General features: G+C 38.6%; 4 protein-coding genes across 8 annotated transcripts; 2 read left to right on the forward strand and 2 right to left on the reverse strand.

Annotated features, from left to right (window-relative positions):
• Nucleotides 1-12043: 12043 nt before the first annotated feature.
• On the forward strand, nucleotides 12044-19065 carry LOC149023006 (ubiquitin carboxyl-terminal hydrolase 2-like). Of its 2 annotated transcripts, none has more exons than XM_089150882.1 (3): nucleotides 12044-12321; nucleotides 12559-15464; nucleotides 17479-19065. In XM_089150882.1, exons 2-3 carry the CDS (start codon nucleotides 12613-12615, stop codon nucleotides 17714-17716), a joined length of 3090 nt encoding a protein of 1029 aa, XP_089007008.1. In that variant the 5' UTR covers nucleotides 12044-12321; nucleotides 12559-12612; the 3' UTR covers nucleotides 17717-19065. The 2 variants fall into 2 exon arrangements, with proteins under 2 accessions (XP_089007008.1, XP_089007007.1); XM_089150881.1 differs by having other exon boundaries at nucleotides 12044-12313; nucleotides 17479-19064.
• An 11979-nt stretch (nucleotides 19066-31044) lies between these two features.
• Nucleotides 31045-32721, forward strand: LOC149023007 (uncharacterized). 3 transcript variants are annotated; one of them, XM_089147383.1, is made up of 2 exons: nucleotides 31045-31109; nucleotides 31194-32721. In XM_089147383.1, the coding sequence occupies exon 2, from the start codon at nucleotides 31511-31513 to the stop codon at nucleotides 32450-32452; it is 942 nt and encodes a 313-aa protein (XP_089003509.1). In that variant the 5' UTR covers nucleotides 31045-31109; nucleotides 31194-31510; the 3' UTR covers nucleotides 32453-32721. The 3 variants fall into 3 exon arrangements, with proteins under 3 accessions (XP_089003509.1, XP_089003510.1, XP_089003511.1); XM_089147384.1 differs by having other exon boundaries at nucleotides 31074-31109; nucleotides 31296-32721; XM_089147385.1 differs by having other exon boundaries at nucleotides 31105-31137; nucleotides 31296-32721.
• A 3056-nt stretch (nucleotides 32722-35777) lies between these two features.
• On the reverse strand, nucleotides 35778-41133 carry LOC149023008 (purple acid phosphatase 15-like). Its single transcript, XM_089147386.1, has 7 exons — nucleotides 40623-41133; nucleotides 39706-39897; nucleotides 38288-38621; nucleotides 37949-38166; nucleotides 37020-37210; nucleotides 36416-36700; nucleotides 35778-36102 (listed from the first exon to the last, which is right to left on the reverse strand). Exons 1-7 carry the CDS (start codon nucleotides 40912-40914, stop codon nucleotides 35941-35943), a joined length of 1674 nt encoding a protein of 557 aa, XP_089003512.1. The 5' UTR covers nucleotides 40915-41133; the 3' UTR covers nucleotides 35778-35940.
• Nucleotides 41134-64388: 23255 nt separating this feature from the next.
• On the reverse strand, nucleotides 64389-68081 carry LOC149023009 (protein XRI1-like). Of its 2 annotated transcripts, none has more exons than XM_089150885.1 (9): nucleotides 67801-68081; nucleotides 67089-67147; nucleotides 66879-67001; nucleotides 66649-66788; nucleotides 66368-66431; nucleotides 66181-66280; nucleotides 66062-66102; nucleotides 65715-65795; nucleotides 64389-65622 (listed from the first exon to the last, which is right to left on the reverse strand). In XM_089150885.1, the coding sequence occupies exons 1-9, from the start codon at nucleotides 67812-67814 to the stop codon at nucleotides 65345-65347; spliced, it is 900 nt and encodes a 299-aa protein (XP_089007011.1). In that variant the 5' UTR covers nucleotides 67815-68081; the 3' UTR covers nucleotides 64389-65344. The 2 variants fall into 2 exon arrangements, with proteins under 2 accessions (XP_089007011.1, XP_089007010.1); XM_089150884.1 differs by having other exon boundaries at nucleotides 66181-66283.
• Between the last annotated feature and the right edge of the window lie 4008 nt (nucleotides 68082-72089).

The raw sequence follows: 72089 nt of genomic DNA on the forward strand, positions 1-72089 counted from the left end.
CAACTGCCCCAATCGATCGGCCCTCTATCTTCTTCATATGAAAGCCGATTTTGACAGGCTTTAGAAGATGGAAACCTCTAAACATTCCCCAATCAATGGTATAATTTACCTTGGCTTTTGAGTCCTCTAGCATTGATTTTCATGCATGCCAAAATCTCCTTTTTATGCCTTCCGAACTGATTTTCTCATTCTTCTTGAACTCCATTAGGGTGGCCAGGTCTTCTTTTGCTCATCCAACTTCATAAGTTTGATTTTTGAACTTCCAAGCTCAACTCAAATGGTCCAAAATTGCCTTATACTCAAGCACCGGATCACCAGACTTGAAACAATAGATTGTCGAGTTAGAATTTTAGGGGGTTTCACATATACCATATCCACATCTTATTAATAATTGACAAATTCAGATACCTCTAAAAGGATGTGGATATGAATTCAGGAGCGAATTTCGATTATCCATTTACATCCGTAGAGGGGAGGGCAAGTGCTGATATTTTCACATAGGCTGCGTTTGATTGCAAAGGTGGGGTGGGAAAAAAGGGGTGGGAAAAAAAAACATGTAGGTCCCATATGTAGTGGGGTGAGGGAGAAGAAAAGGAAAGGAAAGGGTTTTGTGGAAAAGTGATGGGGTGGGTCCCACTTTTTACTTTTCTCAACTTTCCCACAAAATCCCACCAAATATGTGGGGTTTTAAAATAGCATGGGGTGGGAAAGTTGAACTGCCACATCAGCAGACAAGGTTCCTTGAATCAAGGAACCTTGTCTCCCACTTTCCCACCCCAAGCAACCAAACACTCTACCATTTTAGGATTTAAAGGAAAAGTAAGAAATATACACATTTTTCAAGAATTTTCCCACCCCACCTTTATTCCAGCAAACAAACGCAGCCATATGGAATGATGGCCAGGGAATTTCAAAATTAGGGGTGGGGAGGGGGGCCTAGGTAGCTTTGCCCTTGGTTGTATGATATGACTAAATGAATATGCATGTCTATTTAGATAATGATGCATTTGGTTACCTGGTTCTATGGATTATTCCAATAATAGTTTCTCAAGTGATTAATAAAATGTGATGAGGCAAAAAATAAAATAAAATGTGCTTTTTTCTTTGTGAATTACTAGCTTAATAGGTATAAGAGGCTTTAGTACTCGTGGCTTCAAAGAACTTCAAACTCTTGACCGCATACCATGAAACTTTGATCTTTGTCAATTGAGCCCCATGAATTGAGCTATTTCTTGTGCTTCTTTGCAAGTCTCTTTCATCAACCCCATACACACTATAGTTTGAGTATATTATATAAAAAACAGACATCATCAATACAAATCCTCAAATCAATATCGACGAGGATCAACAATTTCACCTAGTGGATTTTTTATTTTTATTTTTTCTTTTTGTCATGAATTTTTTAGATTTCTTTACTTCTTAGCCCGGAAGAAACCGTATAACACAAATTTCATATTTCTTTTTTTTTTTTTGGGTGAAAAATCAATTTCATATTGATATCAATGATGTATGAATCCACATATCTCACCCAATCCAGTGCCAATACTTAGTTCTCAATAGGCTTTTCTAATGGGTTTTTATTCTTACCCAAAAACAATCTCAATGTGTTTTTGTTGGAATTTTTTTCAGTTTGTTGGCTCAAAACTCTTGTTTGCCACTTAAGCAGTTAATATTTAAGTTTGCCCAAAAGTAAAGAAAAAACCAAACATTAGTTTTTTAACATTGACAGTTAAGTTTTCAAAAGTTAAAATGTGTTATGACCTAAATGCCCTTACTTATTTTGTCAAACTTCATTTAATTTTTTTCAAATTTACAAAACAAACTCCCTATTCACTCGATTGTTGAACGAATGGCAAACTTGACTTAGCATCATTGGGCGTGTCAACACCAACGAGGCCCTTAATTTGAGGACCCACGAAATTATGAGTTCCAGCCAAACCTAATTTCAATCGTAATATAAGCGTCAATGATTAGAAAAATTGGAATGCGTTTCATTAGAAATTCATTAGAAATACAGAACAAAAGATAAGAAAATTGCTAAGGCCACGTATTGGAGTTATTTCCCAATGACCATAGTTTCTATAAAAAAATCTTAAATCCACTACTTCCTCTTCCTTCTTCCTAATATTTGCTGACATCATAGAAGGGCGTGGTTTATCACGGATTGGATAGAAAAAGGAAAACAAATAATTTCCTATTCAACCAAAAGAGGAGAAGCACGGCATTGTTTCTCCTTGGTTTCTAGAAAGTTTGATTTAGAAAGGAATGTGATCGTGTTTTTTAGGTGTGCCTCTATCGTGGAGAAAAAGAGTGTTTTGGCTCCTATCTTCACTAGGAATTTCCTGAAACCTACATCAGAAATTGAGGTACAAAGAGACGAAGAAACCTTGTTAAAAAGGGGGGGATGAAAAAACAACATAGGAAGCCAAGAGAGAGACCAAAATACTAGCAATTACCACAAACCCGTCCTTCATAGAGCAGGCTTCATCCTTGCAGCGCAACGAGAAAGTCAAGATAACATCAACTTGAAAGAAAGGAGGAAGATGATAACCCAAATCAGATCTTACAGGGAGTTCTTTTGTAAAGTTGAAAAATTAAATAAAGTTTTGAAAAATAAAAAAATTATATTTCCTTTCACGCTATTGGCAAAATGATAATAGAAATCTAAGATTGATTTTTGTGAATATTTCAAGTTTAGCGGATCGAACAAACTCAACTATTAATGAAATATTGACCACTTAAGTGGGTAAAAGAGTTTGAACCAACTTAGGTGGACAAATAAAAATAAACAAATATTTGAATTTCTTTAGCAAATTTATCTTAATACAATTCAAGAATTAAATCGTAACCCGATTCTAACGGACGGTGATGATCCTCTAAACCAAATCCTAAAGGGTTCTGACTTCTAACTCTGTGTATGTTCTCTGTTTCAGGTTATTACCTTCTAACCTAATTTGAACTCTCTTATCTTCACTAACCCATCTATTATTTCGTCCTTTCCCAACTGTACTCTCTTTCGTACTTTGAAGCAGAGGTGGTGAGGAGCGTTCACAAATCGTGGCCACTGTCCTATTGTCCTTTTTCCGGTTCGACCTTGACAGACGACTGCTCTTTCTTTCTATCTCTTCGCCGCTTCCGCTGAGGTTTTCGTGTATCGTTCTCGCTGTTTTGGTGGCGGTTTTTTTTTGGGTTTTTCTTTCTCCCTTTTGTTTCCTGTGCGTCGTATTTTTTTGTCTATGATGAATTGTTTAATTATTATTATTATTATTATTATTATTATTATTATTATTATTATTATTATTATTATTATTATTATTATTATTATTATTATTATTATTATTATTATTATTATTATTATTATTATTATTATTATTATTATTATTATTATTATTATTATTATTATTATTATTATTATTATTATTATTATTATTATATATATCATTGCTCTTATAACTTGCTGTAGTTGTATAATTCATTGATTAGTAGTTGAATGTATGTTGTAAATGATGTTTATATGTACTTTATTACTTTGTGATATAGAATGAATGATTATGTTATAATGGTTGGTAATATGATGTAATTGTGATGGAAAGGTATTTATTTGGGTATCCATTGCTTGGAATATCAGAAGGCTATGGTATAAGACACATGCTTACTGATGCCCCTAGCACTATCATGATTGTTGGATGGCATACCTAAGGAGTATAGATTGCATGGCTAGGTACCCATACATGCTAATACCCTTTCGGAAGGAGAATTGAAGCTGAATGACCTGTGATACACGTGACTCTGTTTCATCCTACAACGGTAACCAGTCTATGCTGAGATTCAGTGGTCCACTGTTGATCATGCCATGGTAGGGTTGCATATGTTAGGGTTTGGGCTCATGGACATCCAAGAAGCGGCCAGGAGTCTTGAAGGGTCATGAGAGTATCCGCCCTAACAATATGTGGATGACCATAGGGTTAAGGAATAGAGTCCAATAGCGGTAACCAGTCTGTGAGGGTTCTTATTCCTAGGTAGGAAAGGATACTGAACCGAGTTGGTTGGTGCCGTAAGGAAAGTATCTGAACTACATGTAGTATGTCACTGTATGACCTTGCATTGGATTAGAAACCCCGACATGCGCCAGTACTCATGCCAATGGTCGTGGTAAGAGAGTGTTGACATAAACCTCAGCCATGGTTGATTGACAAGGACTGAACCCCTTTGCCATAGATCCCAACAGAGGTAACCAATCCGTAGGGATTAGGTGACTAGACCCACCCAAAGGAGGGCTGGTGTTATATCTTAAAGCATGTCAACCGTCTAGAGACTTGTTTAGTTAGATCTTAGCAGCATTCATATTTGCATATCATTCTTTACATATGTGCTTACTTGGATATATTGTCAATATGTATGTGAGATGTGTTTTCCTTACTGAATTCGTCAGAACTCATTCCTTTCTTTGTATGTTAAATTATATTGTACAAATGGTATTCCCGAATTAGGAGAGGTTCCAAATGACTGGAGCAACTCCTGGAGATATATATCATGAAGCCACCTGCAGATGCATGGAGTGCACTTATAGCACCCATTGAAGGCAGAAGGAGACTGATTACTCAGCATTTTGAGAAGTTTTTGGAGCAAAGCTAGAGAACTCCCTATATTTCTAAGAATGAAGCGAAGGCTATAGCCCAGGAGAAAATTACTATAATAAAACTATTTTAGTTTAATAATTGCTTTTGCTGAACTTTATAAATTTTGGAACTTTATTACTTTGATTCTTTTCTTTGATCCATTCTTGGAGTATTTGGACTCCTGTAATCATTTTTAATTAATTGTTTGAACATGTTTTTGCTTATGATTATTATTACTTGCATTTATTATTATTGATGATAAAACCGTGGATCCTGTGATGGATCGCACCCACGGGTTGTCGGGCGGGTGGGGTGTGATAGCCACTAAGGTAACTACTCTATCTATGATATCTCCACAACCTCAGAATGGCTGGACTCCGTTGGCACAGTCTGCACAAGAACATGAGTCTCCATGTATCTCTATTTCCTCTCCTGCTAGTCCCTCAAAGGACTCTATCGGTGGTGGACCCTCCATGTAAAAGGAGTCCTCATAACCTGTAATAGATTCTAAAAGAAAATACACAAAAGGGATGAGTTCCACAGAACTCAATGAGATCAATATAATCACACATCATGCAATAGTCACACACATTTATATACAATATAATTATAATAAAATAATGAATGATGATGTTGATGCAAGGATGATCCTAGACTCTAACGAATGCAGTCTCTATGGTTGACATGCACTAAGTTACTACACCAGCCTCATCTGTGCAGTCTATTCACTCTCTCTCATGGCACTCAAGCACGTCTTTTGAGTTCTCCTTGGCAATGGGGTCAAGTCACATCATATCGAGGCTGGGGATTAGATCACCTCTCTCTCACCAACACCACTGGTCTGAGGACTGACGCATGTCAAGGATAAGTCTAGCCCAAATGCAAAGTCAACTACTTCTCGTGCTACATGTGATCTGGATACCTTCCCTTATTCCTAGTGCCCTTTTGGTCTGCATATCATTCCCACCTATAAATTTTATTCCTCACGCCACTCAAGCCATCTTTTGGACTACCATTTCTTAATCCTATGGTCATCCACATATGTTGGGGGCGGATGTCTCTCATATTTCTTCACAACATTCAAGTTGTCTTTTGGACGCCCATGAGCCCAACCCTAACATATGCAACCCGACCGCTACATGATAATAGTGGGCCTGCATGATGCTCATAGGACACACCCATTGTCATCACGAGTCACTCAGTTTTAATACCCCTACTGAAAGGTAGTAGCAATCAATCGGTTTACTAGCCAAACACGTCTAGACATACCAACCATGCACCTAATGATTCTATGTAGATGCAAGGGTGTGATGCCCCATACCTTCTTATATTATTATTTTTATGATTGTGTGTGAATGTGTCAGTCTTTAAGATTATTAAAGGATCCTGATGGTTGGTTTGATGGTTTAATCAAATGATTCAAGCACAGTTAAAGAATAGCTTAAATGAGGCTAGATTCCAATTGATATTTTGGTCGAGGTCAGGCATCGTTGTGGGTCCCACAACAGTATAATAAGACTGAACTGAAAATGAGGAAATGATCAGCATAAATTTCTGGACCCGGAGGTTATTATTATTCACACATCAGGACGGACCCTGCCTGCATAAGATGATAAAGCGGGCCTACAAGCCCATAACGAAGCCCATCTATTAAGTTAAATATATGTATATTTATATAATATACATGGTATATATTATGATACATAATAATAGTAGGAGAGGAAAGGAGGGAGTGACACCTCCCTCTCTCTCATCTAACGTGTAAGCTCTTAGGAAATGAAAAATGGGGAATGAGGTGTCAAGTAATAAGGGACGAAAGAAAGAGTAATAGGAGGAGGTAGCTTGGTAAGTGATAACTTGGTTAATGGCACATGTGTATGTGTATTTGATTTTTATATAATTACTTGATGAGGTAAACAAAAAGGAAGAGGTATTAGTTATGTTGGTAATATGAGAGAAGAAAAGAGAAAGTTCTGAGGAGTTTATGCATGCTGCAGAGAAAAGACAGAAGAGAGAGAAGACAGGTGAGAGAAAAAGTGGAGGACGTGAGGTGAGGAGAGAAGAGAGACAAGGAGAGAGAAGAAGAATAGAAATAGAAGAGTTAAGGAGACAGAAGATATTGAAAGACACAGGGAGAGAGAAACCAATTAAGAGAGAAGAGAAAGAGGAGTTAACGTGAGGAGAGAAGAGGAATAGAAGAGAGGAGAGAGAAGGAGTTGAATGGAGAGAGAAACAGAAAAAGGGAAGCCATTAAAGGAGGAGAAACAGGAAAACCGTGGGGAGGAGAGAGAAAATAAATAAACAACGAAAATCTCTGGTTGGTTCTCTCGTATTCGAAATAGCCGTTAATTGTTCAAGATACAAGAGGGAAAGCAGATTTTAACCGAACTAGTATCAAATACGCACATGGAACAGGAACAGATAAGTGATATTGATCAACTTATGTATGTTAAGTGGGTGATTCCCTTTAGTAGACATGTAGATTTACTTTGTAACATGAAATTTATTTTGTTTATTTGTTGATGCAATTTATGGAAAATGCATGATATATGTCTTTGTGTATTGAACAAAAATGCATGGGATTGGATGATAGATTAATGATTTGATTGAACTGTTTGAATTGGAATGCTGGTAGTATTCTTGAACTGTTAATCATGAATTTGAAATGATGCTTATGCATGTTAAATGTAAATTATCATGCTCTCATGTTTAAATGATTGAATTGTATGACTGGGTGTCTAACTTTATTCAGATGAGACTAAATGATGATTGAAATGAAAAATTTACATTGAAATAGACAGAGCATGGTAATGCTACTAAGATTGAATATAAAAAGAATAAAAGAAAAGAAAGAAAATGTAATGGCTTCTGTAAGTCTTGGTACTTATATACCCAAATGGAAGGGCATGAAGCAAGACTGAAAAGTGGAAAGATTTACTAGACTGATGATGGCCTTCTAGAGAGAACACTTGGCCTTCTGCCTAAAAACTGAAAGAGAATCTCTTCATGAGAACCTCTAAGACTGAGACTGAGACTGATGCCACTTGTGTGGTTTAGACTGATGGTGCTCTCTCTACAGGTAGCGCTTAGGTTTGGTTTAATAATGAAAAAGGAAAAAGGAAAAAGGAAAAAGGAAAAGGAAAAGGAAATTGGAATACATGATGTTATATGATAGTGATGTGATGATTGATACATGATGAATTGCCTGACTTACTTACTTACATGGTTGTCTATATTGCTTACTAGCCGCAAAGCTCACTATTGAAAATGTTGACTGATCCTCAGATACGTGATAAGGGAAAGGGTGCTGCCACCTGACAGTACTTTTAAAGTTGAAGATGGAAACATTTTTCTTTTGTTGCAACTGTTGTTGGTTACTGAACTGTGAATGTATATTTTTCTTTGAGATTGTATGTACTTTACTAGACACTGTGGAAAGGTCAAATGTAAACATGACAGGACTTTAGACGTGTACGTATGTTTATGAGTCAAAACGGTCAAACGGGTTGTTTGTTTGTTCTTGAGAATGTTTAGTTTAGCATTTTGTTTTAGTAGTTATAAACAGGTTGATAAATGAAGGAACTGTCACGTGCCCTAGTTAAATGTCCATAATGTGGGCCCCACCAAGCTTATCAGAATTAGGGTCATGACAAAGGGGACCAGCGGTAATGGGTGAACCCACAATCCCGGTGTGTGTATATATATATATATATTATATATATATATATATATATATATATATATATATATATATATATATATATATATATATATTATAGGTAGTATATTCTACCACCAAATTCCAACAAATCACATTCATCACATCATTTGAATGAATTAAATAATAACATGAACATAGATTTCAATATGTAATAACATAAGCATCAAATGACCTTCAATTCTTGCAAAGTCTCATGCAATTTATAATAGCATAATTACATTTATAATAATGAGAAGCAGATGCAAATCAAATGCATGACATATTAAAATTCATACCTCAAAATATAATAATAAGCTATGAAATCAAAAAAAATGCACGCTATAGGATAATGTCTCCCCTCACTTGTAAATGACAACAACAAACTGTAAAGTCCAAGAAATCCACAAATTGAGAGTGCAAATGACCCAAAATAACCCTAGAAAACAAGTAGACCAGGTTGGGTATCATTCAAGAATTAACTGAGCATCAAACGAGGCAAAACACACACTGGGACCAAGGGGCGGTAGATAAGCCTGTCAAGGCCAGTCGACTGCCCCTAGTCAACCGCCCCCAAGGCTGCGACCAAGAATACTCGATTACAAGCTCTTCACGAAATCCACTCCATTGGGGGGGGGGGGGGTTGGGACTTATGGGAAACTAGTATTGTCCCAAAAACATCTTTCAGTCATCCCAATTAGTTATAAATCAAAAGCCCTAAATTAGCTCTCAAAGAGTTGCCTGCGGGCATCTTAAAGGTTCAATCGTCTCAAATAAGTGAAATGAGACCATTAAACTCCCAAAGAAGTTGGGAAACACAAAGGAGAACTTAAACAAGTATTCATATCTAATCAAGTACTTCAACCACCACTATTAATGCAATCTCTCAACATAAATACTTCAAAAGAAATGTTGCAAAGAGAATTTTAAAGGTTTTCCTACCTCAACATGTGATTCTCCTTGTATTTCGTGCTTTGGCACTGCCAAATGAGCAATAATCCTTCAAATCTTTAAGCTCTCATTATTTTCCACATTCTCAGCCTCCCTCTGGCATAAACAAAACATTTATGAGGTGAGAGAACCATAAAATAAAGTTTTAAAAACAAAATTCTAAAAGTACCCTGATTTTGGGTATATATATAGGCAGGCAGTCGATTAAGCTGTGCAACTGGCCCCAATCGATCGGCCCTCTATCTTCTTCATATGAAAGCCGATTTTGACAGGCTTTAGAAGATGGAAACCTCTAAACATTCCCCAATCAATGGTATAATTTACCTTGGCTTTTGAGTCCTCTAGCATTAATTTTCATGCATGCCAAAATCTCCTTTTTATGCCTTCCGAACTGATTTTCTCATTTTTCTTGAACTCCATTAGGGTGGCCAGGTCTTCTTTTGCTCATCCAACTCCATAAGTTTGATTTTTGAACTTCCAGGCTCAACTCAAATGGTCCAAAATTGCCTTATACTCAAGCACCGGGATCGCGGACTTGAAACAATAGATTGTCGGGTTAGAATTTTAGGGGGTTTCACATTTACCATATCCACATCTTATTAATAATTGACAAATTCAGATACCTCTAAAAGGATGTAGATATGAATTCAGGAGCGAATTTCGATTATCTATTTACACCCGTAGAGGGGAGGGCAAGTGCTGATATTTTCACATATGGAATGATGGCCAGGGAATTTCAAAATTAGGGGTGGGGAGGGGGGCCTAGGTAGCTTTGCCCTTGGTTGTATGATATAACTAAATGAATATGCATGTCTATTTAGATAATGATGCATTTGGTTACCTGGTTCTATGGATTATTCCAATAATAGTTTCTCAAGTGATTAATAAAATGTGATGAGGCAAAAAATAAAATAAAATGTGCTTTTTTCTTTGTGAATTACTAGCTTAATAGGTATAAGAGGCTTTAGTACTCTTGGCTTCAAAGAACTTCAAACTCTTGACCGCATGCCATGAAACTTTGATCTTTGTCAATTGAGCCCCATGAATTGAGCTATTTCTTGTGCTTCTTTGCAAGTCTCTTTCATCAACCCCATACACACTATAGTTTGAGTATATTATATAAAAAACAGACATCATCAATACAAATCCTCAAATCAATATCGACGAGGATCAACAATTTCACCTAGTGGATTTTTTATTTTTATTTTTTCTTTTTGTCATGAATTTTTTAGATTTCTTTACTTCTTAGCCCGGAAGAAACCGTATAACACAAATTTCATATTTCTTTTTTTTTTTTTGGGTGAAAAATCAATTTCATATTGATATCAATGATGTATGAATCCACATATCTCACCCAATCCAGTGCCAATACTTAGTTCTCAATAGGCTTTTCTAATGGGTTTTTATTCTTACCCAAAAAAAATCTCAATGTGTTTTTGTTGGAATTTTTTTTCAGTTTGTTGGCTCAAAAGTCTTGTTTGCCACTTAAGCAGTTAATATTTAAGTTTGCCCAAAAGTAAAGAAAAAACCAAACATTAGTTTTTTAACATTGACAGTTAATTTTTCAAAAGTTAAAATGTGTTATGACCTAAATGCCCTTATTTATTTTGTCAAACTTCATTTAATTTTTTTCAAATTTACAAAACAAACTCCCTATTCACTCGATTGTTGAACGAATGGCAAACTTGACTTAGCATTATTGGGCGTGTCAACACCAACAAGGCCCTTAATTTGAGGACCCACGAAATTATGAGTTCCAGCCAAACCTAATTTCAATCGTAATATAAGCGTCAATAATTAGAAAAATTGGAATGCATTTCATTAGAAATACAGAACAAAAGATAAGAAAATTGCTAAGGCCACGTATTGGAGTTATTTCCCAATGACCATAGTTTCTATAAAAAAATCTTAAATCCACTACTTCTTCTTCCTTCTTCCTTAATATTTGCTGACATCATAGAAGGGCGTGGTTTATCTGGATTGGATAGAAAAAGGGAAAACAAATAATTTCCTATTCAACCAAAAGAGGAGAAGCACGACATTGTTTCTCCTTGGTTTCTAGAAAGTTTGATTTAGAAAGGAATGTGATCTGTGTTTTTTAGGTGTGCCTCTATCGTGGAGAAAAAGAGTGTTTTGGCTCCTATCTTCACTAGGAATTTCCTGAAACCTACATCAGAAATTGAGGTACAAAGAGACGAAGAAACCTTGTTAAAAAGGGGGGGATGAAAAAACAACATAGGAAGCCAAGAGAGAGACCAAAATACTAGCAATTACCACAAACCCGTCCTTCATAAGAGCAGGCTTCATCCTTGCACGGCGCAACGAGAAAGTCGAAGATAACATCAACTTGAAAGAAAGGAGGAAGATGATAACCCAAATCAGATCTTACAGGGAGTTCTTTTGTAAAGTTGAAAAAATTAAATAAAGTTTTGAAAAATAAAAAAATTATATTTCCTTTCACGCTATTGGCAAAATGATAATAGAAATCTAAGATTGATTTTTTTGGTAATATTTCAAGTTTAGCGGATCGAACAAACTCAACTATTAATGAAATATTGACCACTTAAGTGGGTAAAAAGAGTTTGAAACCAACTTAGGTGGACAAAATAAAAATAAACAAATATTTGAATTTCTTTAGCAAATTTATCTTAATACAATTCAAGAATTAAATCGTAACCCGATTCTAACGGACGGTGATGATCCTCTAAACCAAATCCTAAAAGGGTTCTGACTTCTAACTCTGTGTATGTTCTCTGTTTCAGGATTATTACACTTCTAACCTAATTTGAACTCTCTTATCTTCACTAACCCATCTATTATTTACGTCCTTTCCCAACTGATACTCTCTCTTTTCGTACTTTGAAGCAGAGGTGGTGAGGAGCGTTCACAAATCGTAAGCCACTGTCCTATTGTCCTTTTTCCGGATTCGAATCCTATAAGAACAAGAACGAACTGCATCTTTCTATTTCTATCTCTTCGAACACTAATGCATTCCGACTGAAAGAGTTTTCAAGTGATATCGTTACTTCAGCACTGAAATTTCTAGGTGAGCAGGTATTTTTTTTGGGTTTTTTCTTTCTCCCTCTTTTGTTTACCTGTGCGATCGATAATTTATAATTTGTGCTGTTTCTGCGACAATAGCATGTGGGTTTTTCTTAAATTACGAAACGTTTGATGGCTTTCCTTAGTATCTCTTAAGTTTCAAGTTTTCTTGTTTAGCATATAACGATTTCTGGTTTGTTTACATCCGATTAATTTTTTCTGGTTTTTTTTCTTCTTTCTTTTGGCTAGTTGTGATTGAAGATCTTTTAGTGTGCCTGGTTTCGTTGGATTCATCCGGTATTAATGGTTAAAAAGGCTAGAAAGAAGTCACAAAGCATTCAGAAGGAGAGGCCAGTTGCCTCTGCTTCTCCTACAACCATTCTCCAAAACTTGAAATCATCTGATGAGAATGGAGGTAGTGTAGTAGTAGGCAGTGGGAGAAAAGCATGTACCCATATGAGTAAGGATGTTGATTTGGGTAAATTCTCTTCAAAAATTGATTCACTCGAATCTGTTAGGTGTGAAGACTGTAGGGAAGTTGCGGTTGATCGGAGATCAGCTAAGGGAAAGAATAAATCTGGGAAGAAGAAAGGAGCTGGTAATTTGGGTGCAAAGTCAGGTTCAAAAGCCATTTGGGTCTGCTTAGAATGTGCGCATTTTTCTTGTGGGGGGATCGGATTGCCGACAATTCCCCAATGCCATGTTGCCTGGCATTCCAGACAACATTGTCACCCTTGTGTGATTCAATTTGACAACCCTCAACTCCGCTGGTGCTTCTCGTGCGATTCATTAATTCCAGTAGAAAAGTCACAAAACAATGGTGAGCAGAAAGATACCTTATTGGATTTAGTGAAATTGTTCAAGGGGGAATTATCAGCAGGAACTTCAGTTGATGTTGATGTTGATGTTGAAGATGTTTGGTTTGGTGGAGGCAATGCTGGGAACAAATTGGTGTCAGACAACATTAGATCAGGAATTTCAGACAGAGGTTATAGAGTAAGGGGCTTGTCTAACCTTGGTAATACTTGCTTCTTCAATTCAGTAATGCAGAATCTTTTTGCCATTGATATGCTGCGGGACTATTTCATGAAGTTGGAAGGGTCTTTTGGGTCTCTGACTACAGCCTTAAAGAAGCTTTTCAGTGAAAAATGTCTTGATGTGAATTCAAGGGGCGCGATAAACCCAAAATCCTTCTTTGAGTGCTTATGTTCCAAAGCTCCCCAATTTAGGGGACGACAGCAACACGACAGCCACGAATTGCTCAGGTGCTTGCTTGATGGGCTGTGTACTGAGGAGTTTGAGGCTAGAAGATTTCAGGATTCTAATGTGGAAAGCAAAACCTCTTCAAACCACGGTCCCACTTCTGTAGATGCAATATTTAGGGGACAACTCTCAAGTAGTGTTTGTTGTGTTGAGTGTGGGCATTCTTCTATTGTTTATGAACCCTTTTTCGATCTCTCACTTCCAGTGCCAACTAGAAAAACTCCACCTAAGAAGCCCGTAGCTGTCTCACTACCCAGGAAACCCAAGCTGCCTCCTAAGAAAAGTAAGAAAAATCATTTAAAGGAGGGTGCTCAAAAACGCCAGCCTGATGCTACTTCATCAGGATGCAATGATCCTTCTTGTTCTAAACAATCTATTGTGCCTGTCGTCGAACAATCAGTGGCTTCAATTGATGATTCTTCTTGGTTGGATTTTGTTGAAACTAGTAATGCATCAGATTTTCTTGTTTCATTTTCACAAAATAAGGACACTTCGAATACTCAGGATGATGGCAACAAGCAGGTCATTAAGGATGATGTGGAGCAGAGCCCTGGGCCATCAGATGAGGTTCCAAGGTTGGACTACAAAGAACCAGGAAAAATAGCTGCTGATTGTCATTCAGCTTCACAAGACTTCGACAAATCAGCTGCTCAAGATTTTGAATCTGGTACAGTTATCCAGAATGGTATGTTACAGAATGACTCCGACTTGCTGAGTCAGGGTGGTAATCCTAATCCAGAACCAAATTTGGAGTTACATTCTTCTCAAAGTAATTCCTGTGAAGGTGAGCTCCCTTTACTAGTTCAAAGTTCAGAAGTTCTGTTGCTTCCCTTTAAGGAGGAAAACTCAACCATTGAAGGAACTTTTACGAAAGAGGATGAGGCCTCTACGTCTCTTGCAGGATGTGAACCAGATGGGTTAGACTTCAATGGCTTTGGGGATTTATTTAATGAGCCTGAGATGGTTCCTGATCCCAATATGGAATCTTCATTAGGTGATGTGAGCTTCCAATTTCAAGCAACTGAAATAACAGAAACTAGTTTTGTAGCAGGAAATAGCAGTGATTCCTGTCCTGAAGAAGTTGATGATTCAGATGCTCCAGTGTCTGTTGACAGTTGTTTGTCACACTTTACAAAGCCTGAGCTCCTCTCTGATAAACATGCTTGGCATTGTGAGAATTGTTCTAAAATTCTGCAAGGCCGAAGGAGGATGGAAGTTAAGGGTGGTGGCGGCCTGCGAAGATCCTCACCAGGGACTAGTATGGATGGAGTTGAGGTGAGAAGTGGCAATGCCCCATTGGGTTTCAACAATGATTCCATGGATCTTGCTAATCATTTAGACAATGGGAAGCTTGACACTGATATGGTTTTCACAAATACTGATGAAAGCTTGCCTCTGGATAAGAAGAGACTTGATGATCGAAACCAAAATTGTACTAAGTTTGCCAACTGTGAAAAGGGTGAGGAGATAGATTCAGAGTTTGTAAACCCCATTTCCAATTCCTTAGGTTGCTTGAAAATTTCTCAAGGCGATGAAGTAGTTGGTTTGTTGAATCATACAACTGAGTGGCAAACACCTGCTGTGGATAACTATGATGCTAGCATTCCAACTAGTGATTCATGTATTCTGGATATTGTTCAAGCACAGCCCCAGGTTCCCCAGCCATTGTCTAGAATATGTGACTCAGGTGAAAATGAGGATGAGGAAGTGGACTCAGAAAATGTGAAGGTAATGAGAGATGCAACTAAGAGGATTCTGATCAATAGGGTTCCACCCATCCTAACCATTCATCTTAAGAGATTCAGTCAAGATTCCCGTGGCCGCTTGAGCAAATTGAGTGGTCCAGTTAGTTTCAAAGAAGCATTTGATCTTCGGCCATATATGGACCCCAGGTACTTTCTCAGAATTTGTTGGAATTTCTTATTTGCCACATTATACATGCATTAGTCTTTTTGTAGAGGCTTTCTTGTTCATGTTGGTGTTGCTGTTCTTGTTTCTTGCACAGTTAAAACCGAAGTGTTTTTTGGATGCTTCTGTTTGTTTCCTCTTCCATGTTTCCTTAATATGGGATCATAACTATTTTTCTTCTGTCCAATTTATAATTGGTCAAAATGTCAATAGTAGGTTACTGAGGTTTTGCTACTCTATGAGTAATGTCCATATGTTCGAGACTATCTTTGGTTTTCTTTGAGAATATAATTAATGGAATCTCAGTTGCTAGGTTTTTCCAGTAAGATTTTTGCTTGACCTTGATTTACTTCATATCTTCTAGATGGCCAGAAAAGCTTGTTAAGGGAAATGAGTAGCCTTAGATTGCTTGTATGTTGAGTAGTTCCAGCTATCAAGCAGCTTGATGCTCTAAAGTGGGCACCATTTCATGCTGGCTTCACTTCCCTGCATCTAGGCCATATTTATGTACATTGTCATCAAGGCTGGATAGTTTAATTATCCCATGAATTTATGCTGTTATTTTCTTTGTTGGTTCTAAGAACCTCCTGTGCTGGATGTCTTTATACTCTACAATACTGTTTAGCTGCAGTGGCATCTATGTCCTTTCAGAATAAGACCCTAGTCATAGTATTTAAGAACCAGTACAAGAGGGTAATAGCCATTAACACCGGTTGTTATCACTGTTCAAAGGTTATGTAAGTGGTCATTATAATTTCCTCTTTCTCATTTTATGTTGTAATAATTGTTAGTTTTCATGTATCTATCAATTTTAGAAATTTTAGATCTTTATGAATTTTTAACTAGTTTGCTGATTTTGTAATGTTATATATTAGCAAATCATGTTAACCCATGTCTGTAATCATCTTACCTCCAGCCTAATGTTGTTCTAGTTGAAACCGTCGTTCATGATTTCCAACAGGTGATGCTAATTAATGAGTGACAGATACTTAATTCCCAACCAAAGCTTTAGATTGGAAACATTAGTAATATCTGTGATGCTATGCAAATTGCCTGACTGCACATATCAAGCAACACACACATCAGTAATTTTCAATGGCAAGGAATTTAACAGAAATAGTCTGTTACTTGTGATTAGAAGGCATCAGTGTTTACTTACTTGCTTTTCTATGCCATCTGATTCGATGCATATTAGCTGTAAATGCCTATCCTCATTTGCAGTTCTGTAGTATCATTGAAACCCTGAATTGGATTCAGTTTTTGTATGACACACATGCAAGAGATTGAGCTCTACTTATCTAAAAGTTCATATAACAATATCATCATGTCACTGTATGAAGAGAATGGATTCAATGATTCTTAATGGTTATATTCTTTTCTTGGTTGAATGAAATTCAACGGAGAACTGCACAACTATCATTTGCTGCTTTTGAATGTCAACCCTTTAAGATGCTTTACATAGTCTACGATTATATGAATACAGGTCAGCAGTGTTCATATTTCCTTTTTTTATGTATAACAAAGTGTCAAGAGGATGAGGAACATAATAAAAGCAGAGCAGCACCACTTAATAAGAAGATTTAGGCTAAAACAACAAATTAATATTCCTGTTAAGTGTGATACTATGACCTTTCTTCTTCTTCTTCTTCCTCATTTTTCCCCCCAAATCCCCTTCTGTGCTTAATTCTTCTAGAGGATGTAAGTTTTAACAACCATTTATATTAACAGAAGGCACAAACTACCCATCTAGGAATTTGTAGTCTATGTACAAGGGATATGTTGTTCCTAGGGTTAATATTCAAAAAGACCAGTTGATAGCTATCAATATGTTTTAAGCCTTTCAAATTTTCCTCTTTAGTAATCTTCTGAGAAGCAAGAAGATTTTTGTAGTTTCTGTTTCTTGTGTTAATTATAAAGCAATTCACTGTATGTACTCCAGCACGAACTATATGATTAGTTAGACTGCTGACCTTCTTTCTTTCTTTGTGCTTTCTCAAGGTGTGGAGAAGAGAGAGACAAATGTGAATACCAGCTAGTTGGGGTGGTAGTACACTCCGGCACCATGCACAGTGGCCATTATACTGCTTATGTGAGAGGTAATGAAAGTCAATTGAGAAATGAAAAGCTCAGTGGTGAATCCTCATGGTACTATATCAGTGATTGCAAGGTCCAGGAGGTCTCGCTGGCACAGGTCTTGCAATGTGAAGCATACATATTATTTTATGAAAAAACTTGAAGATCCTTGTTTGAGAAAGGTGAAAAGGAAAGTAAAAGAAGGGCTTGAGAAGCAAAGGTGAGTGTAGTAACAGTTTTGAATGCCAAAATTGGTCATTTAACAGTTTTATCTGCGGAAGATTGTAAAAGGGAGAGTTTACTTCATTTCTTATAGGGTATATAATTTTAATTATACACAGAAAGAAGAGAATTGGAGAAAGAAAAAATACATTGTATTCCTTATGGGTTAGGAAGATGCCCATTTTTTTATATTTGCAAGCAGTGATTTTTCTTTCAAATTGATGCTGCAGTAGTGTATTTTTAATGGTCCCCAATATCCTGAAGGAAGTAATTCTATGGATTTTTGTTGTCATTATGCAGGGTTCACTGGTTTCCACATTTGGGTTCCCTTTACTGCTTTTGGTGTTTTCTACTTTCTTCAATTTTATTTTACTTTTTTTGGGGTGTGAATTTCTGTGTTTTAGGGCCCCAGGCCTTTAACATGGCAAGCCAGCCATGTCTCATGTTCAGAGATTCAGAAATGATAGTTCTAGTGGCTTAGCTTCTGTTCAGAATTGAATTTCATCCATTAATTGTTACTGCTACAGTTTGGGGGTACGGAGAGCTTGTTCAAATCTTTATAAGCCTCAGCATTAGGATACTTGCAGATGTTGGATTATTGCTTTCATCTTGAATCCCAACACACATGGAAAATCAACCATCTTATTTTCTTATTTCCATGCATGCTTGCTAACTCATAATTTTGCAACCAGTCTGGGAAGATTTCAGAGTTCTTTGTGTCCATAATTCTAAAGCTTTGTTTGGTACCCATTTTTTGAAATGTAGTGTGAAATGATTAAAAAAAAGAAAACATTATTGAGCAACATGAATGTCTCTTTTAAAATACCTGTAAAGCATTGGCAGCCATTATTGAGTTTGACAAATGTTTCCTGATGAGCTGTGTGGTATTTTCTTTGAGACAGTAGCAGAGAGACCTAATAGCTGGAAACTGGAAAAGGTAAGGAGTTTATTTATGTTTAGCCCCAATTCCATTGTGGGTCCCTCACTCAATGAATAGGTGGGCCCCTTTTGCATGAATGAGTGGGGATCCTAGCCATGCGAGTTGTTACTTCCGAGACATCTCTGGTGAGAGTGAGTTATTACTAGTGTGTCTTACATGCATGTTTCATGATTAATGTGGGGTTGACTAGTATAAGATTCTGTTTTTCATGCGGATTGGTGGGTTCATATCCGTAACCATGCGCGTTTGTAGGGTTCACTGATGGATAATTTGATCATGATCTAACGGCTATCAATCACTGAACAGTATATAGCAAAGGAACAGGGATTTATAGCGGAATCTAACCTCCTGCCATCAGAATCAGTACCTTAACATTTAATATTAATAATTAAAAAAAATAAAAAATTTCTTTGGAACTCGGGAAGTGAGGGTAGCTGCTGCGGTTGCATTGGTTGGGCAATGCACGGCACCAGAGGAAGCAGCGGTGGGGTCAAGCATCGTGTGGCCGATCCTGTACGTCAGATGTGGGTCCCGCAGATCTTGGAGACTCCTGGTCTACTACAAGTCCGGATCATCTGGGAGTACAACGTGCTCTCAGGTGGAGCCCATAATAAATAAATGAAAAAAAAATTCCCGGATCTTCCTCGTGATCCCATATTCCCATGTCCATGTGGGACCCTTATTTTATCTAATAAGAGAATATTAAAGATACCATTTGGTTGGTAGTTGCTACGGAGTAATTTATCAATCAAAATTCATGTGAGCTGAGCTTGTTGTGCCTTCAAATGCCACTCATGATTGTCGACAACCCCAAGCTCCCAACCACAAGCAGTCAAGCCGGTGAGATGGAAACTGGGGTGACACTCACATTCAAGTAACCTCTCTCTCTTTCTCTTTCTCGCTCTCGCTCTCTAATCCAACCAAACTATAGTAACTTAAGATATAACCTGTCTTAGCTTAAGATATAATCTCTTGTTAGAGATGCAAATCCTTTTATTAATCAGTTATTAATTTATTTATTGTTGTGAAATAAATATCATTTTTTTTTTTTGGTTCAAAAATAAATATCAATTGAAGCGGGGTTTTGCACGCCTTACCTAAACGTAACATGCACGTTCTTCAATAGCTATGAGGTGGCAATTCATGTGTGGGCAACATGTTGTACGTGGAGTATATTTAGAGTTTCCCACTCATGTGTCCTTTCTTTTCAAATAATGAAACAATGTATTAAAGGTAATCATAGAAAAATATGTATTATCTCTTGAGTAAAAATTTTGATGTGTAAGGTAAAACCAATATTCAATAATTACGGACGCAAACAAACATAAGGCGAAGCAACACAGAGATTTAACGTAGTTTAACACATTAATGTATTGTGCTACGTCCATAAGTGAAAAGAAAAACTTTCACTATGTAAGAAGAAAATTATAATGAAACTTGTATAACAACATGCCCGACCAGATCCCCATATATGCTAGTTACTTTCTATATTGAAATTCTTTCCTATTCGGGCTTTTTAACTTATAATAAGAGTTGAACGTAGAGAAGGGGTAAGAGGGTAAGGTCCTTTTTAACTTCCATAAGTACATCACATGTCAAATTTATGCTAACTACACAATGTGATTGCTATAACATGGACACAACCAAGCAGGCGTAGCCAATTTCTATGTTAGAAGCAAACAACACGTTATATTTGATATAGGAAAAATATCGTTAAACCGGGTCCATTCTAGGTTCAACCCTCAACCCTAGTCGGGGATGAACCGACCGATTTAGGTTCGGACGAACTGGGTTTGAAGATAGCGTTACATGATCAACAGGCAAGCACGATACCGAGATTCTTGGGATGGATAACCTGTCAAAGAGACGGTTATCAGCACTCATGGGAGCAAATGATCGTGCCAACTTGGATAACTACCACTCCCGCAGCATCAAGATCGTGTGACCAGGGGAAGTTGTCCATCACCCCACTAACGGGTCTAACCGTCAAGATCTGATGGCCACTAGAAGAAGGCTCGAACGAGTTCAACAGACAGGATTAGAAGGTAAACTCTATATAAGTCAAAACCTACGTACAAAGAAGGTAACTGAATCGTATTCCCAGTAATCGTATTCATACTTTAGCTCTACAATTAGCTAGAGCCTTTGTGATCATTAACTGACTTAGCCATCAGAGGTGGACTCCCAACCCCCACGGTCGGGCTACATCTAATGATTGTTTTGCAAGTCATTCTCTAATGATCTAAGGGCTGAGCAGATTTAGACGCATCAATATCAAATGAGTCATAAAGATCAAGGGAAACCTGTGAGACATAGACATTTCTAACATGGGACATTTTTTACCTTACTATCTTTACATAATAAGCTACCACTATTTTGCTAGAAGCACACCCATGATAGTGATTAATGCATATAAGTACCAACACAACAAAACCTTAGATCTATAGTATATTCCAATTCAAATGTTCAATAAAAAAAAATTAGTCTAAACATAACAATTTATTATTACTCAAAAGAAAGAGGCAGAAAATGCCCTCGCACTTCAAATAGAGAGTTTAGAATAAGAGTTTATGGATAAAGCCAAACTCTAGTGACTGTTCTTAATTAAGTTTTATTCGCTAGATAATTAATTGCTACGTGTTACAATCCTAGTACGAATTAAAAGAAATTACAAGGGGTGAGAGTTGTAGAAGATGTGAATCCAAGGAGTCTGGAAGCACCCATAGCCACAAAGTAAACAACTACATTCTCAAAACGTCTAATAAATATGAATAGAAGAGAAGAGAAAATGTTGGTAATACTTCAAAAGTAATTCAATTCAATTAATTGATGGGGGGAAAGATTCCTTACCTGGATTCGCTTTCCCTTACTTGAAGTATTCGCAGCGGAAGTCTAGATCCACATTCTCGTTCCACCACCAAAGATTTACCGGCGAGATTCCACAATCACTGGGAAAGGGAATAATATCCACAACCCAAATGCCGTGGATTAATGGAATGAAGATCAAAAACTAGGAAAGGAAAATTTTCCAAGCCTGCGATTCTAAGAGAGAGGGAGAGAGAGATGGAGCCGCCGTTTCTCAGAGATAAATCTCGTGTGAATGAATCACTCAGTTACTCACTAATGCGGTGGTTACCAAAATATATAACCCTATTTTGTAACCGCCCTAATAGTGAGTTTCCAATATTGCCCTTGGGCATTTAATTTATTAATCATATTAATAAATTCCAATAGCTCCCACTTGCACAAGGGCAAGTGTTAATCTTTCAATGTGTCCCAGACACACTTGTATATCCCAGATATACACATTCAATCTCTCTGCTATGTATCCCAGATACATAGACCTCTTGTGTCCCAGACACACATGTATATCTTAGATATACATATATATTGATCTCTTCACTATGTATCCCAGATACATAGACCACCTGTGTCCCAAACACTAATATCCACAATCATACTGGCAAAATGGGTTGTGCGACCGGTGATATACCTGCACGCGTGAGCCCCAAACTAGAAACCTTCCTTGAAGGTCAGAATGGCACATCACTCATAGAAACAAATCAAATAAGCATTAGTATAACACAGTGTCCTAGGTTTATTCAAACTCACCAGACTAAAGGTATCTCGATCCTTCTGAGAGATCACCTTCTTGTCCTTAAAATGTTCACTACTTGTAACATACGGTTGGCGCCAAAGAAACACTTTTTAGGGTGCAGTTGAATCAAACCTTTCCTTTCGCCCAGCACCATCACTACACTTAGGATTGACTCCTTTCCCGGTAGTGCCCCTTTAGGTCGAATCTATCATGACCATAGGTAACACCCCAAAGTAGCCACATCAACCCTTCGTTTCATGATGTCGTCGAAAGTCACTAAGAACACTAATGGACCATAAGGTCCAGGACTCACACAATGAGAGGAGCAGGGATCCATCCTCTCATTTCCAATGATCGCTAAGCACACATAGTATGATATACGTGCTATGGTGGAGCATTCTATATACAATAGAACGTATATCCATCTCAACACCATACAGGTCTTAGTCTAGTCGCAACCTCTTGCGCTTAACCCGAGTTTCTTTATTGTCGCCACCCTAGCGCCACATAAAGTACTCGCACTTGGCTCCTATAGGCAACATGAATAGTGGGAACATTCATGTCGATTCTCTTTACAATAGAGAAACTCATCTTGATTCCAAATCAAGGCGACATCATGATTATGAATTGACCTACACAAAGTCATTCACAATCTGTCTCATCTCTGCTCGCCTCTAAGGCGCCAGAGGCGAATGCTCGTGTGAGTGAGCCATTCTCTTGCCTATTGACATATCTTGTTTTATGCTAGCAAAACACAATCACATAGAAAGTGAATAAAAAAAATGCTGGAATGAGCTCATATTACTCATTAATAAGAAAGTCTCAATACAAAAATAAGTCACAATCTACGCAAGCCCAAGGATTTTACATGAGAAATAAAAACATCATTGGCTATAGGTTTGGTAAGAGGGTCAGCTACCATCTGACTAGTAGATATGTGCTTAAGTACAACTTTCTTCCTTGATGTAATGTCTCTAACAAAGTGATATCTCAACTGTATATGTTTGGTCTTCCCATGATACTTGGGGTCCTTGACATAGCTAAGAGCTGCCGTACTATCACAGAGACACAAGGGCAGCCTCTTTGGATGTCATCACAATCCCAAGATGTCGAAGGAATCTCCTCAACCAAACAGCCTCTTGAACCGCAGCTGAGCATGCCACATACTCTGCTTCCATGGTCGAGAGGGATATACAAGCCTGCTTCTTGCTACACCACGAAATGGCCCCGCCATTCAGCAAGAAAGCATATCCAGAGGTTGATTTGCGCTCATCGATGTCTCCAGCCCAGTCGGCATCACTATAGCCAACTAACCGCAAATTCGATCCTTGGTAACACAACATGTAGTTACTCGTTTCTCTGAGATATCTCAATATCCTCTTGACTGCTTTCTAGTGCTCTATGCCTGGGTTTGATTGGTACCGACTAACCAAACCCACCGCATAACAAATATCCGGCCTAGTACACATCATAGCGTACATAAGGCTACCCACCGCACCGGAATATGGAACTCTTTCCATCTTGGTTTTCTCCTCTGGAGTCTTAGGACCCATATCAAGGCTCAAATGCAAACCCTTCTCCACCGGAGTATCAATTGGTTTGCGATTGTGCATCTGTATCTCGTCAAGACATTGTCAATATAGGTCTCTTGAGATAAACCCAAGAATCTCTTTTGCCTATTTCTGACAATCTTGACACCAAGCACATAGCTTGCTTCACCCATGTCCTTCATATCAAATACGGAGGACAACCATTTCTTAATGGTTTCTAATAGCTCCTTGCTATTGCTAGCCATAAGTATGTCATCTACGTACAGTGTCAGAATGACATAATTATTATCGATCTCTTGGTGTAAACACAGTGGTCTTCCTCAAGCATGGAAAAACCATTTTCCATCATAGCTTGGTGGAAGCGCACATTCCACTGTCTAGATGCTTGCTTTAAGCCATATATGGACTTCTTAAGCTTGCACACTTTGCGCTCAAGTCCATGTGCTTCAAAGCCTTGAGGTTGATCCATATATATCTCTTCCTCAAGTTCTCCATTGAGAAAAGCAGTTTTTACATCCATCTGATAAAGCTCTAAGTCCAACTGAGCAACAATGGCTAGTATGAGGCGAATTAAGGCAAACCTAACCACAGGGGAAAAAGTTTCCTCATAATCAACGCCCTCTCGTTGGGTGTAGCCCTTAGCCACTAAACGAGCCTTGAATCTCTCAATAGATCCATCCGCCTTTCTTTTGATCTTGAGAACCCACTTGTTCCCAATTGCCTTTCGGCCTGGCGGCAAGTCAACCAAGTCCCAGACATGATTAACTTTCATCGACTCCAACTCTTCCTTTATTGCTTTTAACCATTCCTTTGAGCTTGACCCCCCAAGAGCTTCCCGCACGCTCTTTGGTTCATGCTCATCGACCGAAGTCATCTCACGCCGATCTCTTCAGGAGTTACCATGTAGGCTTCATCCTCTATGTCAAAACGTCGACGAGGAACTAGCCCGCGCCCACTACGGCGCAAGTGCATGTCAGATTGCTCACCGTCTAAGGTAGTTATCACATCTGCACTCCCACTCCCACTAGGATCTTCTGGATGAACCCCATGTTCATTTTCTAGAATCTGAATCCCTGGAGTGACAAGACCACTATCTTGTATCTCAAAGAATTCCGATGATTCTTTGTTAACTCCCGAAAGAGATGGAAAATCATTCTCCAAGAATGTTGCATCCCTAGACTCAAGTTCCGTTCTCCTCTCACTCTCATCTAGTCCAATGAAGACATGGCCCTTTGAGGGTTCGGAATATCTCACAAAGATACACTTTCTTCCTCTCGGGTCCAAGCTTTCCATATTTGTGAGAAGTAGAGTGAACATATGCTGCACATCCCCATGCGCGCAAGTAACTCAAATCTGGCTTCCTTCCGGTCCACAACTCATATGGTGTGGAAGGAACCGATTTGGTTGGAACTCTGTTGAGGATATAGGCCGCGATCAAGAAAGCATCTCCCCAATAAGAGATGGGTAGATTTGCCTGCGCCATCATGGATCTCACCATGTCTAGCAAGGTTCTATTCCTCCTCTCAAAGCAACCCCATTTTGCTGTGGAGTCCCCCGGAATAGTAAGTTCTCTAGATATCCCCTTTTCATCACATAACCCTTTGAACATATCGGAGAGATACTCTCTTCCTCTATCCGTTCTAAGAGTTTTAATCCTTTTATCTAATCGATTCTCAACCAAGCTCATGAATTTCTTAAAACATTCCGGAGGCTTCGACTTATGAGAAATTAGATAAATGTGACCATACCTTGTATAGTCATTTATGAATGTGATGAAATAAGACTGTCCTTTTCTAGTATGCACATTCATGGGTCCACACACATCCGAATGGATAAGTTCTAAAGGAAGAGAGGCTCTCAAAGCCTTTTTAAATGGTTTTCTAGTTGCTTTTCTCGCTAGACATGACTCACAAAGTTGGCAAATCGAGATAGTGAACCTTGGCCTAAGAGACCTCTCTTGCCAACCTGTTCATTATCTAAGCCAATATGTCCTAGTCTAGCATGCCACAAATTAGAATCAATACACACAGTATTTTGGCAAACAAAAGCATTACTAGAATTAAATGAATAATCAATTGTATCCAATACAATGAAACCATTATCAAGAAAACCATAACCATAAACTATATCACCCGTGATACAAAACCAAAGAATTGTTTTCAAATACAACTCTAAAACCATGTCTTAAAAGATAAATAACAGAAACAAGATTTCGCCGAATGTCCTGGAGCATACAAGCACATCATGGAGTAACAAATGCCCGGCCACCTCGCAAAACTGATTTGAATGTGCCTATGCCATGAACCTCCACGCTTGAGCTGTTCCCCATCGTTATTCTTTTGCTTCCTCTTAGAATACGACGGTATTCCACGAAGCTCGACGTTCCCTTGTTATGTGTTCTGTCGCTTTGAATCAACAATCCACAAAGGATTTAGTTCAGCAAGCATAGTAGAACTTGTTACATAACAAGATGAGGTATAACACACAAGACATACCTCTTGCTCGGTGCAATCACGAGCAAAATGACCAGAGCTTTCGGCACTTGAAGCAAATCAAAGCTGATTTCTTCTTGCCAAAGCACTAGTCCCCCTTGAACGCTTGGGCCCACTCTTGTTTTTGTTCCCACCCTGGTTACTTTGCTCGGACCGATGAGGTTGAGCTTTCTCTCTCTTGCGCTTGAAGCCTGCACCCTTACTAGTGCTAGCTTCAGCAGCAAATACATCGGCTTGAGGGGTATCGGCCAACATCCGATCCTCATCAAGCTCAAGGTGCTTGGCGGCTTGATCGAAAGTCTTGACCTCATCAACATGAGAGTCAAGAAGATCTTCATATGCTCCCAAGTCTTTGGCAATGACCCGATGATTGCGGAGACTTGCTCCTCATCAGTCTTCCTCGCGCCCACATGCGCTCAACTCACTGATCATGTTAGACATGATGGTTATATGCTGCCTCATGGTGTGACCCTGGCGCATCTTATAACCATCAAAAGTGAGTCCGAGCTGGCGGCCCCTTGTGGTGGAAGTCCCTCCATACCGGAACTTCACAGCCTCCCCCACAAAGACTTTGCAGTCCTATGCTTCTCATAACAAAGCATCAGTCATCCCTCATGGAGCTCAGGATTGTAATCCTGGCTACCCGGTCTTTCCTCTTCCAAGCATTGTATGTATCAAGGTCCTTGCGATGCTGTGCAGTGGTACCTTCCTCAAGTGGGTTCATGGTATGGTTTATGGTCTCCAGCATATCCTGCTCTTCCAGGAGATATTGCACCTTTCGGTGCCAGAGGTCATAATTCCTCTCATTCAGCTTATCTCCTTTAGTGAGGTCAGCAACAATGCTCTTGGTAGCAGCCATTTTTTCTAGAGATATTACATACAAGAATGAGTTCAATAAATCTAGCATAAAACACAACTCATGCAACAAAAAATCACACTAGCATAGTCAACCTATGGGATAAGCACTTAAACCAAAAGAGATGCTAAAAAACATTCAATCAAATTCTCATGCAAACCCACATAGACTTATACACTAGCTTCATTCTGTGCAAGAAACATGATTGATAGACCCATAAATAAAAAATAGTTTTATTAAAATAAAACATGCAATCATGTTCAAGCTATGAGGTGGTTCACACAGAACACTTCTACCTCATTAGCTCCCACTAGGCCCCATTAGGCCCTCAATGCCCAAACATCACACAGATTGTCGGGCCATTGGTGTCTAGTAAGTTAGAAACACATTCTGAACTGAACAGACCAATATCCAAAAAAATCCATCTCCCCAGACGGATCGTCTGCCGCCTTGCCCGGAATTCCGTCCGCTCGCCTTTTATGCCCAGACGGATGACCGTCTGGCATTCTGTGACCAGACTGAGATCGACGACCGTCTGGTTCAGACGGTCGACCGTCTGGCCCAGACGGATGACCGTCTTTTCCGTCTGGGACACTGTGACTAGTCTGATAATAGACGGACGACCGTCTAGTCAGACGGTCGTCCGTCTGGTCCATAGTGACCAAAAAACGGCGATTTTTCAATTTTTCTTGAACGAAATTTTTTTCAAAAAAAACGGAAAACACGTTTTTTCACCCAAAAAATCATCCAAAAAAATTATATGAAAAAATCCAGCATTAATTATTAAACAAAAATAATTATCATCATGGATTATTAATTCATGCAAATCTTCATTAGGGAAATTCACAGGGATCCTCCCACTCGGATCCGAATCAAAATTAAGGGTTTCCAAAAACCCTATCAATTCTCCCATGGGTTTCGTATTAAACCCTTGATCCTCCCATTGGATCCATACAATAAATTTAAACAATGGGGAGGAACAAAAAAACGTGGGAACCAATGCCTCTGATGCCAATGTTGGTAATACTTCAAAAGTAATTCAATTCAATTAATTGATGGGGGGAAAGATTCCTTACCTGGATTCGCTTTCCCTTACTTGAAGTATTCGCAGCGGAAGTCTAGATCCACGTTCTTGTTCCACCACCAAAGATTTACCGGCGAGATTCCACAATCACTGGGAAAGGGAATAATATCCACAACCCAAATACCGTGGATTAATGGAATGAAGATCAAAAACTAGGAAAGGAAAAATTTCCAAGCCTGCGATTCTAAGAGAGAGGGAGAGAGAGAGATGGAGCCGCCGTTTCTCAGAGATAAATCTCGTGCGAATAAATCACTCAGTTACTCACTAATGCGGTGGTTACCAAAACATATAACCCTATTTTGTAACCGCCCTAATAGTGAGTTTCCAATATTGCCCTTGGGCATTTAATTTATTAATCATATTAATAAATTCCAACAGAAAACAACAACTAAATCAATCACATGAGAATATGTAGCCCCAATCCTATGAAGTTGTCTCCCCATTTAGCCTTGAAACTAAAGGAAGACAATCTAAATATATCAATAGATTATAAATGTTGACCCCCTTGGCAAAAACAAGAGCATCTTGACATGCTTCTGCTTCCATTAATGATGTTGAAAAACTATAGCCCCATTTGAACTTGGCATAACCAAGTGCTGCATCTGGTATAAATGATCATTCTTCTACCTTCAATATTGCTATTCTTGTTCTATGCAACATCGACAAATGCAATGAAGTGATTGGGAAGAGGGCTTAGAATACTATTTTAATAAATTAAAGTATCTAAATAAAATGACATGAGTTTTTTTTTTAATTGATTGATAGTTTTATATTAAGAAGTGGTGACTATTATAAATACCACAAGAAAAAACTCATGTGGTATACATAAATTATTACCAAGAGGAGCCGATTATTACCAACTGAGCAACTCTTCAATGATAGCTACACATAAATTATATATAAATATGACTTCGGATATACATTTTCATGAACTAGCGTATTCGACAACACTAGCTCAAAAAATTCGATTATAACACTAATAAGGCATTATTTTTTTTTTAAAATAAGTAATATCCTCCTTTTTTTTTTTTTAGTTGTCAACCCCGGTTTTCAAGGCTTTGCCTAGACTAATCCAGTGTTCGACCTAAGTCGCACACCTGGCTATGGTGGGTGAGTCTCCCAGCGGGAATTTTTTGCATCCATAAGATTTCGATACCGGAACTTTACTTAAGCGGACCAAGCTGCTTACCACTTGGACCAACCCCGGTTGGATTAAGTAATATCATTTAACAAATAGTAACTAGAGATTCATTGGCAGCCGTACCGGAAAAAAAATCATTGGGAACCCGGCCATGGATGTGAGTGACGAATGGTTTCATACAAGGAATTGAAAAGTTCTTACGAAATCTAAAATCCGGCAAACCCGAGTTTCCGTTTATATAAAATACTCATTTCAAAAGAAAAAAATCCAAAAAATCATAAGGATTAAACAAGCAAAAGAAATAAAATAGAAGATTCCATCCAAAAAAATAAAATAATAATGATGTGTGGTGGACTGATGCTATCAGCTACGACTTCACCAATGATATGGCTGTGGGTACCACATTTGGGTTTGGCTTGTTTACGTTATTTATTGTGTCATGGGCCCCACAAGGCCAAAATTTGACACTTGGATCTCAACCTGAAAGTGAAGGAATGATTTCATAATCGAGGTCTCCTAGGATTCCTTCACGTTTTCACCTTTACAATTCTTTCTCCTTTTCGGATATCGGATATCGGATATCGGATGGGGCGGAATGATTTGTGCATGGCGCAGGGAATGATGCCAACCACGCGACCAGTTATACATTAACATAGGTGTGTCAATCTATAGTCCGAACCATTAAAACTGCACTGCACCAGTCCGTTATAGCCTGAACCGGCCCAAACCAAATCTAAATGGGCCGTAATTAGGCTGAGGGTTGTGGAGCCTGCACCAAACCGCAACCCATTATAACCCGTTTTGTAATTTTACATTAAATAGCATTTGAATCATTATTTTACCATTAGATAGTTGATATAAACAATTAAAAAAATTAAACATGAATTCAAAGATCAAATAGTCATTTCACTACTTAATATTTATGTTCTTGATTTCTATAGAATGTGTGGATTTTTTTTAATGGAAATTGACCAATAGCAACTTTGATTTTCATATAATTTTCAATTTTGTTGTAGGATGCTCAATTGTTTTTTCTTGTTTTTTTTCTTACACATCATAAACAACCCGAATCTAAATTGTTAGCCCAAACCGTTAGTTAGCCTGAACCCAAACCATACCAAATCGAAGCCAGCCCGAAACCGTTATTTTGCTAATGGACCGTATTTGAGTGAGGTGTTTTCAGCCCCAAACCGCACTGTTGACACCCCTACATTAACAGAAAACATCTACTCCAAAGTCCAAACTGAAAAAGCAAAAGAAGAAAGAAGAAAAAAAAGAAAAACAGAAAAAGAAGAAGATCGATCAACTAAACTAACCGCAACTTAACAGGATTGCCTTTGGTCAATTGGATTACCAACTGAGGGACCCATTCATCCCTTCCACGTCATGCTTTTAAGGCCTAACCTTAGGGTTGGTTTAGTAATTTGTCTTAAGTCTCTCCTATAAAGTAGGGGAACTGGAGACCCATGTTTCCGTTTCCTGAACCAGAAGACTCGCTCTTTCACTGTCCGTTCAAAGCTAGGGGTGCAAAACAGTAACCGGCTTTGTCTGTTTCTCATTTTCGTCCGGAAATTACGAAATTAGCAATTAAATGATAAGACAAAGAGATAGGCTGATTTTGACTATTATTCAACAACACCGCATAGAAAAAGAGACTCGCCAAAGAGGGAGAGGTAAAAGCGAGAGAGAACGTTTCATCTTGTATTATTTCTCTTTCGCTTTTCTATCCTAAATATATAAAATCTTGCCTTTTGCAGAGTTTCTTTGTGTTTCTTTGTGAATGTGTTCTCGCAATTTATCCTTTTGCTGCAAAAGATCAAAAGCTGCCACTGATTAGATCTGGTTTTCTTGCTCTTTAGGAAGGTATCCAATGCTGCTCCTTACTGTTGGAATAGCACACAAGAAGGAATTTGGCAGTTCTTGATCCGTGAATTTGGTTTTTCTGGCTGCGATATCAAGATGATCTGCAATTGAAACTGCTACATTGTCGATCAGTACGAGAACAAGAAATTAGATCTGTGTTTTCTCTTCCGCTCCATATCTGTTAATTGAATTTGATTCCTAATAGGATTCCATGGAAGGTGGTGGTGGTGGTGGTCGACGAAGAACGAGTCATCAGGTCTCAGTCGTCGACAAATCGAATCTTAGAGATCTTCTAAGAGCCAGAGAAGACGACGAGAGCAACAGAGACAATCTGGCTGGGCTAACCCTCGGTGCAATCATTGGTTGTGATGCAACGAGACCAGACAGAGGTCCACCGGTAACCCGTACACTCTTTGATATCATCAGAGAAGAGGAATCCAGCAACAAAAACCTTACCGGTGTTAACCGGAGGAACTGGAAATCATTCCGAGACCGCCTCCGTCTCCGACGCACCAGTCACGACGACAACGGCGACTGCGTTCTTCAGATTTCAGATCCAATTTCAGTTACAATCGCACCTGAATCGGCTCAAATAGGTAACGGAGCGGACAACAGAGAGGACACCCTTACGGAGTACGAAGCTGCGGCAACTGCTAACCGACCAGTGATGATGAGACTAGCGGCGGCGTTAGCGAATGAGCGAGAGTTGCAGCGGCGACGGGAGATTGAACGGGAGAGATCTAACACGGTTCCTGAGATAGAGGAGATGAGAGAAGAGCAGCAAATTGTGGTTGGACCGGCGGTTCAGACCGCACCGGCGGCAGCGGAGGAAGAGGAGGAGGAGGAGGAGGAGGCGCCGGTGAGGACGTCGTTGATGGCGCTGTTGGAGGAAACGGATAGGCAATTGTCGGATACGGGTATGGTGGGGACCACGTTGATTGGTGACGTGGCGGATGAAGAAAATGCAGGTGATGATAATGATGGTGGGAGAGGAGAGTACGTGTGCTGCGTGTGTATGCTGAGGCATAAAGGTTCGGCTTTTATACCTTGTGGCCATACGTTCTGCAGGCTTTGCTCTAGAGAGCTTTGGGTATCAAGGGGGAATTGTCCACTTTGCAATGGTTACATCTTGGAGATCCTAGACATCTTCTGAATTCTCTCTCTCTCCTCTCACTCTCTTTCTCACGCTTGCTCGATTACTTACATTTTCTAATAGTTTGTTATTAATTTTCCTGTGTTTATTTCTATGCTTTAAAGTGGTGGGTAAAATAAGAAAGAAATCCTACATAGCCTTCAGCCATGTAAATATATATAAAAAAATAATAAAAAATAAAAAAAAGAGAGAAAATAGTGGATTCTTTTGTTTGGTTACTTGCAAATTTAATCAGTAAAAATTAACTCCAAAGGTGGCTCAGTTGACGTTTCTACTTTCTACAGAGGAGGCCAGAATTCGAATTTCCTCAAGACCACGGGCTAAAGATTGCCTATATTAGTGAAAATCTTCCGAAGTAAACTAGCATAGATGACTTTAGGTAACATAAATTAGTAAATAATCTTTCGATATTTCCTCATAGACCGCATTTTTACTTTTTCAAAATGAATTTTATTGGGGGGAATGGAGCATTGAAATGTCCAGATCTGGAAGAGCGTGATTAACATAGGATCAAACAAACAAATTTGGAAATTCCACTAGAGGTAGACCGTTTTTTTGGGGGAACGGGCGAAACAACCAATAGGATCAAAACTTTGGTAAGAGTAGAGTTGGGAACCGAAACAACCAATGGGACCCACTTAATAAAATAATCTGAGACTAGTAACTAGTAAGTAGTTACATTTTTTTTTTTTTTGTTTATATATAGTGTGGGAGAATATTACTAATATAGTAAGTAGTAACACTTGGAGGTGGGTAAAAAGGAATTTGAAATCTCATTTTCTTACCTGTTTACTTGGGAATTGGGAATGGCCACATGCTTAATTGGTTGGCAAACGATTACCTAAACACCTATCTTGTCTGTTGGTCGATTACTTGATTTTGGATTTGCTTAGTTGCCTCATTTGGAGAATTCTAGGGTTTTGGCCTGTCTTTAGAGGGTTTGGTTGTGAAGTTTGAATCACTTCTTTGTCAGGAAGAAGTCAGGGAGAACAATGTGGTCCTTTTTGACTTTTCTCAACCAGACAATTAGTTTGAGTTTTCTCTCTCGTATTTAAGTAGGCTCATTGCATAGCCACCAAATCCTAGGGGAAGCAGTTTGGTGACCTAATTCCCAATCAACACATTAAATGACCTCTTCAACACTATGGGCCTAAATGTGGGCCTTGATGAACTTCTTAATGGTATGAGATTTAATCATGGCACCAACTCACCTATAAGTCTCCTACCTATTCATCAAAATCAGAGCACTGCAAACTAAAAACCTTTTAAATACAAACCTTCATGAACTTGTAACTCTGTGGATGGTTAATGGCTGAGAGAAGCCAGTAACGAATTAATTGTAGCACTTAACATTCATATTATAAGAAGTTCCCTTGATGAGCCCACCTGCGACCTTGTAGTTTGTAAGTTGTAACTACTTTTTAAAGCTATACATATATAAAAAACAGGAGGTTATGAAACTAGCCATCAAAAAGAGGGTATGAATGTTAAAGTGCTAATGCATTAATCTATTGGCCCTTTCGGTGGAGCTGCCGATGGTTTAACCATTAACCAACACCCTAGGCTAATGCAAATGCCTCGACTTGCAATGGCTCTTTTGATCAATAGATTTGTTTTTTACCAAAGGAGGGGGGGGGGGGGACAAAGGTACAAAACCAGCAAATTTCGGGGGGAAACTTCAACCAAATCAACACCCCCCCCAATAAAAAAAAGTATTTTAGGTTATTTTGGGCCTAATTTGATGCAAACAAACACACTGGGACTTGGCAAAATTTCATTATTTTCTATAAATTCTTCCATGCAATTCTCCTCCCTAGCTACATTTGGCACGTTACCTTCTGATGCCTAAATCATTCGGACATAATTGGAAAGATTTCCCGTCGACCTTGAAGATTAATTACAAAATCCCTTCGTAAATTAAATTGTTTTCATAAATTCTTCCATGCATATTCTCCTCCTTAACCAGATTTGGCACGTTGCCTTTTGAAGCCTAAACCATTGGGATATTATTGATTAGAGACTATCTATTGATCTTGAATATTTTGCTACAAAATGTCTTCCTAGTTTGAATTATTTCCAACAAATATTCCATGTAGATTCTCCTCCTTAACCACATTTGACATGTTGCCTTTTGAAGCTTGAATCATTGGAACAAAATTGGTAAGATTGTTCTTTAACCTTTAAAGATTTCACTATAGCTATAGAAATGCGAGAGAAATTGCCAAAATATTGCAAGAAATAGAAATATCGACAATATATCGCGGTAAATAGACCATTCGGTGATTTATCGCAATATATTGGCAAAATTTTGCATGTTTCGGTTTTGGTGGCACTAAAAGTTCAGTTCCTATCAAACTCAATGAATTTAACTAAGTTTCAGGGGAAATTCGCCAAAACTTCCTACCATGGTACCAACTACCTATTAATCTATCTACATTTATGTTGTGCGGTTTTGCACCAAGTTCATCAGCCTATAGGCGGTCGGGGAACGCGGCACACCTCAAGATTGCGGGTCCATACTTGGCAAAGGATAGGCTATAGGTTCATACCTAACAAAGGATACGTTAACCTACCACAACATCCTTCTCAAATTGAATACCTACCAAATTGTCAGTTGTGTTTGTGCATGGCAGGCTCTACCATGTTTGTCTTGCACAATTATAAATACTCCCACTCTGTCTTCTAAGTTTCATTCCTCAGCTCGGACATTTGAAGTCCCTCTGCAGAGTGAACGTGTTTCTGAATCTAACTTACTCTTCGGAGGCGGCTGCCCAACCACTAGAGTAGGCCAAAAACCACACTTCTCTATTGTGAACAAACTCTTAGGCCTTATTGACACGGCTAGATCACGGTTCTAAATTCTCAGGCCTTATCAGCACGGCTAGATCGCAGTTCACTCAAGGGGTCAAGTTTGGATGCAACAATTCCCAATTATATCCAATGTAGGATGAGATCAAATCAAATTTCTTTCTCCAAGATGAACTCCATCAAAACCCTCTTCTTCTTTTTTGCCAACGCCCAATCTCCTTTCAGAGTTCCGGAATATTACATATAGGGAGCGCATGGGGTGAGAAGAATGAAGTTCCTTCACTCCTATGGTGAGGGAATGCATACTTCTCAAAGAACTAAGTTTTCAGCACTGACAAAAGCTTCTGTTCTAATAAAAACCTTGTTGATCCTACTTGCGGACAAGCATCCAAGCAAGATACCTACACAATGACCTAATACCATATAGTAAGTCATTTTGTTAAGATCTAACTGAAATTTATTTATTTTGTTAAGACTTCAGTAACTTATGTGGGATGATTTGTGCATTCAAGCTCTTGTCTTGCACATCATCCCTCTTGTCATGTACAATGCTGATCTCGTAACATCTTCCCTCATGTTTAGACATGCCACTTTGGATGGCATCAAGCAAAACAGATTATATTGTTACAGTAGTGGTTCCTATAATTTAAGCCAATGTTGACTCTCCAAGTAAATGTGCTCTATTGCCTCATAAAAAAAAGTCGGTATTTTCGGGACTTACCAACCATTGGTTTCACAGAGCACTTATCAGGTTGTCTGACAATGTAGATCTGATCCCCAACACTGTTGTATATGTCCTGATTACGGTGCCATGTCCACAGAGCATAAGTTGAATTTTTCACCTGCCATTCACAAATTACACATTACATTGATATTTTCACCAGTTTTAACAACCACTTCTCATGTAGCAACCAATAAATCCAAGCGGATAATCAAGCATTCATGGGTAGAATCTATCTTATGACTTTATGAATAGTCCTAGAGCATTTACATGGCAACACCTTGTCTCTAACTAAAAGAACCCATGAATCTTAAATCTACCAACTAAAACATCAATCATGTTATTATTTTTTTTAAATCTAAACAACAATTTTAGTACTATTTTTTCCAAATCATGTCAAGTAGTGTAAGAAAGGGAGAGGAGGGAAAAAGAACCTCTAGGATCCCATGGCCAAAGCTGCTTTCTCTGTATGCACTGTAATCAGGTTGTCGGTCCCAGCAGAACTTACCAGCTGCTGGGCCTGAGGTAAAATTGAAGGCACAAAAGCCACCCATGTATTCATCCGATGTACTCAATGGATCTGGACAATTACCAGGTTCATCAGCATGTTTGATGGCCATTTTCTCTCGATTACCCCCATCTCCAACTGTGATGTGAACAGGACCACAGGGATCCAATGTATAGTTATGAACTCTATTTGACCTCTCATAGGCATGAACCTGATGATCATCACCCAAAAGAAAGAAACTTCTTCAGCAATTGAAGTGTACATAAATAAAACTTTATATGGATGGTACTGTTCCATTCTACAAAGGACCATCACAATGAATGTAAACACTAGTGCTTATGTATTTTGCAAAAGAAAGAAGAATGTTGGTTTTTCACATGGTGATCATCATTAGACTACATCGCAAAGCTCCTTTGGATTGGTTTTTCACGTGGTGATCAATTATCTGGTACCAGAAATAAGGGGAAGTTGCAAAAATAAATGGAAGAACTAGAAGATGGTGATCAACATCTACAGGGTTGTTCACTTACATGTCCATTGAATACTATGTCAACACCATAAGAGTAGAGTAATTCTTCCATCTCCACCCTCATGCACTCTGCTTCTCGATAATGTGCTTGATAAGTGCCATACCAAGGTGGATGCCAAGTTACTATCAACCATGGAGTCACAGATCTGTCCACATTAGCTAAGTCTCTCTCCAACCACTTGTATTGCTCTCCTGTAAAGAGGGGGAAAAAGTAGACCAGTATTGTCTCGTAAGTAATCTCTGGTCAGTGGAGCAACTTCTATTTCTCTCCTGTATAGAGAAACAAATTGAATGGTACAGAAGGTATAAATTTGTAAAGAAATTAAACATCAATAACCCTTGTTATACTATGTTCTTTCAAATATTATGGATCATAATTGCTTCAACCATTCATTTTGTAGATTACCATATAAAACACACTGATCTTTGTCCCCGTAGGTCAGAACTTGTGGTTGTAGCTGCTGTTAGATCAGCACGTGTATGCAAGAAGTCATACTAAATAAATAAATCATGCAACCTTCTAATATCAGTAGCATACAAATGAATTGACTAAATTTTGCCAGCCATCATTATTTAAGCTCTAGATCAGATGCTTAAAGCCAGTCTTTACTTTTTTGCCATGCCACAGATAGACAATCCATCATGCAAATAAATATTAGGGATATAAAGAGGTAGTATTATCTCAAGGGAGTAAAAATACAGCTCACCAAGAGTGACCAGATTGTTATATGCCACAGACTAATGCCTTAGCCTACCTGTTGTCTTATTTTCAGATACAACTTGAGGAGGAACAAAGACTTTCAGTGAAGTGGATGTTCAGTTTGCCCAACAAAAAAAGCGGATGTTGGAGGATAATTTTCCAGAAATGATGCTTACTAAATTGTAGATGGAGAAATAGGAGACTACTGGACCCTAAACTCACAGATTTACCTGTTTTGTAATAAGAAATGTAGGCACCCAACATGATAAAATGGATCCCCCCTGCATTAAATGAATAGTAGAATGTTGATGAAGATCCACTTTCTATTGAAGGGAATGCAAAACGTGAACTGTAAGCAACGAAAGTGCGGTTTTCAGCCTGCTGTTCAATCTCATGGTTCCCTTCCACAACCATTATTGGAACTTTTGACACCAGAGGTTCCATATATCTGAAAGAAACATAGCATGAAATTCGTATGAGCTCCAAGTAGAAAGAAATATCATAGAAAACCCATACTTTTTAGTTACGGTAAAGCATCTTCAAGAAAAAAGGAGAGTCAATTCTGTTGCCTTCCCCAGTAATCCCAACGAGGTTGGTATGTCTCGTGCACTGGAGTACGTGAAAATGAGCAAGAATAGCAGTCAGACCCTGTTCCATTTGTAAGATACATGTTGGCATAAGTTACATCGCCAACTAATAGAACAAGATCAGGACTGTTACGTATCAAGTGACTAATTGTGGAAGTTGTATTGTATGTAAGACCCAGATCTCCCACCACTGCAATTCTTTTTGGGTAACTGTAGGGATCAGAAATTGGCATTGTCTTGAAAGAGTATATAAGGCTCATGGCTGGTATAGAAGGATCTCCACATCGATAGTAATATGTTGTGCCAGGTTTCAGCCCTACAAAACACAGAATGAGAGGGAGAATGACTGAAGTTTCAAAATCTATTGGAATCTAAACGAAAGAGAAGGGGTTCAGATGGAAATTTTTTTTCCAATTTGTTTCATCTTTTCCGGGGTGCAGGGGGGGATGGGGGTCTTGTTTTTTGCAAAAAAGGAACCCCCTTTTAAAAAGAACTGATAATAGTATTACAATGTAATGGGGGCCCCAGAGGTATCTATGCTATCATGCAATTCAATTGGATAGTCATAACCATACAATATCTCCCTTTCTCTTTCCTGTTTATATATAAATAAACAAATCAATTCAGAACCTAGATAAGAGAGGTAAATTGGTAGACCTGCAACATGGCAAGCTCATCTATGGATCCAGAGATGAATCTGGTAGAGCTAATTTTATGGATACAGCCAAGATGTTCATAATACCCTTCACCATTGAACATTGACAAAAGTTCATCATATAACCAATAAAAGATTAACAGATCATGAGTCCCGAGCAATCAGAGGGTGGATGAACCCGACCAAGTTGATTAGGTGCCATCCACAAAGCCTAAAATTTGAAGGGACAAAAGTAAAAGAAGGATTCTTGAATTTCTTCGGTAGTACAGTGTTTAAGAAACTGGCATGCCACAACCCAACAGCAAGTTCAAGATGTGAATTCACTTTGTATAATAAGGGGTGGGATGAGATTAAACATTTCTAGTTCTGGAAAGCAACAAGTATCAGATATTAAATTGTGCATTGAACATTTAAAAAGAAATAACCTCATGTATTATATCCTTCCTCAGAAATTAAGTTTACCACGTAGAAACTTAATGAACTTTCCCAGATTCAAAGTGAGACAGTAACAATTTCTCATGAAGCCAATTTCAAATTTTGTGCCAAATCAAACCCTAGCACAGATGCTATCACTACTAAACCATATTGTAAGGCTCCATCTTATGTTGATGAAAAGAATGTCAGTAAGATGGGAACATAGGAGGAAAATTGAAAAACAGAAAAATAATAAAATTCAGCAAGCAGCGGATTTGTAAATTCCAAAACAGGAACGAATGAATTAAAACAAAACTCAGCTAAAACTTACCAGTGAGACGAACATGGTGGACTATTCCTGACGTGTAATTCTGGAGTCCATTGATAGGATAAAGTTGGTTGTAAACCAGAGAGTGGCCTTTTGCTTCATATGTTGATGGATACCTTAGTTTACCATAACGAACAATACTCTTTACAGTTGTAGGATTTAATGGCTTTATGTTGTTCCCTATCTGGAATTCCCCTGCGAAATAGATCCCAAATTGCATCTTTATCATAGGCTAGACTCGAGGATTTACTCCAATTCAAAACTTATACAAGAATAAGCAAAATCAACCACAGCTTCAAGATACTTAAACATGCTTTCTATACGATCACTAGAGATAAACATGCTTTCTATGTGATCACTAGTTTGATTTACAGAGTAGAATCAATCTAGCCTATTTCTTGAATTTCTCAACTCAAATTTGAACAAAAACAACCCAATTTAAGATCCAGGGTTTCTTAAACTAAACAGCCACCTAGCATTAGAAGAAAATTATATTAACATTACAAATTAAAATCTCAACTCCAAGAAGACATGGACTATCTTTTTGTCAATGGGAAATGGTTGCGCCAGCATAAACATCTACTTATTCTATGGGTTTAAGAAGACGACCACTCTAATAAATCAACCACTCTCATCAGTTCAAATCAATCTAGCCCATTTCTTGAATTTCTCATCTCAAATTTGATCAAAGAATAACCCAAATTAAAGCCATTGTTTCTTAAAGTAAACAGCCATCTAGCTTTAGAAGAAGATACTACTAACATAAAAAATAAAAATTCCTACTCCATGAAGACCCAAACACTATCTGTACCCATCAAGACATTTTTTTATGGGTTTAAGAACAAATCAACCATTCTCATCAGTTCAAATCAACCCAAATGGAACATGCATGCTTAAAAAGGAAAGGAAAACACAGAAACCTGTAATCCAAGATATCCAAACTGAATCATAAGTTGCAGACAGAGTGACGGATATTTGCTCGGGCTTAAACCCCTTTACTCGTCTTCTAACGCGAGGATCGGTGTCCGGTAAATCCACGGCGTTGCCACGTAGGCTTTCGTCTAAAGGAACGGTTACTGGCTCGAATGGTCCCTCAAGGGTCGTCGGAATCCGGCCATGAACGACGGTGGCTGAATTCTCCAGATACAATAAAGTGACTGAAATCAGGGAAAAACGGAAAAACTTGTAAAGCATTCCAAGGGTTTCTGGCATTGGATTGATTTGTTTATTGGGCTGTTATCATTTTCTGATTTCTTTATTGTTTGTATTCTCATCGGTTTGCTTCCTCTTTACACTGTGTAGTACGCGGCATCATTCGACACGACATGACGGTTACTCCTCGTTAGGACTCAAATCTGAAAGTCACTCTAACGTGGCACTCGTTCTTACCTGCTTATTTAGAAAACTACTTGTTTTTTTTGGGTACCCATCTTTTCCTCTGCAACTTTTGTAAAAACCATTGAAGGATTATTAATGACCGTCACTTTTTACTGAAAACATCACGGGTTCTTATGATGCCGATTGGTTAAATGTACATCAACTTTAATTGTAAGATTGCAGATGGACCATCAAATTTTACATTTTTATTTATCATCTTCAACTTCATCCATTCAATAATTGGAAGCTTTGATTGAACACTAGGTGGGTGTAGGCCAAAGAGTTCAAATCATTTGCTTACATTATAGAATAAAGTATTTGTGTAGAAATCCAGTAAACAATAACTTTGAATCTTATCAACTTTGGGCATCAACCAAATGAAAAAAAGATTCAGTTTATCTAGGCTTTCAGTTGATACATGTTCGATCCAAAATGAAGAATCTCACGTTTATAACCAATAAAATGAAGAAAAAATTGGCAACGTAGAAAGTGGCAAGCCTATCCTTTGCAGGAAGAGGGATATTCCTACAATCTGTTCTCCAAGCACAATCTTTATACTATATGCAATGCTTCAAATTCCCAAGGACTATGTGCAAAGAAATATATTCCTTATGTCAAAAAATTCTGGTTGGGGAACCCAACAAAGGAGAGGAAATTGACGCTCATCTCATGGGATCGATGCTGTCAACATAAAAAAAATTGAGGATTGGGATTTAAGAAAATGGAAGACATCAATAAAGCTTTGTTACTAAAGCAAGGATGTAAAATGCTCAAAAACACAGAAGCATTATGGGTACAGACTCTGGAGGCAAAATACTTCCCAAATACTACACCGTTCGATCCTAAGGTAATGAAAAAAAGGGATCCTGGACCTGGAACAACATTTGTGAAATACTACCCACCTCGAAAAATTGGTTTGAATAAAGGTAGGAAATGGGAGGAATACATCATTTTGGTTCGATCCTTGGATAAAGGAACCAGTAGACCGATCATACTTACCACCGAACACAGATGTTGTGGACAAGGACTTCATCAATTGAACATGTGGCTGTGTCTATCAACCATCTAAACAGGGAGTTACCTCTTCCTCAAATCTCTCAGTTTTACAGAATGTCCAATTTAAATTTGAATAGTGAACCGGATGAGTGGATTTCTCCTATTTCTTGTAATGGGTCTGTCAAATTGGCAAGGAGAACCCTATTACAAACAAGAGAGATACCAACATCTAATTCTCTTAAAAGATGGTGGAATTTTTTTTGGAAACTACCCCTTCACCCCAAATTTAAGATGCTTTTCTGGCGTCAGTTAAATACAGGATTACCAGTTAAAGAACACTGACTAAATGGATGCCGTTGAGTCCAATATGCAAACTGTGTGGAAAAACTGTGGAGACGATGTGGCATGTTTTCATTTCCTGTGACTGGACAAAAAGAATCTAGGCTGCTGGGCATTTATGATTAAGAACTGAAAGACTGATACATTGGTCTATCATGGATCTTCAGCTCTTTTATCCTAAATCCTAGGATTGACAAAGAAACTCAAAAATGGATGGCGTTGGTCTTTATAATAACCTGTTACTTTGTCTGGAAGGAAAGAAATAACAAAGTCTTTAACAAAATCACCCCTAATCCCAACAAAGTGTTACATAACAATTCTAAGTGGATTCAAGAGTTAAAATTATACATTTATGAATCTTCTGAAACCACACACTGTGAGACTTATGGAATAAATGATAAACCAAATACCTGTTCCTGTAGAAGTTTTACTAACTTGGGTCATTTGTCTTTTCTTATATGTGCAGGGGTACTTAACCCGGATCTAAATAGCGTCAGATGGAGTGTAGGACTTTTTGGGAATGGAAGCTCAAGTATGCCAATACAGAAGGAATAGGGAAAGGAAATATAATAGAGGCCATGTTAGTTGGGATAAAGGATGGAATAGACCAAACACAACAAAGGAACATTTCACTAGATGAAATATGGTGCAATGAAAAGGATGTGCTAGACCTACTTTCACCACAGAATCACAACAAGTGGCCAATAGCGTATGTCCCGTTTTTGGTAAATATAATATGTAATATTAAAGACATTAACCTCAAAGGCTGCAGCCAGCTGCCAACACTCCAAAACAATGGTTTAATCATATAGCATTTGAATTTGCCATAGACTATCAGAAGATAATTGATGTAATAGATACTACTAATCTATGTAATTGTTGTCCTAAGTAATAGAAAGTTTATTTAGCATAAAAAATAATAATAATAACTCTGTGAATCTAATGCCCAAAGAGTTCGACACAAGTAGAATCTGAGAGACAATTTTCTTATATATTCTTAAACCCAAGAATTTTTACTCATTAACAAAGGTGATTAATAGTTCATTATAGAACAAGGTATTATGTGGAAATCTAGTAAACAATAAGGATGACTCTAATGTCCAAAGACTTCGACACAAGTAGAATCCTAGAGACAATTTTCTCATGCAGTCTTAACCCCAAGATTTTTTATTGATTAACAATGTGATTAATGGTTCATTGATGCATATATGAGTGTTCCAGTCAAATATCACATATACTGAGTGACACTCCAAAAATCTGTTTGGCATGCAAGCAAACCAACCTGCAAAACACTTGCTCGATTAGGTTGGTTAAGTAACGTCTCCGACGATTAAGTCAATAGAGGCACACAACCTTAGAAGAAGAAAAACACTGGCCGCATGTTGGAATATAATTTCACAAGGCAATCATATAAGATAAAGTGAAATAGAACAAAAATGCAAGTACAAGTACTTATTTGTCATGAATGATCTCCTTGATGAAACATGGTTATGCATATCCATCTGGTGATATACGAAAATTGACGAAGTTGAAATGTGTCGGTAGTGGCCGACACTTTTTTTAAGGTATTTAATCGCCCCAAAATAGTGCACATGGGTCTTGAATGTGTTTTCACCCCCAATATTAGTCAACCCCTCCATCACAAACGGTGCACTCTATAATTGATAGACCAAGGGATTCGTAAAGTTACATTCACCAATTCGTTATATATAAAACAGTTTAAAACAATTTCCCAAAAATGATGTTTTTCCATAAAAATAACAAACCCCTCCCACCTTTATATAGAAGAGTAAGAGACACCACCAAAGTTGTCTCCCAAAGAACAAACCTTTTCTGTAAGGCACGTTTGTTAGCCACCAAACTAGCCTCCCAAAAGAAACACCTATTAGCCATTTAGGTGTCTTTTAGGAAAATACCCAACCTTTAGAACTATAAACTTTTTTGAATTTTCAAATAAAACTACGAAAATTACAACATTGAAAAGCTCAGAATACTAGAGAGTAACCAAAGAATGCATACCTGATTATGAGAATGTGTTTTGTTTATATAGGTTTGTAGAGGTAACCTTACTATGTGATGATTATGAAGTCCGAACTGGACTCCAAGAGTTTATCGACCTTCCTCACTTAATCAGGACTCTTATCCCATTTCTTATAGAGGCCAATTACGACTCAAATAGTGTACATTTTCTGGATCATTCTTGTTAGGGTAGGGGTAGAGTTCAACCTAGAACTCTTGGATTGATCTCGACTTATGGCAATCAGGAATCTTATCCATATTAAGAGAAATAATTAGATCGAACTCTACCAACTAGGTAACTTAGTGCATATGTCATATAACTTGGTTTGTCAGTGGTTGGACCAGGACTTGGTCGGACCGTATAAAGCTTGGTTGGTCTAGTTTAAACCTAATTCTTGGATAATGATTGTATCACCAGGCCCCACCCCCCCGCCATGTTCTCGAGAAAGCGAAGTGTTCAGGCATAGGGTATACATCATTGGTCTATGCAAAATCCCTTAAGTTTCATTTTACTTCGAGTGACATATACCAACGATTTTTTTTTTTTTTTGGAATGAGGTTCATCCGGGCCAGCTTGTGCGCACCACGACTACATCCTCAATGCGCTTTTTATATAATTATATAGGGCTTCGCCCGCGCCCTAGGGGATTCGAAACTTTGACCTCCTATGTGGAAGCGTTGGGCTTTGCCAACTGAGCCACCCCTTGGGGTTATACCAACGATTTTTTTTATTTGGAGCATTGATTGTTAGTCCTTTTTTACCATCAAATAGGAATCTCTCCAAGCTCACGAGATGAGATCTAGATCATTGGGATATTCTTTCTTCCTCCTCATTTGATGGGCATCTTTCAAGAATTTGTAAAGGTGTCATCAGAACCGTTAGATTGCTTCTTTTCTGATTCCATGGATTGGAATATAAATGAAAGGTATAAATACCTATTTTGCCTCTTCTTCTCCTTTCATTTCTTTTCCTTCCCACCGGGGAAGAACCTTAGAGCAAAGGCCATTTCAAGCTCTTCTTTGTCCTCTGCAACTTATATTTAAATTGTTTCTATTTATTTCGTTAAGTGAAAATAGTAAGTTTCCTCCTCCCTTTCTCTATTTCTTTATTTTTGTTTTTTGAAAATGTATTTTGGTGATGGTCTTGAATGTTGTTTGTTTTTCCTTTTTCTTCCATTAGGTGTTCTTCCTTTTCTTCAAAAAACCTTATTGTCCCTTCAAATAACCTCTGTAGATAGAGAGATGGGAGTGAAATCAATAGCCTCAAGACCTCCTATGTCTTCTAGGCATTTAGAGCCCTCTGATTCAGCTACTGTTAGCGATAGAGCAATTGAGCAAAGTGATGCCCTTGATCATTCAAGCGAGGATGCTTGAAATGTATAGCCCTCCTCTTCTGGCCCCGGTCGAGATTCTGGTAGTAATATCTCTAGAGAGTCCAACCGAGTCCAAAGTTCTCGACCATCTATGGTCGAGAGTAGTGAAAAGAAATCCCTGAGTACTCGAGCTCAATTTAAGGCAGAGACGAAAGAGTGGATTGATAGTCTTTTTCCTGAGGAACTCAAGGCCAATCGAAAGAAACCAAGCACACCCAACCACGAAAACTTCGACCCAAGTACCTCTGGTCCAAAATTGTACCCTTCTAAGACAACCGAGGAGGATTTGGAGTTTCTTCGAGCTCTTTATGTTATCCCTAATGAGTACCTTCTTCATGTTCCTTTCGAGCACGAGCATTCTCACAAACCTTCTCTGTCACACCCCACCTGCCAGTCTCTTGGTTATCCACCCGACAACCCGTGGGAGTGAACCGTCACAGGATCCATGGTCTTACCCATCAATAATAATAAACACAAATATAGACAATCAAGAGCAAGAATAAGTGCAATAATTAATAAAAAGGTTACAGGAGTCCAAATACTCCAATAAATATCCAAGAAAGAATCAAATGAAAGAATCAAGAATCAAATGTAATATCGAGTTCAGCGGAAGCAAAATAAATAAAATAAATAATCTTCTTTCCGGTTTTCTTTTCTAAATCTAAAAACTAGTTTTCTAAATTAGCAACTAAAGAAGTCCTCCAATCTTTCTCCATACGATCATCAAAATCCTAGCAATCTGCCTCCGTCGGCCATCAATGGGTGCTATAAGCGTACACCAAGCATCTTCAGGAGGCTTCATGCTCTGCAAGTTCATGTACAGCTGTCTGTGCCACATTAGTTTCATACGAGAAGGCTCTTTCATACGAATCATCTCCAACTTCTGATGTTGTGCCACCATCTGTACAACTCATATAATATATACAATGAAAGGAATGAGTTCTGATGAACTCAGTAAGGAACATGCAATTCTCATATATATGTCAATACAATCCACAAATGCACATATGAAATGATATGGATGGTATGCAGAAATATGAATGCTACTAAGATCTAACTATGCAAGTCTCTAACGGCTGACATGCTTTAAGATATACACCAGCCCTCCTCTGGGTAGGTCTAGTCACTCTGATCCAGCAAGGGCTGGTTACCTCTGTAGGGATCCTGGGCAAAGGGCTAAGTCCACACTTGGCTCTCAAACCATGCCTGGGGTTAAGTCAACACTCTCTTCAATGACCATTGGCAATGAGTACTGGTGCATGTCGGGGTTTCTAATCCAATGCAAGTCATAATGGTAAAATACTATATGGAGTCCAGATACTTCCCCTATGGCGCCAACCAACTCGATTCTAGTATCCTTCGCAACCTAGGAGTGAGAACCCTCATGGACTGGCTACCGTTGTTGGACTCCACTCCTTAACCCTATGGTCATCCACATATTGTTGGGGCGGAATGCTCTCATGACTTCTCACGACACCCGGTCCGCTCCTTGGATGTCCATGAACCCAACCCTAACATATGCAACCCTACCATTGCATGACCAACAGTGGACCATTGAGTCTCCGCACGGGACTGGTTACTGCTGTAGGATGAAACAGAGTCACGTCACCATTGTCACGGGTCACCCGACTTCAATTCCCCTGCCGAAAGGGTAATAGCATGTGGGGTACCTAGCCATGCAATTCTAGACTCTCCTAGGTATGTCATCCAATAATCATGATAGTGCTAGAGGCATCGGTGAGCATGTGCCCCATACCACAGCCCTCTAATATCTCCAGCCAAGATATCCCAATGGAATACCCCTTCCATCACAACTACACTACATCACTCTTTATCATACCATGAACAATTGTGCAATATCATAAAAGATGAAGTACATCAAGGAACACCACAAATAGCAAGTATACAATAAGATTCACATGCTTTATACAATTACAGCAAGTTACATGATCAAAGAATAGTAAATAGAACAGTTGAATCATCATGTATATGTAATTGCATATAAATAAGAATGCAAGTCCTTAGCTTGTAATTTAGTAGAACCTCTTTAAGTTGCAATCCAATAATAATTATAAGACTTTTAGTAGAAACAAAGGACACCTAGGCATAGGGTTACAAAAATGTATAAGAGTCAAGAGTCAAAACAAATCCAAAATCAAACCTACACAATCACTGGAAACCAACCGGTTGCTTGTGCTGGTCGCTTAGGTTAAGCAACCTCCACAAGTAACCGCCCCTGTTTCAGATAGTTTCCAACTCCGAAAATTAGACTTTTGATCATCCGATTTCAGTCCGTTTTGGGATGATCTTAGTCCGAATTTCAAACTTAATAGGTTTATAACAAAGGGGTGAAATGAAACCCTAAAATTAACAAAGATCAACCATCCAAAATTCTGCCCTTGATTAGATCCATCCATTAACAAATGCGGGGATTCGTTTCTGGACAGGATCTCGTCAAGAACATTGGAAAGGGAGTTACAACTAATCAATTGGGTAACCACTAACAAAATGGGGATGGGTTCATATCAATTAGAAGTTAAAAAGAAGAGAATAGCAGATGGAGATTCATTACCTTAACCAAAATCACCAAGAATAGAAGGGAAAATGTTCCAGATCACTAACAGCACTTTGCCGACCTTCCAGCATGTTTTCACTTCCGCCTAATCGCCCAAAATAGCAATCCTAAACATAATAATGCATTAATAGGGTGAGGGATGCTATTTATAACAAACAGGGGGCAAAATAGGGCATTTTCCCGCAAGCAGAAACAAGCGGTCGCTTGGTTTAATCAACCGCCACTAGCAACCGCCCCCTAGTATATTGCTATACAAGGGTGCTTTGCTCGGGCAATTGAAACCCAAACACAAATTAACCCTAATGAACACATGGGGGAGGTCTTACCTTCATTCCGGACATCTACAAACATCACTTGCCTTCCAAAAGTCCAACTACCAAGCAAGACAGGCTCTTCATCAAGAGAATCCAGATCCATGGGTTCAGGGTATGGATCATGGACTTCTATCCGGACACTCCATAGATTTACCCGGCTAGACCTTCGGGTTTTCAGACTTGCAATATGGATCCCAGGTTAGAAATACGGGGGTTGTTACATTCTCAACATGAATTTTTCATTTATGAAGACACTCTCAAAAGTAGATTAAGGCTTCTTGTGCACCTTGTCTTCGTGGAAGTCCTTAACCATTTTGGCATGTGTCCAAGGATGTTGGCACCGAACAGTTGGAAAAACGTCATCTGCTTATGGGATTTTTTCTAACAAGATGAGGTTGGCATCACCCCTACCCTTAACTTATTCCTACACTTTTTCATAGCCAAGAAACAAGAACAAGACCTTTGGTTCTATTTCTAAATGAACCTCCTCTCCATCAGGTTGGGATGGTAACTTTATTGGAGAAGGGACCTTACTAACCAACACCAAAGGGTGGAAGCCTAGGTATGTTTTGTCTGACCACCCTCCATGCCTACTTTTTTCGATCACCTGGTCCAGGGTCCCCTGGAGGGGCGAATAATTTTCCATATCTAAGTTAGTCCGAGTAGGTGGCCAAGGATCGAATCTTGTAGATCCCCTCCGAAGACTACAAATTTTTAACAGTAACTGGATATTGTCCTGAATACCCGAGCATTCTGCATTTTTTGGGGTTCCTTCCTAGTGAGTTCCCTTCTTCTCATAGTATTAGATAGGAATTTTCTTTTGTAAATTTTTTTTTTCTAACACTTCATGTCCGGTTATTGTGGGTGCAGTGTTGCTCAGCGCGGAAGTGTTTAAGGCTGCTACCGCCCAAAACGAATTTGAAAGATGTGGAGGCTCATCATCCGACCAAACAAGATGGAGGTCGGGGTTCTCGTGCCCCTTCTTGCAAAGGAAAGCTGACCACCGGGGGGGCCGGATTGACATGGAGGGGCCGAAATGTGGGCCAATGTGGACCACTTGTAATTTTTGTGTGGTGGGGGTTGTTTATCTTTGGGGTGGGGGGGGGGGGGTCTGGAGAAAAAAAAAAAAATAGAAGAATAAATAGAAATGAAAATGGAGAGAATATATAATAATTCATGGATCGTGGTTAGTTGAATTTCTTTTATTCCTTAAAACTAGGTTGAGTCCATTAGATGGTATGTTTGTACCCACTCTTTATCTTATTTGTTTTGTTTGGGGGGCCTGTGGTATTCCTTGTGGTGGGGAAAAGCTTCATTTCACCGGAAAGCTGACCACCTAACCAATTAAGAGAGGGTGAGCAACCTCTTCTGACCTCCCCCTAGACCAAGTAAGAAGATAGGGGGTACAAGTCATTTGAGTAAGCCATCTGTCGAAGAGCGATTATCTAGTGAGCCCCCAAGCAATGCTCCAGCTAATGAGACAGTTATTCCATCCACTCTTGCTACTACAACAAGACCCTCCAGCTCCATACTCCCACTAGACTAGTCAATCACTGGTGAGTCATCCATCTTCAATGTCAAGGATGGCTCAAGGAGTTCCAATGATTGGTGGGCCACTGGTCTCTTGCCTGCAAAATAGAGTTACCTTTGTAGGATGGGTAGACTTCAAGCGCACAACGTGACTGTGAAGTATGCTCAAATTGTTTATGCTCGATTTGGTTTTGGCTTTAATAATCTTCTGATGATTGGTTTCCTTGTCACAAGATAGGATGCTCCCTTATCCAGTCATTCAGAAAAAGTATGTATGATGTTTGGGAAGGTCATTTCTCTATTCCAGCTGGAGCAACGTTTAAGGGAGCAATAAGACTAGCTGGCTACATTAAGCTCAAACAAAAATGCTTGGATTGCTTGAGAAACGGAGTTGGTTAAAGAAGTCGCAACTCTTAAAGGCCAGAACAAAGCAGTAGAACTTGTGAAAGACTCTCTCCAAACGCAATTAGAGGAAGTTCAAGGGTCCCAGGTTGGGAACAAGAAGACCCTTGTCGACAAGGAAAGAGAAGTTTTTGGTTAGCTCGAGAAGCTTCAAGCTTTTGATAAGGAGGTTGCTCGCCTGACTCAGTTGATAAAGGAAAGAGTGTTGGCCACCTTTGAAGACCTTCCCAACGAGCTTTGCCACAAAATTATTAGAAGATGGGTAAGGACTAAGAAGTGCTGACAATTAATGGATAAGGTAGTTGCACCAGGATATCAATATGCTTGAAAACAAACTTTCTCAAGCATTATCGGTGAGTTCAAGGAATTGGACTTAGAGAAGTTCAAGAGTCTGATTGACCTTGGGATCTTCGATGATCTCAAGGTTCCTCATCCCAAATGGTGTCAAGGTCGTCCTCATTTCTCAAAGCCTACGTGAGTGGATGTCCAAGATTTTGTGGATTGGATTGGGAGCCAATTCTTGAAGTTGGTGGGTCGAGCAATTCACAACCTACTTAGAAGGAAAATTCCTCTAAGGAGAAGGAAATTGAGAATGGGTCGGAGGAGGAAGGTTCGAGCAATGGGGAAGAAGCCGAGCTGCCTGCCGAGCAGAAGTGATCGACAACCTTTAGTTTTCTCCTTTATTCTTTGTAATGAAACTTTTGTTGGTCAGAACTGAATTTTGTCGACCATGTTTTATCTCTGTAAATACTTTTTATTTATGAAAACCTATTTGGGCCACTATAACTCTCTTCTTGTATGCTTCTTTTGTGGTTTGCTCAATCAAAAGTGTGAAATCCCCCAAATTTTTTATCCTTTAACCCATGGTTTCAAGAACGCGAACCTAGAGCTCAAGTAGACGAAAAATGTGGACCATTCAAGTTCAGTCCAGAAGTTCGAAAATGGACCCCCATGGAAGGGGATGACTTTGTAAAAGACTTAGCCACTCTATTATATTTTAAGAGGAGAGAGAAGATCATTCAATGTGACTTAAGAAGAAGGTTTCCGCACGTTTGGAAACCGATGGAGGAAGGCTCAAATGTCAAAGTAAAATACACCATTGATTATGCCTTGAAATGACCTTCTTATCCATCCAAGAATCACCGAAACTAGCCACAGCATTAGAGAGATATAGGGCCAGTTGAATGGTTGGTTAAACCGCCCCCTACCAGGTGTGAGGCAGACTCGGAATTCGGGCCAAAAACCCTATTTCAAGTTCCCAACTCATAAATGTATTTCTTATTGCTAAAGTGGGGTTGAGGGCTTGGGAGAGGAAAAATCGAAGGAGTTTGGTGGATTCCTTCCACACAGCTTTGCATCGAAGCTCGAATCATCGTGAAAACGCGTAGAAAGGTGAGCATTCATGAAAACCCTATTTTCCAACCTAGTTTTCATGGTAATTATTAGCTTTGAACTCTATGTGGTGGTTGTTGGTGTTGTTGAATTGTATTGAATGCTCCCCCTTGTTTCTCTTTGTGTCTCCCAACATCTTTCAGAGTTGGTTTTGAGCAAATTTTTGCATTTGAAACCATTTCGAACCTCTCTGATGCCCGCGGGTAGAAACAAAGAGCCAAATTTGGATCTTTTCGTTTTGAAACCTAATTGGGATGTTTGGATGGTACTTTGGGGACCTTAATACTGTTAGATTGAAGACTCCAAAGTTCCATTTTAAATTGATTTTGAATCGAGGTCAAAACCAGAGAGTTTGCTCGCGACCATGACAAGTTGAGGGGTTGACTGGCCAATTGACTCGTCTTATAGACCAATCCACCGCCCTATGCTAGATGTGTGTTTTGGACCCCTTTTTTACCCTGATCGATCCTCGATTGGTACTCACTTACTTTCTTATGTACCTAGGGTTATCTTGGTCTAATTATACTCTCTTTGGTGAATCTTTTAGGACTTTGAAGAGCATTATTGACTTTAACAGGTGAGGATAACACTCAACCATATCTTGTGTACTTGTTGGTGTTACTTGAATCTTCATTTATATTGTTATCTTGTACTCTATTATAAATTGTGCGTGACTTAGCGCAAACAGAAGGTAATATTATTCTATGTTTGTTACTACTTTCAATTTCATGAATTGTGATATGGGAATGATGTGAATATGTGGATTTGATGGTGGGACTCCATCCTCTTGTATGTATATGCCAACTAAGGTTGTGGGTTCACCCATTACCTAGGTAACTATATACATATATGCACTTAGACCTAAGTACATGGATACTATGTGTCTAGTTGTGTTGGCTAGGGAACCCCATGAGTTCTACTACCCTTCCGGCAGGGGTATTGAAGCGGGGTAACCCGTGATGTCAATGGCTAGGTCTTGTGAGCATCAAGCAAGCTCACTACCATTATGAGATGGTAGGGTTGCATATGTATAGTGTTGGGCTCGTGTCACTTTTAGCATGATGTGCGATTTCCATGGGGAAGCCACAAGAGTGTCCGCCTATACATATAGATGACCATAGGGTTGAGGAATGGAGTCCAATAGATGCTTCCCTTGAGGATGCCATTCCTAGGTGGAAAAGGATAGCGAACCAACAAATTCCTCCTATTAAGGAATGATATCCAAACCATATGTAGTACAAAACCATATGACCATGCATTGGGGCTAGAGTTATCCTTGACACACGCCAGTTCTCAAGCCAAATGGTGATGTGAGAGAGTGGTGACTTATTCCCCAACCACGGATTGATGTAACTTGACCCAACAACCGCAGAGAACCCAATAGACGTCTCTTGTTGAAGGAGAGTGATGATACCGCCCAAAGGAGGTTGGTGTGAAATCCAACCCTAACCCTAACCCGGAAACCCTGTTGTTTGTAGGACCTAAGACTTGAAGTGAAAGTAGAAGACAACTATGGGCCATCTCAGTAGAAGACATGGTGTTTGATCCAAAACGCATGGATATTGATGATGGTACTCTATACTTGGAAACCTTGTCTAAGTTAGAGAAGAAGCTGCACACTAATGAAGGAGAGCCTAGTTGTTGAACCTAGAGCCTATCTAGTCATGGTTTGAAGGCATCTCCCAATGCTAGGTAAGTTGTATGAGGTGTGGTGAGAAGCCCATTCAAAGTTATTAAGGTTTGGCCCATCAATTACCTCAATTGGGGTTGCTGTCATGGTTGGTCGACTGATTGGTTGACTGGCTAGTTGACCAACCAATCGACCAACAGGGTCAGCAGGGTTAAAATTGGAAATCATGGTGATTTTAGGACTTTTTATGCTTTTTAAAGGGGGGAACTCCGTGTTTTTCACTCAATCAGTTCTAAGCCTCTGGAGAACATGGGAAGAACCCTAGAACCTCTCCTCCAAAGCCAAGGAAGATCCTCAAGCATCCATTCGAGTTTCTTCATCAGTTCCTCTTCTAAAAGGTTAGTAATCAATTTGTTTCTTCTTTACTTCTGATCTTCTGATTATGAGAAGGGTATTACACTATTGTAATGGCCTCTTCTTTGTTTCTCCTAGCCATAGAGTGAATCCCCCCATTCACTCTATATTCTTGAACCATATGGTGATGTTCTTATTTCTTTGATCTTACCTGAATTCTTGATTACTCCCATGTATTGTTTTTCTTACAAAGTTTATGATTGTGGGGAAGTTCTCATACCATTACCATGACCTTCCCTTGTGTCCTCATGATTGAGGAGTTGATCCCTAATGTTCCTTGGACCATTGGAAACCCTTAATAGAGAGATTTTGGGAGGAAACCCTTGGGTAACCCTCATGAGAGAATATCCACATTGGGTAACCCTCATGAGAGAGTATTCAATTGGGAACCCAATTATTGCTAATCCTCCCCAATTCCATTCTTGATTTTGAAATACTAATTCTATGTTTCCCTTACCCTCTGTGAACCTACCTTGGGTTATTTTGAGAACCAATCTAAGGGAACCTTCATGAGATGATATTCAATTGAAAACCCTAATCCTTTATTAATTATTGGGTCATCCCCAAAACTTTACTTGATATGGTTCGTACTCTTTATTTGCTAGGGTGAATCTTTATTCTCCTTGGCCTTTCCATGAGAGCCATGGTTAGTATATGTTAAGACCCTAAATCTTTATGGCTCAATCAAGAACCTATATTTTGACCATGACTTGATGCTTTGACCTTCTTAGATAGTCTTATTACGTTATAGGAAGCTCCCCTTCAAATTTCGGACTAATCGGACTTCAAACGAAGAAGTTATGATCAAATTAGGGTTTGCAGCCTCGTATTGTCCCATTGGTCGACTGGTCCAGTAGACCAACCAATCGACCAACATAGACAGTAGCCTCAAATCTGCTTTGTTTGCTTCCATTTGACTTCTAATCTTCTAGGTCTTATTCCTAATCATTATTATATGCTTGTTTAGGTTTTAATTGCTAGTCTTGGACCTCTTCCTCATTAATTCTACGGAATCCTTTAAAGACTACTTAAGATAAGGATGGTTGATTCCTAATAACCTAATATGCATGTCTACTTGTATTTGTTTAGAATTACATGATCATATCACTGTTGTAATTAGTTTCTTATAATTATATTGTTGATGTAGTTCTTCAACTACAGTAGTACTTGTTCTTATAATTCAATTGTTATTTCAATTATGAATGATTGTGTTGTATTATCGGTTGTGCTTGTGAATGACTAATTTGGAATGTGATTGCCTAGGTTGTAATTGGGGATTGGGGAATGCCCTTTTGGTGTTCCTGCCTTTGGACACCAGTGGAGGTGGTATGGGACTATGGTGCCCCTTAGTGCTCTCTCCGATTGCTGGTTGACATACCTAGGGCATGTCTAGAAGTGTTTGGCTAGGATGTCCCTGTTATATCAGACCCGATCAAAAGGGAATTGAGACCGAGCAACCCATGGTAATAATGGGGATTTGTGGGCCCTCTGGATACCAGTTAGTTACATCCATGAGAGGACATGGATCACATTGCAGATACTCATGAGAGGCCATTCATTGGTACAGTTGCAGAAGTGGAACATGGGCCCCTGAAATCAAGACCGGTGAAATGATCCATGAGAGGAAACGGGAACTACCTGTTAGCTTGATGTAACTGGCCAATAGGGTTGATGAGTCCGTAGTCTAAGATGGTGGATTCCATAAAGATACACTGACTCTAGGGAGAAGGATATCGGAAAGGATCCGGAAAGGATCCCGAGATGGGAGTAGGGGTGTCAACGGTGCAGTTTGGGGCGGTTTCGGATTGGGCCTAACAGTTTTAGGCTGAAAAACACCTAGCCCAAACACGGCCCATTAGCAAAATAACGGTTTCGGTTTGGGTTTGGGCTAATTAACGGTTTGGGCGAACGGTTAAATTCGGGTTGACTAACGGTTTATGGTGTGTAAGAAAAAAAAACAAGAAGAAACAATTGAACATCCTATAACAAAGGCGAAAATTATATGGAAAGCAAAGTTGCTATTGGTCAATTTTGATTAAAAATAACCCACCCATTCTATAGAAATCAACAGCCTAGATATTAAGTAGTAAAATGACTATTTGATTTTTGAATTCATGCTTAATTTTTCAATTGTCTATACCAACTACCTAATGGTAATATAATTATTCAAATACCATTTAATGTAAAATTACAAAACGGGTTGTAAACGGGTTGCGGTTTGGTTTCGGGTTGGTGTGGGCTTCACAACCCTCAGCCCAATTACAACCCATTAAGGTTCGGTTTGGGCCGGTTCGGGCTATAACGGGCCGGTGCGGTTTGATTTTAATGGTTCGGGCTATTAATTGACACCCCTAGATGGAAGGAATGGAAGTATCTGGATCTAAGTTGATATAACTAAATAGAAGACTTGCATTTGGCTAGACTTAACCCTCACACCAGTACTCATACCAATGGAGGCGTGAGAGAATGTTGACCTAAACCCCAGCCATGGAATGTCCGGATGGATGCCTTGACCCAATTACCGCGGAGAACCCAACAGACGTGCATCAAAGCCGTGAAGGAAGAGGGACTAAGACTACCCAGAGGAGTTTGGTGTTATATCTTAATGCGTGTCTATCAATAGAGACCAACATACATAGAGTTAGAAGCATATTTGCATTGTCCGTTTCATATCATTTTACATTCTGTATGAATTGCTTCCATGTGTTATTATGTTATTATGGATTGAACTGCCTTGCTGAGTTCTTTTGGAACTCACTCCTTTTTGCAACATCTTCTGTTAGACATTTCTGCAAGTAATACTACTACAGTTGACTATAATGGTTAGTACTATGAAGACCAAGTTGATGACTCATACAATACTGGTTACGGTGACTACGTCAGTGAAGACTATCAGTACGAGACTGATACTTATCAGGATTAGTTCAACTTTAGCACTTGTGTGCCAGCGATGGGATATCAATCCATCCTCTTTTTTATTTTTATTAGCTTCATTGAGACCTTAGTTGTTCGTTCCCCTTTTTATTTTGGGAACCGGTTGTAATCTTCCTTTTTGATCTACTTTCCCCTGCAGCTGTGGAGTGAGTTTCCGCCTCATTCTACATTTTAATTTATTCTATTGGTATCATTTTCGCACTCTGATTGTATTCTTGAACCTTATCTTAATCTTTTGGTTAATTAAGTTAACATTTGATTTAATCTTGTTCTTGATTATATTATTGTGAATGTGAGGATGATTTCCTCGAATATTGGATCTTCGGGACTATGGATCACACACTCGGGTATTCCAGATAAGGTGCCGGCTGAGTGGATGTGATAGCTGGTGTATTGCTTAATGCGTATCTATTATAGAGTATGATTAGAGTTAGAAGCATGGTTGCATATTCATTATTTATTCATCTCATTATTATATTATATGTATATTCGACGTGGAGAATTGTGAATGGATGCTTGATATGTAGTTAAGTTGACCTCACTAAGTTCTATTGAACTCACTTCTTTGATACATATTTTGTTAGATCTTGTCACAGGTTATGAGGATTCCATTCAAATGGAGGATCTATCACAGGAAGATTTCTTTGAGGGACCGGTTCGTGAGGAGGTGAACTCGCACGGAGCTTCTTGCCTATGCCCGGATTGCTCCTATGGAGCCAGGTACTAGGAAGATCCAGCGATGTCTTTGGAGATGATAGCTTCCCTTGCAGCCCTATGTTATATCATTTCCATTGAACCTAGAGTGAGGGACGATGTTGTCTTTCGTCAAAGAACCTAGATTTCCACTGCAAACAATTTCTTTCTTTAAACTCTGATGATTAAACTTGAATAACTTTGGATAATGATTTAACTTTACATTCTCTGATGAATGTATTTGATAACTTGATTATCGTACTTTGAATCTTGATACTTTAATCTTTCCTTGTCCTTTGATTATGCAATGTTGTATGGTGGTATGGATTTGGCTGTAAACCTTGGTCCTATAGTGGATAGCCCCACAGGTATTTGGGTATGACCAGATCAGGCTAGGTGGGGTGTGACAAAAAGTTTTAGGACTTGGTCAAGAAGTCTTACTATGATGGATGATTAAAAAGTTCATGTTGCCATGTTCTTGTGGTCGAGAAGCCTTACTATGCTTCCCCTTGAGCATGGTGACTTGAAGGAGCAATATTATGAATTGCTCGAGAAGCGAAAGTATTAACTTGCTTAAGAAGCAAAAGTTTTGACTACTCAAAAAGCGAAAAGTTTGCATTAATGCTTGTATTACTAATCAACAAAACAAAATTAGGGCTAAACCCTTTACAGGTAATGAATCATAAATGCTTAAAGAAGGAACAAAAATGGAAACATAATATTGATAGTATTTTTTGAGATTGCTCGAGTTCCATGATCGAGGTATCTCTTGCGAGGTTTCTGAATCACATAGGTGATATGCTCCAGGGGCAACTTGCTGCACAACTATGTATGTCATTCCCAGTTCAAAGCTAGGTTCCCTTGGTCGGATTTGAAGTTGTTGTTCGGCGAAGGACTAGATCTTCAGGAGAATATTGCCTTATTTTTACTTTGGCATTATAGCAAGTAGCAATTTGCCTTTGGTATCCTTCTAAACGATGTTGTGCCCTATCTATGACTTTGTTGATCAAGTCTATGTTGGCCTTCATTCCATCAATATTGGCTTCTTCATTGAATTGTTCTTCTCTAAGAGAGTTGACCTATATCTCAACTAGCACTCTTGCTTCTACTATGTATGCAAGTCTAAAAGGAGATTCTCCAGTGGCCGTCCTAGCAGTTGTTCGGTATGAATAGAGTACACTTGGAAGCTTGTCTATCCACCTTCCTTTTAGTTGATCAAGCCTTTTCTTCAATCTGTTGAGCATGGTACGACTGGTGACTTCAACTTGTCCATTACTTTGAGGATGGGCCACTAAAGAGAAATGGTGTTCAATACCTTGGTCTTTACAAAACCTTTCAAAGATAGGGTTCTCAAACTACTTTCGATGGTCGGAATAATTTTTGGAACTCCACATCGATAGATGATATTGTGTGTGAAGCATTGTATTTGCCTAGTGTTTATTAACGCTGGAGGTTCTTCGCCTACCCACTTTGTGAAATAATTCACTACGACCACTAGATACTCTCTTTCTCCTGAAGCTTTTGGTATTTTTTCCACCAGATCTATCCCCCATTTTGCAAAATGAATGGGAGGTAGGATTGATGTTAATGGTACCGCCGGGCTGTGAGGTACAGTGGCGTGAACTTGGCACTTGCTGCACTTCCGAACATAGGCTTTAGTATCTTCTTGCATAGTCGGCCAGAAATATCAATATCTTAGTGCTTTATCTGCAAGTGTTTGAGCACCCATATGTGCTCCGCATACTCCTTCATGTATTTCCCTTAGGACCTTATTGGCTTCTAGAGAACCCAGACACAAAAGGAGTGGTCGGGTGAGTGACTTCTTATATAATAGGCTTCTCTGACTATGTATTCTAGCCTCTTTTATCTTCTGGAAGCTGATCATGCTCTAGAAAGCGGATGATCAGTTCCATCCATCCCTATTTGACTTGTATCTGCATCTAGTCGACCACATATATGCTCAAACTTTTTAATTATTCCAGATACACTATTGGCTTTGTGATGTCTAATTCTTCTGTATCTAAGAGAGATAATGCATTTGCCTGGTCACTCTCTGCTCTAGGCACTTGCCTAACTAGTAAATCCATGAATTGTTGTTTGTATTGATTGACGAAAGTGAGATACTGACTCATCCTTTTTTTTATTTTACTTCATACACTCCATTTACTTGGTTCACAATCAGCTATGAGTCACTTTTGATCTCCAAATTCTAGATTCCAAGTGTTATAGCTAATCTGAAGCCGGCCAATAATGCTTCATACTTGGCTTCATTATTAGAAGCCCTAAACTTGAGTCGGAGTACATATTTTATTTCAAATCCTCTTGGGCTTTGTAAGAGGTAATCCTACTCTACTGCCTTGTGCATTGCTAGATCCATCTATTGATAGAACCCATCTTTTCACTTGCTTAGGAATAGATTCATCTTCCACCTACTCATCCTTTGGATTTTGAGTTTCAACGATAAAGTCTGCCAAGGCGTGGCCTTTAATGGCCTACCGAGGTCGGAACTTGATTTAATGTTCACTGAGCTCAATAGCCCAAGTGACTAGTCGACCAGCCAAGTCTGATTGGTGTAAGATCTTCTTTAGGGGAAAATTTGTCAACACTGCTATTAGATGAAATTGAAAATATGGTCAAAGTGTCCGAGCAACTGTTACAAAGCAAGACCTTGTTTGTCCACTTATGGGTTCCTAATATTAGCACCAATCAATACATAACTTACATAATATATTGGATTTGGAATAGTATCTTATTTTTGAATGAGAACAACATTGATGGCAATGGATGATGTTGGTAGGTAGAGGAGCAACTCTTTCTTGGGAGTTGAATGGACGAGCAATGGAGGATGTAACAACTTTGCATTTAACTCATCGAAAGCCTTTTGACATTCTTCATTCTAGATTTTTGTCTTCTGACTAGCTACATTCTTCAAGGCTTTGAAAAAAGGTAGACATTTTTCTCCTGATCGAGCAATGAGTCTGTTTAATGCTGCTACCCAACCAGTGAAACACTGGATTTCTCTTATGTTCCTTGGTGGCTTCATGAATTGGATTGCCTTGATTTTTTCTGGATTAACTTCACACTTCTTTGAGACACCATAAAACCTAAAAAAAATTCTAATGAGACTCTAAAAACACAATTTTTTGGATTGAGCTTTATTTTGTATGTTCGGAGTACATCGCACACTTTTGCTAGGTCAGCAATGTGGTTGGTTTCAGATATGTTTTTCACCAACATATCGTCCACATAGACCTCCATATTTATGTCGATTTCATTGGCAAAATTTTTGTTCTGCTCTTTGATAGGTTGCCCATGCATTCTTGAATTCAAATGGCATTACCTTATAGTAGTAACTGTCTCGTCAGTCATGAATGTTGTATACTTTTCATCATCTAGATGTATCAAAATATGGTTGTACCCAGAGTAGACATACATGAACTAAGCATCTAGTGGCCAGCAGTTCCATCTACAAGAAGGTCTATCCTTGGAAGTGGATAGCAGTCTTTTGGACAAGCTTTGTTGGGGTCGGTGTAGTCAATGTACATTCGCCACTTGCCATTGGTTTTCTTCACCATTACCACATTGGCTAGCCAAGTCGGGAAGTCTAAGGGTTTGATAAATCCTTGATTTTTTTCTTTTTTGGACAACCCGAATTGCTTGAGGATCAATACACATTTGTATTTGGCTACTCATCTGTCGATACTGGGCACATCATCTGCTGACCAAACAAAGACATTGGAGTTTTCTTCTAAGAACTAGGTTAATCTAACCTTGAAATATGTACCTTGCTCGGCCCCTATCATTGTTCCCCAACCTAACTCTTTTAAACTAAGTTGAATCATTTCCAGTTTTTCAACTAGTTTGGCTCTCTGCATTGCTTCCTCATCCCGATCATCCCTGACCTCTACCGTCATGGTAAAACTTGTTTCTGCTCTTTTCTTCATATAAATTGACATAACATTGTCGGTTAGATTTTTCTAATCTGCATTCAACAATGTCTTTCTCTGTTGGAAACTTCGTCTTTATGTGTATAGTCAATGCTACTGCTCCCAAGGCACTAAGGGTTGGTCGACCTAAGATGACATATACATGCCGACAAGTCCCTTACCACCATAAAGGTGGATTGGATGACTTTGTCACGAGGATGCTTGTTGATTCTTAGGTTTAACCTAATTGTTCTCTTAGGCCAAGTAGAGGTTCCTATGAACCCATATAATTCAGTACCACATAGGACGAGCATCTTCTCACTCAATTTGAGCTTTCTAAGGCCTCCAGAGAGAGTATATCTGCTGATGAGCCAGTGTCGACCAAGACTCGATGGACTTCACAGCCTACCAAGATCACTTTAATTACCAAAGCATCATCATGGGGGCTCCTCACATCCAACATGTCTTTCAAGGAGAAAGTAATAGGTTCTAATGAAACCCTAATTTTTGACCTCTCGAGTTCGATGTTGCCCACATTGGGCTTTTATCTTTGATTGTCTAATAGACCCTTCTGTTAGACCGCCGAGCACTGTATAAATTGGAGATTGCCTTCTCTTCTGATTATCATCTACGGGCCTTGGTCAACCTCAGATAGGGCTTCGACGTCTTTCTCTACTAGTTGACCTTGCCCTTTTCATGTCTCCAGTAGGTGACCGAGAAGCTTCTTGCTTTGTTAGGAGATATTTCTTTAGATGTCCCTATGAAATGAGTTTCTCAATTTCTGCTTTCAACTGCTTGTAATTGTTAGTCCAATGACCATGATCTTTATGAAACTCACAATACTCATTTTTGTCATGCTCCTTAGGTCAGGACTAAAGCTTGTTCAACTATTTAAGAAGGACTTGACTCTTGATCTAGATCAATATTTCTAATCAACTTGTGTTCAATGGAGTGAAAGTTCTTTTAGGAGACTACTTTTTGGGGTCTGGTTGACCATCTATGTAGGCAGTTGCAACCAAACTCCTACTCTATTGTAGCTTGTCCTTATTAGCTTTTATCTCTGTGGCAAGCTCTTTCTTTCTAGATTCAATCGTTTCTGACATTAGTGCATGTCTTCCTGTGGCATCGGTCGAGTGAATCGGCATAGTTCTCTAGCATCTATGACATGAGATTCTCGAGCAGGTGGTCATGGGTAAGTCCTTGATAAAGTGCGTGAAAAGCTATCTTTTCGTCCAGATTTTCGATCTGAATAGTTAGATTGTTGAATCTCCAAAGGAAGCCCTTAATTGACTATGGACAACCTTGGTTAATTGAGAACAAAATACCCTCTCTCTTTTTGCTTACCCCACTTTGGAAGCATGACAAAAAGACTTGACCAAGATGGTCGAAATCTGAAATTGACGCATTCTTCAACCTTAGAAACTATTCAAATGTTGCTCCAGCTAGTAAGACTAGAAAGATTCGGCACAAGTCTACTTGATTGTGCCTAAACAAGGACATTATCGACTAGCAGTGCATAATATGATGTCTTGGGCATTTGGTCCCATCGAACATAGTATAGGTTAGGCACTTGAAGTCTTTGGGCATATTTGCTTCTGAAATAGTCTGAACAAACGGATCCACCTTTAGTATGGAATATAAGTCATCTTTGCCTAAGTATTTCAGTTTTTTTTAGTTTTTCATCTAGTTCCTCGAACCACCTATCAACATAATGTGCTCCTTTGGCTAGAACTTATTATTACCCACTCCTTCACGGTAGTTGACCAAGGGAGAACTACTTTCTTGATCTTCGATATCATCTTCATCTCCTGGGGGAGGGTCCTCAATGTGTACAAACATTGCTCCATGTGCTGATCGGGTTGGGTGACCGACCTTCCCCTTTCCTTTTCCTTGATTTCTCTGAGAGGGTCGTGGTGACCAATTGGGTGGAGGTGCTCGACCATCTCACTGCTTTGATGATCTATCATCCTGCCTTCCATAAAAAATCACAGGATTTCCCTGTTGACCAGGGCCCGGTGGAATTATTTGCTGATGGATGTTGGCCCTAATTTACTTGTTCATCTCCAGCATCTATCTCTATAATTCATTAAACTGATCGATTGTCACAAACTGGTTGGATGAATTTACGAGGGCATCATTACAAGGAGGGGTTTTTTTCGTTCCTTGTGGTGCGTCCTCTTTATTGACCTCCAACCCATTCTGCTCATCTGTGTTACCTCCAATTAACATTTCTAATATGGTTTGCATGATGGCTTTTTGATCAAGCTTCCCACAAACGGCACCAAAAACTATTGCTCCAAAAACTTGTTCGGCGTGCAAGCGAACCGACCTACAAAACGCGTGCTCGAGAAGGTTGGTCGAGTAACGTCTGTCACGGTCAAGTCAGTGGAAGCACACAACCTTAGAATAAAAATAACACTCATTGCAAAGCTCAGAATGCTAGAGAGTAACCAAAGAATGCATCCCTAATTATGAAAATGTGTTTTGTTTATATAGGTCTGTAGAGGATATCTTAACTGTGTGGTGATTGTGAAGTCCGAACTTGACTCCAAGATTTATCGACCTTCCTCACTTAATCAAGACTCTTATCCCCCCAAATCTTATTATAGAGGCTGGTTACAACTCAAATAGTGTACATTTCCTGGATCATTCTTGTGAGGGCAAGGGTAGAGTTCGACCTAAGAACTCTAGGATTGATCCCAAACTTGTGGCAATCATGAGTTTTATCCATATTCAGAGAAATAATTAGATTGAACACTACTAGCTGGCGTTACTTATTGCACAAATCATATGACTTGGTTTGTTAGTGGTGCAACCAGGACTTGGTCGGACCGTATCAAACTCGGTTGGTCCAGTTTAAACCTAATTATTGGATAATGATCGTATCACTGAGGTTTGCTAGGAAATTTCAAACCAGTGAAACAATATCAAATCTCAAAACACTCTCAAAATCACTTTGGAAGACAGTCTTCAAGATGATGATATTGTTCATCTCATCACAGATACCTTTATCCGCTTCAACCTACAAGGTCTCAGACCCAAATGTACTATGTGGACAACTTTTCTGCTTTGTTAAAACCCTACAAAAATCTTTGAAGCAGGAGGGAACCCAATATATAGAACCTCATATCTTGATTTTCAGAGTATATTGAGACCATGAAAAGCTTCAAACAAATACTATCTTTGTGGGATAGAGGGAACATTTAGCTTCAAAGTAGTGTCTCAACATTTCAGCCATGGGACTGCTATATTGAAGAGCGAATTGATTAGCACAACCACAAATACAATAAACCATACAGAATAACTAAAGTTTATAACAAATCTTGTCTCTGCAACAGAGAAAGCTCATCATTTCCAGAGCGTTAGCAAACTCAGAGGGCAATGGGACGGAAGACAGCTTAAATTGATACATAGCACAAGAATTATATGCTTTTTACATCAAACTCAAAAGGGCATGGGGATCTACAATAGATTATCATTCTTACTCCAGTCTAAAAATCAAAGTAATTGTCTATAGAAGTATCAGCTGTTGGTTTGCTTATAAACAACTTGGAATCTGTAAACACTCCATGTTGACAAATTCCAAGGAGAGAAGCAAGACCACTTTCTGCACTAGATGTTCAGAAATTTTTACAAAAAACCTCCACAACCCTTAATACAACAAAATGGAGATAAGAGAGAAGAGGTAAAATCTTCCTAACAAAGTGAAGCAAGATAACCTTGTCTGCTCAGCCTTTAGTTCTCATGATCGTGATGCTACCTTTTCCTCCTTCCGTGCGGATTTTTGTTTTAACAACCACAGGCTTTCCAGAAAAAGCTGAAGTGGGATAAGAAGCAGTTGCATCATCATCCTTCTGCTTCGACTTTGAAGGGGGTGGAGTTCGAATCCGCTGGTTTATGTCCTTCAGAGTAACATTTCCATGGTCCCCCAAAGGCTTGATGAGAGCAAAAGGATAGGCAATAGCAGAAGACATCTTTGTGGGACTTCGAATGAGAGACTTCCTACCTAAATACGCAGTACAAGTAGTTCCATAATTTGGTAACTTTGGAGCTTAAACAGGACAGGCTACTCATTGGAGATGAGGAAAAGATCAATACCTTTGAAGATGCTTCGAGGAGTTGGGGCAGAAAACCCTTGTACCACATGAGCTTCAACCTCAGGTGAGAAGTTGCAAAACTCTAAGGAGAAAAGTAGTCCAATATTAAACAATTAATTGTGATACAAACTGGATGATTAGAGTTGAATGAACGAAAGTAAATTTTGTGAAGATGCTGTCATTGTGAGGAACCCCTTTGCAACTAACAGATATGAGAAATAGAGACCCATGCCAACACAAGGTCAGTTTGGGTGTTAGGTGGGTTTGAGTCCCCACAGTTTCATATGGGACCTCATCAAGGAACAGCTTCATAAAAATTGCACGTATAAATTAAAAAAAGCTTGGCACCTGAAACATCAATTTGCTCATCAGAGCCCCTGGACACATTCCTGTGGTACATGCATCAAAAAAGAATTAATGGAAGAACGATAAGGAAAAATTGGAAGTTTTAGTTGATAGAATCATACATATCATCAGTGCTCAAATGCATTTCGACGTCATTGAAGCAACTGGCAAGCCACCCCTCAGAAGACTGATCCAGGCTCTCATTACCAGAGGCAGACCTATCTTCTGACATGCATTACATGATTATAACATGCTGAACTCTTTGCAAATTCTTTTGGGAGACAAAACGAGTTATGCCAAGAAGAAAACCTGTGAGTTCTGAAATCCAATCCGAAGTTTCAGGTAAAGCTGCCCCAATTTGGTTCTCCCAATCCTGAATTAAAAATACAAAGCTTAAATTCCATAATATGATAAGTAAGCATGCGAACAATTCTGTCTCTCTTAGCACCAAACACCTTAGAGATAAACATCAATTTAACAAGTACATTTTTGGTGCCTGAAGAACATATTAAGACATCTGTGAGTGCGTATGACAAAAGGTTTCCAATCCATGCATATTTAGTTCTAAGAGAATGTGGGTTTCAACCAACCTTGGATTTTACAAATACAGACGAGATTTGTTCATCACAATAACAGGGATCCACATTGCTTGGGTTGAACTTTAACATCCGTCGCCTCTTTACTTGTGACGAATACTCCCTACGCTCTTCCAGCTCCTTGTTTATGCTTTCTGAAACACATTGCTTCAAAATTCAAAAGAGACCACGGAATACAATTCCACATACATGTAAAGCAAAGCAATGAGAAAAACAGAAGATACCTCCACTTTCAGTAACATGGTATGCTAAATCTCCGCAAGCTTTAATTGGGGTTGATTCAGCAAACATACAGGATAGGCTGTCTTCATTCTGGTTTCCTCCATCCCATAAACTATCAGAGATTTCTGTTCCAACCAAAGGAGCCACTTAACACAATACAACTTTCCCCATGCATGGACTATTTAAGGAAGAACCCAGGAAAAGGGACTTACCGAAATGAGTATCTTTCTGGAGACAGCAGTTATCAACTTGCCATTCCCATGGTGCACCCCTAAATTATTGGCAGAAAACAGGCATTAAAACCAGAAATGCTCAGGGGGAATGCTACAAAAAAAAAAAATATCACAAATGGGGAAGGAATGCAAGAAGTTGAAGAACCAAAAGTATTTTATTTTAGATCCAAAACTAGATGAAATGCTGCATTTTATTACACCAGTATGATGGATTTTTAGGTGATAAATCAAAAAAAAAAGCAAAGCCTAGAAGATGATAATAGCCATATGAAACAGATTCACAATCATAGTAATAATAGACAAAGCCGTATTTTATTGAGATAGGAAGAAAGGAATAACACTGGATCTGGGCTTTTAAGAACAGAAAAGAAAATCAAGAGTGCTAAAGAAGACAATGAAACAAATACATAACAATAGAACATCAAATGCAGGACAGGAAACCCAATCTAAAGTTTGGATCAGAGACCAGAAAGACATGATCCGCTAAGCATTCGGAAAAATCTAACCCATGAATTGAATCAGAGTCTAAGATCATATATTCATTTGGCCGTCAAAAAAAACTGATTTAAACAAAAACAAACCCATTTCATTTCGACACATCTTAACCCTTCAACCTCATCCGTAAACAAAACCATCAACCAGAAGCAAAATTAAAAACAAGAAACCCAGAAAGAAATTCACATTGACTCACCTATTGGAATCCATATGTTGAGTTTGTCTATGGGGATGAAGAAGCCAGGACAGAACCCAAGTCAATCCTTCCACAAAAACATCTAAAGAGACTGTGGTACTAGCCGTTATATCGAGAAATAAGTATACGGATAGTGCGCAGCTCGCCGTCTGTCTCTGTCTCTGTCTCTGTTACTCTGTGTCTGGTTTCTGGTCTTCTTTTTCTATTCTTTTTCTCTGCTGCTACTAACTCTCTTCAGTGTTTCACAGAAATATCGGTTAAGCATTGATAGAGGGAGTACATTGTACACACCACCCATTGTCCGTAACTTGTGCGATTAATATATAATGACTTCTTCTCAACGTTTCTCATTGTGCAATTTCTTTCTCCGTCTTAATCGTGGATATGGGACCCAACATGGAACACACATGTAAACCGATCGGATTCGGCACAGATATACTACTAATTGAATCCGATAAACAAAACCACTATCTGAATTCAATTCAATGTTCGATAATAAATTACAAAAGATATCTGATTTTGAATCTAGAATTTTGTTGGGTATCCGATAATTATTCAATTTGATAAACTATCCCATTGTTAATTGTCATTTTTCGAATTTTATTTTCTGATTGTTGATTATCAGTGTCTAAATTTTATTTTCATTTTTTTTTATTTTTGATCTCCGATATCAGTTTCCGATTTTATTTTCGATTTTCTAATTGCTAATTATCAGTTTTGGAATCCCAACCCTTTTTAGAGAACAAAAAAAAGTATGGTCAATGATTTTTCCTAAGTTTGGCTAAATGGCTATTAGATAAGTCATAAGGTTTAAGTGAGTTCAACCTAATTATCAGAATTGATTCAGATTTTAGTGAGTGTCAAAATATCACTCGGTAAGATTCAATTTAAAATTGAAACATATTTTATATTTTTTTTTTTAAAATTATTAGAGGACGTTTATCTTAGGGTGGTTCATGAATCTAGAGATTCAAATCTCCGATTATCTTATTCTAAAATGAAACAGATTCATTTTCCTAAACGTGAAACCGAGTTTCAAAAAGCTATACATTGCCATTCACAAAAACCGCGATCAAATAGTTTTGGATGACCCGTTTCATTCCCGCCTCTATAATTATCCTGTGCATAAATTGCCAGACCCGCTATCAATAAACAATTATCCGAAACCGGTTGCTTAGTGTATTTTCTTAAAAAATAAAATTTTATTCTAACTTGATATATATTCGTTCCAACAAACAATTATTCGAATCTAAATCTGATTACTAATCTAATGGATATCTAAATTTTTTGGGAAGAAAAATTACAAACTCAGACACTTTTTAAATGAAAACAAATGTAAATTTGGTGGCATTTTTTTTTTTTTTTTTGGTAGATTTATAGGCGGATTTCAGCTATCCATTTATAGACCTCTTGTTACTAAAAGTAGCTAGTCCCAGTTGGTTATTATTTATTAAACTTCCAATATTACCCTCACAACTTAAGGGAAGAAGACTAAATGAGAAAAGAAAATAAAAAATATATTTTTGACATAATAGAAACCATGAAGATGCAAGAATTAAATAAAAAGAATGTGGTTGTAGACGATAGAAGAAGATAAAGACAACTCAAGCGTAAGGATTTGTTCAAGGGTGTTTTTGTCTTTTTGAAAAGTTTAACTTGCTTAGTTGCTTACATGAGTACTTAAATGTAATTTCCTAACAACATGAAGTGTCACTAATATATTTTTCTCCAAGAGTGGGTCTATTATTTATTTTTTTATTTTTTTGGTAGAAAAATAAGAGGGGATGTAGTAGCGGTGACTTAGCGCCCCCAATACGCAATGTTCAGACTTTTTATCGAGTGCAACCTTTGCAAACATTAACCATGTGCATTACCAATGTTTACTGGCCCCGTCGGGAACCCCACCTGAGGCCTAGTATAGTCCACAGAAGCCGGTAGTCCCTCATGCCCAGGCCAAAGAGCACACAACTGTCCAATGCAAGAAACAGAGGAGCAGAGGGGATCGAACCTGGGACATGAAGTTTACCAAACCACTTGGGAGTGAAGTTGGGATCTCTAGACCACCACCGGAGTGGTAAGAGTGGGTCTAATTGATAAATTGGATAACTCAAAGGGTGTCATTAATTTTAAGGAGTAACTCATGGGGTGGCACTAAAGTTTCTCAAATATTTTTCCTTAGTTGATCCAAATGGAACTTCATGATGATAACCTCCTATGTAGATGCAGTAAATCCAAGGAGTTTGAGGGTTCGAATTTTCGTCCCTTCCAACCTCTCGGTCTAGTTCTTTTTTTTTGGATAGAATATCTACTTGTAATTTGTAAGTATCTTGAGTGTGGATTTGTTAGAACCAAGGAAAGTTGTCAATCATTTGGTTTGGTCTGATTTTTGTCTTGTTTATTCGACTCCAATGTGAATTTTTAAGAAAATTGAAATCAAACAATTAGAAGAAGAAGAAAAAATTGTTTGATATAGTAATCAATTTTGATTTGTCAGTGGAGGGGTAGTAGTAGGGATGTCAACGATGCGGTTTGGGGCGGTTTCGGGCTAAAAAACACATAGCCCAAACATGGTCCATTAGTAAAATAACGGTTTCGGGCCGGTTTCGGTTTGGTGCGGTTGGGTTCGAGCTAACTAACGGTTTGTGCTAACGGTTTAGATTCAAGTTGACTAACGGTTTATGATGTGTAAAAAAAAGAACAAGAAGAAACAATTGAGCATTTTACAACAAAAACAAAAATTATTTGGAAAGCAAAGTTGCTATTGGTCAATTTCCATTAAAAAAAAAAACACATTCTATAGAAATCAATAACCTATATATTAAGTAGTAAAATGATTATTTGATTTTTGAATTCATGTTTAATTTTTTTAATTGTCTATACCAACTACCTAATGGTAATATAATGATTCAAATATTATTTAATGTAAAATTACAAAATGGGTTGTAAAACGAGTTATAACGGGTTGTAGTCCAGTTTCGGGTTGGTGCGGGCTCCACAACCCTCAACCCAATTACGGCCCATTAAGATTCTGTTCAGGCCGGTATGGTTTGGTTTTAACGGTTTGGGCTATAAATTGACACCCCTAGGTAGTAGGATGGTTAGGAACCTGACTTCTCAGTGGAGAGGTCGTAGGTTCAACCCTTACCGACGGCATACATAATATCCCTATCCTTGTATATAAAAACGTCTTTATAAAAAAATAAAAATAAAATCGATTTGATTTAAATCCAAGCCTTTATTTAAATGGCTGTTTTCGGTTTAATAATTTTAAGCCGGTACTTTTGGGTTCGACTTATTAGAGATTAAACCCTTCGGCCAGGAATCAAGGGAATAAGGTGGGACCCACCCACATCTGAAAACTGAAGCCAGTGAAAACGTGTCGCCTCTGTTGATGAGAAAGCGTGGCTCTTGTGCTTCCCCCTCCTGCGCTTTTTCTCTTTCTAGGCGTTTGGTCTGGTTTCCATTTCTGAAAAAGAGAGCGCCCACCACCCAATGTGTTTGATTCATTCATTCTACCCAAAAAAAAACAAATGTGTTTGATTCAAGAAAAAATAAAAAACTTTTTTTTACTTATAATTCACTTAACTTTTTTATTTTGTTAGTAATCATAATTCACTTAACTTATACCTCACTTAAGTGGGAATGGAACTTATTGGAAGTTTAGACTTCACTCTCTCCTCCTTAAATACTGCATGTTCATTATTTAATTTTAAATCTTTACATTACTTTTTGTTCGAAGTGATTTTCTTGTAGTTTTATTTTTGAAATTGCTATAGCTATTCTTCAGATATGGTGTTTGCTTCTTTCAATGTGATCTATCCATGATAGTCGTATCTCTGAATTCGAAGTTTTTTTTCTTGCAGTTTTTTCTTGCATTTTTCTTCACAATTTTCTTGTAGTTTTTATTCTGCTGTTATGTTTGTTTCATTCAATGAAATCGATCACAGCTTTACTATCTCTAAACATTCAAAAATATCTTCATATTCCGAATCATGATCAAAAGATCTGTTGATCCTTTATTCTTTCTACATGGAACAAGAAGTTATAGTTATAAGAGCAAATTGCACTAACACCTCAAAATGAAAACCTTAAAGCACTGGCACCCCACTTTATATTTAAAAAGCACAGAGACCCAAAAATTGGATTTTTGTTGGATATATTTGTCAAATTTCTCACTGAAAATAATTAAATCACTGTATTTTCAAAATATCCCTATAATAAACAATGTTTGAAAGATTTTTAGTGACAAATTAAACAAATATATCCAATGAAAATCCAATTTTGGGATC

The sequence above is a fragment of the Hakea prostrata genome, chromosome 3 (assembly GCF_041222555.1).
Source record: "Hakea prostrata isolate BN-2017 chromosome 3, UWA_Hpros_2, whole genome shotgun sequence".
Lineage (NCBI taxonomy): Eukaryota > Viridiplantae > Streptophyta > Magnoliopsida > Proteales > Proteaceae > Hakea > Hakea prostrata.

Excerpts from the sequence above, each read along its gene's own strand:
- LOC149023006 (XM_089150882.1), top strand. The coding sequence starts at position 12,613 with ATGGTTAAAAAGGCTAGAAAGAAGTCACAAAGCATTCAGAAGGAGAGG. Across the intron at positions 15,465-17,478 it reads CGGCCATATATGGACCCCAG|GTGTGGAGAAGAGAGAGACA; the intron begins GTACTTTCTCAG and ends TGCTTTCTCAAG.
- LOC149023007 (XM_089147383.1), top strand. The coding sequence starts at position 31,511 with ATGGAAGGTGGTGGTGGTGGTGGTCGACGAAGAACGAGTCATCAGGTC.
- LOC149023008 (XM_089147386.1), bottom strand. The coding sequence starts at position 40,914 with ATGCCAGAAACCCTTGGAATGCTTTACAAGTTTTTCCGTTTTTCCCTG. Across the intron at positions 37,211-37,948 it reads CATTTCTTATTACAAAACAG|GAGAGCAATACAAGTGGTTG; the intron begins GTAAATCTGTGA and ends CCCTCTTTACAG. Across the intron at positions 36,701-37,019 it reads ACATAGTATTCAATGGACAT|GTTCATGCCTATGAGAGGTC; the intron begins GTAAGTGAACAA and ends GATGATCATCAG.
- LOC149023009 (XM_089150884.1), bottom strand. Across the intron at positions 67,002-67,088 it reads CCAGAAAGATACTCATTTCG|AAATCTCTGATAGTTTATGG; the intron begins GTAAGTCCCTTT and ends TGGTTGGAACAG. Across the intron at positions 65,623-65,714 it reads TCCTCGAAGCATCTTCAAAG|GTAGGAAGTCTCTCATTCGA; the intron begins GTATTGATCTTT and ends CTGCGTATTTAG.